This window comes from Gossypium hirsutum, chromosome D01, assembly GCF_007990345.1.
Source record: "Gossypium hirsutum isolate 1008001.06 chromosome D01, Gossypium_hirsutum_v2.1, whole genome shotgun sequence".
In the NCBI taxonomy this organism is placed as follows: domain Eukaryota; kingdom Viridiplantae; phylum Streptophyta; class Magnoliopsida; order Malvales; family Malvaceae; genus Gossypium; species Gossypium hirsutum.
The window spans coordinates 20,707,927-20,780,015 of NC_053437.1; the positions used below are offsets into that span (position 1 = coordinate 20,707,927).

General features: G+C 32.6%; 1 protein-coding gene and 1 non-coding gene across 2 annotated transcripts; one reads left to right on the forward strand and one right to left on the reverse strand.

Annotated features, from left to right (window-relative positions):
• Window positions 1–19,841: 19,841 nt before the first annotated feature.
• On the forward strand, window positions 19,842–19,947 carry LOC121214329 (small nucleolar RNA R71). The gene has a single exon (XR_005909912.1). It is a non-coding gene; the product is annotated as a small nucleolar RNA R71 (small nucleolar RNA).
• A 28,122-nt stretch (window positions 19,948–48,069) lies between these two features.
• LOC107921272 (cyclin-D3-3) lies at window positions 48,070–49,737 on the reverse strand. Its single transcript, XM_016851145.2, has 4 exons — window positions 49,091–49,737; window positions 48,808–49,009; window positions 48,562–48,698; window positions 48,070–48,491 (listed from the first exon to the last, which is right to left on the reverse strand). Exons 1-4 carry the CDS (start codon window positions 49,529–49,531, stop codon window positions 48,279–48,281), a joined length of 993 nt encoding a protein of 330 aa, XP_016706634.2. The 5' UTR covers window positions 49,532–49,737; the 3' UTR covers window positions 48,070–48,278.
• Window positions 49,738–72,089: the final 22,352 nt, after the last annotated feature.

The following is a 72,089-nucleotide window of genomic DNA, read 5'->3' on the forward strand; positions in this document are numbered from 1 at the left end:
TTACTATTGTACTATAACTGACTTAAAGTACTAATTAGATCTTTTTGTGTTTAGGTTAAAATCGATCTAGTACTTTCCTCCCTTAGGTACGATCCTTGGAGTACTCACCTACTCTGTTGTAACTATAACTGCCTCATTATTATATTTTTATTGCAATATTCACACTCTGGACGTTAGTACGTCCAGAGGCGGTCAGTAGTCAAAAAGATTGGGTAAACTGATAAGAGTGTTTGTGAGAGGAAATGCCAACTCAAGGCCAAATGCTCAATAAAGTCCGCCAAAAAATAGTGAAGGGCAGAGGCCCATCAGGATTATGAAACAAGGCACTAGTTCTTCAAAAAAGTGAAGGTATTGTATTTTGGTAAAAACAGCAGTTATGATAATCATTTGGGTAGACGCCAAGCATCGTTAGCTTGAAGTAATGAATACAAATATCAAAAAGGTAAAACAACAAGGGATGGGGATGAGGTGAGACCCAAGAAAGGACATGGTCAGGACCAGACTAGGGTCTAAGTCCACCAATAAATGGCTCAGAGTGCCTAAGGAATGGGCCTTGTCAACTAAGTTCATGAATTCTCTTATGAAATTTAGGGATTTTAATTCTGAACTGGAAATCTCAATTTTTTTTTAAAGTTCTATATGTAGATCTCACTAAGTTCTTCCGAACTTATCAAATTGCTACTTGAATGCAGGTTAGATAAAGATATAGAATTCAAGAGGGACCAAGCCAAACTTTGTTGGGAACTAGGTGATGCACGGTAGCTGTTCATGTATATAGAAGGTTACCCACAAAGGTCACCCTTCAGGGTTGAAGTTGATTGAGTCTAAACGGAGTCGGATTGTAAATTGTAAATAACCGTTAGATCATAAAAAGTGTCAGTTGTAACAAATTGGAATCAATATGATGGGTGTACAAATTTCAGGAGGAAATTGAAAGGCTTAAGTTGTATATGGATGTATTTAGATTAGAATAGATATGTGTTTAGTTATTCGGTTTGTTGTGGCATCCGATACCTAGACTTGGCGATTGGGTCGGGTAAAGGATGTTACATGAACAACATTGGTATACAAAGTTTATTATACTTTTATATAATATTTTTAAATAATGTATTTTTAAAAAAAATAATATATTATTTTTATTTGACTTTGAATATATTTGAAAAAATAATAATTAATTCAAGTTAATTTTAAATATTAAATTTTTTGTTCTTAATTTATATCCATCATAATACAAACAGTAAAGGTTTTAAAAATTAAATATTCATATTCTTTTGTTTTTACTTAATAAGAAACTAGTATATATACAAGTTTTTATAATTACAATATTGAAAGAGAGATTAAGAGATTTGAATTTGTGTCATTTTTGCGGAAGCTTTAACCACTACTTCAAATAATTTTAGATTATGTAATATTTAATTTTTTTTAACTATACAAATAAAATTTTAATTTAAACTCAATTACAGTAAATATTTAGCAAGGCCCTAGTGAGTAGTGATTGGTTGGTTTTGGAACCAATATTTAATGATTTGGAGGCAGTAAACTGTGAACCCCTAATGGCTAATGCTTGATTTAGCTAAAAATCTACCCACGTCCCTTTCATTCTGACTGTATAATGGGACTATTGTCGTCATTTACATATAGTTTGTATTTAACCATAAAGATAAATCTCATATCATCCTTTGCCCTCCAAAAGAAGAAGAACCCTATGCCTACTACCCCCCAAATTAAGAACTTGTACCCCAATGCCTTTACACTACTTATCTCCCCTTATGGCTTTTCATTTGATCTTTTTCCCCATTACTTAACAAGCTCATTGTTTCATTGCTCATTCATTTTCTCAACAAGACACCATGCATTTAATATTTTAAATTTGTGGAATTTATATCCAAATTAGGAATATGATCTTGTGTGGTTGACATTTTATTATTTAATATAACGATTTTTTTATAATTTATCATTAATTGTTATTTTTAATCAGGTTAAAATATGTTGTTAGTCCCTGTACTTTGATAAAATTTGAGATTTAGCGAATGTATTTTAAAAGTTAAAAATTCAATCATCATACTTTTTTTTATTTGAAAATCTCAATTCCATTTATTAAAATTGTCAAAACTTGTCAATTTAAAATTTTAATTAGATTGCCTTCATATTATGTGGCATATGATTGACAGAAAATAAATATGTTAAGTTGACAATTTTTGACAAAAACTACCAACAACAATCATGACTGGATTAGGATTTTAAATTGAAAAGCCAAGAGAATTGAATTTTTTTTAAAACTTTAAAGTGCATGACTAAATTTCAAATTTTATCAATACACAAGGACAAACAAATATTTTAACCTTTTAATTAATTGTATTATTTATTAAACATATAAAAGTTTTAAACTAAATTATAAGCTTTTGGTACAATATGGTACCTGTATTTAATAAAAGTTATACATTTTGGTACATAAAGGTAATAATGTTAACTTTTTAGTATTTAGTTTAGGTTGTAGAGTTGATTTGATGAAAATTCATAATTAGCTAATAATATTAGCAATTAACTTTCATCAAATCAATCCTAAAACTCGGATTAAATCACATCCATTGAGCTATATTTGACAAATTAAACACAAAATTAAAAAAATTCACAATTAACACTAAATGTATTATATTAACAAAATCATTAAAATTTCAAACCTAATAATATTAGCAATTAACTTTCATCAAAACAACCTTAAATTTTGAATCAAACACTAAAAGTTAACACAATTACCTTTAGGTACCAAAATTTAACTGTTTTCAAATACAGGTACCAGGTTGGACAAAAAATAACACAAGTACCAATTTAGAAAAAAATGTCAAACATGAATACCAAAATGATATATTAAGTCAAAAGAAAACTAAAAATCTTATAACTCTTTATAGTTCACTAAATGCTAGAAAGGAATAATAATAAGAAATTACAGGATATAAATTTTAAAAAAAATTGTGAACACTGTTAAAATTCTCTATTAAAATTAAGCCCATTACAATGTTATTTTGTTACATGAATAATGTCTCGAAAATATTCGATTGATGTGCAAGTATAAATGATCGTTGACAAGTAATAAAGTAGTAAGAGTTATCGTCTTCATATGGACTGTTTATACTAATCAAGAAATGCAAAATTAATACTTACCAAATTGGTTAGTATTGATGTAATGCCCTCAACCTGACCCGATTCACCGGATCTGGATTTCGGGTGTTACCACATAAAACTTAATTGTTTAACAAAATCTATTTACAATCGTTTACTTCTTTAAAACATTTCCTGTGGCATTCCAATTGAAATGCTTAATATATGAGGGCAAAGAAAAGAAAATGCCCTTCAATAGTTTATCATGTGAACCTAGATACAAATCTTTACAAAAAGAAGTTTAACACAACAGACTAAAAGGGGTGTATTCCTAGACTACACCAAAATTTCCACTATATGCATAATAGCTCACTTTGTCACTATCTTGGTGAACTCCTAACGTTGTCCCTCTAGACGCAACCTTTCCAAAATTTGTTGAAATGAAATAATAAACCTTGTAAGTACAAGAGTACTTAGTTAGCTCTATAACCATACCTTTGAACGATACTTTGTAAATATTTTATGAATTTCTATGAGTTGACTATTACTCTACATCATTTATTTTAGTTGATACCATTACCGTTTTATCACTTTTATATATGCTAGTCATCAAATCCTTGCTACGCTTAATCTTTCATATTTAGTAAACTAAGGAAATCCCTTCCATTGTTTCATAAATCTTCCGTCTCATAATATTTTCTTAACAGAACATTCCCATAGAAAACCCTTCCAACTATCCATGTTTTAACTCATTCCTATTTCAAATAGTTGTTCATTGACATTTATCGCAGGCAAATACTCATACATGTTGGTGAATACTTACGCCAAAATAACACATTCAACAACTGATTAATTCTTAAATTGGTTCAATACCACACAAACCCGTACTAATATTGTGCTACATAGATCATTCAGATAAATTTCACATAACTCTATTTCAAGACCCTAGATACTCAGGATAACCAAAACTCAAATTTCATGTGAATTCAGTAGAAATCATTATACAACCAAATATGGAAAATTCCAAGTAAATCTAATTTAACCATTACATAACACAGATGAACTCGCATTGACTACTTAGGTCACACATAGCTACGAATACATTCATATTCAACAGAAGCATATTATCATGGTTGATACCCTTCTTAACATACAAATACACATTTCCTTTCAACAAATCCCTTTCAAGGCTTATTCAATTATATCATGGATCTTATTCAATCCCCTGACCTTGGACATATCATAACCTTCTCTCATCAGTAATTACTACAGAACTATCATAATTTATTTAGAGCTTACCATACGGGCAAATAAGCATATCTTACCAGAAAGTCTTGGTAGAATATGCCACAAGGGTCACACAGAACCTACCTCACGGGTCAACACATAAAGTACGTTGTCAAGGCATTCTTTTTAGAGTTTTCCATGAAGGCATTCCTTTCAAAGTTTTCCATGAATGCATTCCATTCAGAGTCTACCACGAAGGCATTCCCTTCAGAGTCTACCACAAAGGCATTCCTTTCATATATTTCCACAAAAGCATTATTTCCCTAGCATGTTTTTTATATGAATTTTCCTAGCCTCACATTTTGTGAGGTTTGGCCATCATCATTTTGGGACATGCAGAGAACCCCTTTAGGTAATCGTCACTCATAATTTCCTTTTAGAGGTTACCATGTAAGGTTACCATTCCATGCTAAACCTTTAAAACAACAACATATTACCAGTCCAGGCTAAATCTGTGTCACATGTATCTTCGAGTCCGCAACAAATGTTGGAGCTCAATTTCTAACCAGAATCGCCTCATGCACTGAAACAAACTAGCACAATCATCTTAGGTTACCACAAACAATCAACATAGCACACATCTCACATCATACATTTCGGACATACTATTACAACTATGCTTCAATGTTTTAATACTAAAACAACAATTGATGTATACTTGAACTTTTAGACTCACTATTAGAAACACATATTATACTAAACAATAATTTATTCATTCATAGATATAATTCATCATCACCATTACCCATGAACTCAGGCTCATCTAATCTTTCATCAAATTACAAGTCTAAATTATACCTTTTCTTGATCAGACCTTACCTATATACACATCATTCTACTTTTCATTCATGTAATTCTGTGCACAATAACTTTACTTTACACAATTCTCTTATGTTTTACTCGTTTAGTCGATACTCAAGTTTTGTCATTATTTAATCATCTATACCCATAATTTACATATAAAAGCCATAGTAGAGACTCACATTCAAGTTGACTAACTCAATTCTTTAATCAAATTATACTTTAATGCATATTTTAACCATATCAATAAGATCTCATTTCACAGTATACATTTTAAGCAAACACATATGTGGTCATGACCAAATACCACAACACTCATGCACAATTCATCACATACTTAGACCCCATAGGTTCTTATCAAATGTTCATGCTATCCTCAACTATCATTCACGCACTCATTAATTTCTTCTGAAAAATAGATTATAAAGGACTTATCTAAAAGATTTATAGGAGTCCTCATGAGAGAACCCATATTCGACTAGGTGTCACTTGTAAATATGATGTGCGAATTATGCAAGTATACACGTCGAACAAGTAATAAAATGATGAGTGAAATCGTCTCCACAAGGATTAGAACGATATAATTTGGTCGAGTTATTAGAGTTAGGATGGATTAATGCTGAAGCAAAATAACAGTGAGAATGTAGTGGCAAAATGAGAGAATGATGATGTGTAAAATGTGCAACACAAAATAAGTAAATAAAAAAGAATGTCACGACCAAGTCACTATAGAAAAGAATATTAAGTAATTGCAATGTTGATTAGGATGGCTGTGATTATTGATGCATCTACCTTCTCTAACTGTTAATGCCACATCAAAGTCTTGAACATTCTACTGCTCGATACGTTTCTACATTAGTCTGCTTCTTTCGAGAGCAAACCTTAGGCTACCTTCCCTAAGGTACTATATGTCTATAGACTTAAGTTCAACTACCACTAATATTTTCTACCCTCTTTCGAATGAGGGAATGCTCTATGTCTAAAGGTTGCTGCAAATAAATATATTTTCATTCACTCATATTATCCAATGTCTATCCAAATGACCTAACCTTGTTGGCACTAAGTTATATTAATAACTTGCTACATATTCGTCAATGCATAGCATGAAATACCATTGGATAAAACAACAGAATAATTCCAACTTAAATTGTGAACATTAATAGAAATTAAGGGTACGTTTGGTTCACTATAATAGAATAGGGTTGTAATTGAATAGAGTTGTAATCAGTAATTCAATTGTTTGGTTGAATGGAATGGAATAGAGTTGTAATATGTTTGGTTGAATGGAATAGATGTTGTAATAGTATAAGGAAAACTGCTTAAATTACCAAAGTACCCTTAGCTGGATTTCTTTAGGTTGATGATTATAGTTATTGTTATTAAATTTTAATAAAATTATTATTAAATATATTTTAATAAAAATAAAAATAAATAATTTAATCATATTTTAATATAATTATTATTAAATACAATTTAATAAAATAATATATAATTTAATAGCATTCTTAATATAATTATTATAAGAATTAAAAAATATAATATATAATATTACAAAAATAATATATAACCTACTTTATTATTTTTAAACTGCAATACATATTTAATGTGCTAAAATATCATTAATGAAACAAAAAATTTAATTATTTTAAAATAAAAAATAAAATATTAGAAGTAATAAATAGCTTGAGATTTATATTTCACATCCAAACATAATATTCATATATTAACAAAAAGTTACATTATTTCATTAGCTTAAATGTCATAATCCATATGTTAAATTTTAAAATATCAAAAAGTTATAACATTGTAATGGCATTCTGTCATGTCATTATACCATCCAAATATTACAAACACAAAAAGTTACCAAAATATCACCAACACAACCATGATTTTTAATGGTCAGCAAGAAATCTTCTGACCCATTCCAATCGCATAGAAGAAGGTAAACTAAAGAAAATGAGCATTTGTGTTGGATGGTTTGGAATTCTACTTAACACGTGATAGCGCTCATCCTCAGTTAAATCTTCTACTTCACATAAAGTTTAATATAATTTTAGAGCACTTTCTTGAATGGTCATTTTTTATTTTTGTTTAATTAGAACTTCAGAGGCAATACTCCTACTGATTTCAAGGCTAACGGTTTGTATGTTTTCTGCCAATAAAGTAGCATCATCAGTAAATGAAGTAGAAGAAATATGATCACTTCCATCAGAAATCTTTTTTTTCTTCTTTGAAAATGTGGAATCACCTTAGTTTCTAGGTGGTTGCGGTTGTATAGCTGAAAGATCCATGTCATCTAAAGAAACATCAACTTCACATCCATGGAAATCATTTTTTCTTCATGAGTATTTGTAGCAGCTACATCTTCAACATCTATTTCTTCCATAATATCTGCGGCTGTTTGAGCATCTTTCCCAATGGCTCGATTTTTTGCATAGATGGCAGTAAGTTGGTCATAATGTGGGAAACTACGATATTTGAATTGACCGACTTCTTTATGACTCTATAAAAAATGAGGAATCCATATTAGATATAAGTTTGGTCAAAACAAGATAATAAAGACTTGAAATAATTCTTACATTTATATATGAGTTTCACAGCATCTTCAGCAACAACAAGCTGCCTATGCTCGTCCCAACCAAAGCCGCTATTGTTTTTTTCCACTAAGCATGTCATAAACGATTGCCCAATCCTTTTCAATGTCCTAATCATTGATTCAAGATTAGGTTTAGCCTTCAACATAGTATGGGGTAAAGCTTTTTCTAACATTTTTTCCAACTCATTTAAATAACTGGCTTTGAATCTCGTATCTATATTAAAGGTTCCAACATTGTGCAAGTCGACCATACAGGAAACCAGCGCAACATCTTCTTCTAGAACCCATTTCCTTTTACTTCCTCGAGAATTTTGGGAAGAAACACTTGATTGTGAAAAACCTAACATAACTATCTTAAGAAAAAGCACAAATTAAAATTAATTTCAATATTATGAATCAAAAGGTCGACACTTTATAAAATTATAACACATAATGAATCAAAAGAAAATAAATTATAATTCAACAAGTCTCGTACAATACAAAAAACAATTCAAACACCACCAAAGTTTCATAAACTAGATACATGAAATAACATAAACAAATTAACGTTTACTATTTTTACCCTAAACCTAATTAATTTCTAGATGCTTGCCATTCATTGAACATTTGATTGGCTAGTTCCATCCTCCAAGTAGCCCATGCATCCGATGGATGAATATTTACGATATTCAGTTCATCATCATCTATCACATTACTAGTTAATTCTTCTCCCAACTCTGCTTGAATAGGATCAGGACTCATATAGGTTCAAATAAAATTATGGAGCAAACAATATGCAATAATGATTCTATTGTGCACCCTAAAAAGATAGAATGATGGACTCCTAAGTATTCCCCATCTAAGTTTTAATAACCCTGTAACACCCCAAAACTCGGCCTAGGAGTTTAGACTGAATTTTGGAGGTCACATCGATCACCGAAGTGATCTAAAACAATTTTACAAAATGAGTTGTTAAAATCTTATTCGAACACAGTTATTAAAATCGAACTAAACCATTTAGCTATTTTAGGATTTAAAATAGAGAATTCAAGTCACGTTGAAAGCATTCAGAAAAAAAGTTCCAAAGTTTATAGAATTCAAAACAAAATTATTTACGAAAATCCCAAATTAGATTGTACCACAATATTTATAGATGTTTACAATTCAAAACAGTTCACAAATTTATAAATCTGAAAAGTCATTTTATTAGTCCGGCTTAAAACATATCACCCTGAGACCTTCGGCATGCCAAGCCCAACTACAGAAAATGAGGGTACCTGCAAAGGGATAAACTAAGGGGGTGATCTACACGAGCTCAGTGTGAGTTCGAAAACAATAGATAAATGAACACCAAAATGTCACAATAAAAAAATAGAACTCAATAGCAATCCAATATATGAATAGTCTTCACAAAAAAATCAAACGTATCAGTACTGAAGCACCTCGATCTATAAACAGTTAGTCTCGCAGTCAAACAAAATGCGGAATGAATGCAACAAGTAATAAAAACACACCCAGCCATCCAAACACCTCTTCGTTCCCCAATCACACCCCAAAAAGAGCTAATCAGTCTCATCCAACCATGCACACCACATAAGACCTCAAAAGGCCCATCCAACCCTACCCAACAAGTATGTGGACTAAGCCACTCAAATGTTAAAATGCAGCAGAGATGACATATATGTCATACTGTGCATTGCGGTAAATCGTTGTACAGATATGTTGCAGTTGAAACTACCAAAACATATCAGACTCCATTCTCTTTGCAACCAAACCTAAAAAGATTAATGCAAATGAAAAATACACACATTCAAATGCCTAGAATCAGAATCAGATATAACATAACATCAGGTAACACTCAATCAAATCTCTTAATTAGTTTTATCATTGCGAATAACGCACAGATCCAGGCCAAAACAAGGTCCCAACCACCCTTACAAAGACCTAGCCAAGGGTCAGAACACACAGAACCATAATCAGATCAAAAACAGACACAGTACAAAATTTGGCGACATAAGGCCATACGGTTGTGTGGAAGTGCCCAAGCCGTGTGAGGGTTTACACACCCGTGTGAAGGCCACACACGTCTGTGTGGAGGCTACACACGTCTGTGTGTAGGCCACACACGCCCGTGTAGAGGCCACACACACCCATGTGGAGGGGAGACACGCCCGTGTGAGCAGCCCGTGTAAATCACTGTCTAAAAGTGCTAAAAATTAAGAGCGGCGGAGACACGGCCGTGTAGAGATCTCACATGCCCGTGTAGGGACACATGCCCGTGTGGCCAGGCCGTGTGGCACTAAAAATATCAAAAACCCTAAATTCCAAACTGCACACGGTCGTGTGGACCGCCCCTGTGCGGCACACGCCCATGTCGCCACTCATGTGGTCACAAAACCACATAAAAATAGGCTGCAAAACATGCATTTTCCCTCGAAACGCTACCCAACCACTGTTACCCCAATAACACACAAAAACCCACAGTATTTCAAGCACAACCGCAATAATTAACACTTCGAATGATAATTTTTCAGAGATACACTAAATATGTCAAATATCACTGAACTAAATCAAAATTTCGACAATGAAAAGAAAGAGTTACCGAACCCACACCTAATTTCGTGAACCAAAGCCCCCGAACGGATCGAACGTCACCACTTACCTAATTGAAATCTCAATTCCACAAACAACTAATTTAAGAACTCAATTGATTTAATTTGAAAGTCATAGAAAACATAACAAAAGACGACACTTACCCGGTTCAAACTCTTATTAGACGGAAATATGAGGCAATGACATGTTAAATCGGAAAGAACAAACTACAATGATTCCCAAAAACAAAACCATCAAGAAAACGAAAGGGAGAAGGAGAAGAAGATAAAAAGAAAAACAAACGTGTTAGCGAGGGAGAAAAGAACGTGTTTAAAATCATTTTTTAATTCACCAACTAAAATAAGATAAATACATAAATACATAAAATAAAAATAAAAAAATAAATAACTAAAACAAAATTACTCTCATAAACACACACGAAGATTCGAACCCAGAACCCAGAGGCAAATTAACACACAACAAACCACCAGACCAATAGGCCCATTCTGACATAAAACACAGCAGCAAACCCAATTGTCCGATCTAGCCACTGACCCTACCTACCAATCACATAACTTCTAACCCTAAAATTTGAGGTGTTACAAATCCAAAGCATCTTTCAATAATATTACGCGTTGAAGCATGTCTCATATTAAAAAATTCTTCCGGAGTACTTAGCTGGTAACCCTAACGCCACTCATTCCAATGATATCTTTGTCCTCTAAAAGGCGCAAGAAATCTTAAAGACTACTTTGGATATTTGTCAAAGTCAAGCACACCATAAACGTAATGAAACATTGGGTGCTCTTCCCTTCTCTTCTTGTTTTGGGGAAGAGAGAAAGAAGAAGTTGATTGTTGACCAATTTCTATATCTACCGAGATTATATTATTTTTGTCTAAATTTTATAATAAAATTATATTTTAAAAAAAATAATTTTTTATTGTATATAAAAATAAAAATATTATAAGTAATAGTAAAAGAGTTATTAAGTTATTATTATAAAAGTTAAATACATTCATTTTCTTTTTCCTTCAAAAAAAAACAAAAGTGATGGGGTCATTGCTTTTTTGTCACTTTTACGATGAATTTTCCACGTTATATGAATCACACTACTATTTATGATGTTTTTTTTTAAAGAGTGAGTAGGATTTTTCTTTTTTGAAATTTTGTTGTGAATTCACGTGCTTTCCCACACTAGTGCATTATTTCCTATACCTCTATTGGATTCGTTTTGTATTATATATTATTATATTTTTATTTCTATAATTTTTTATCTATTTGTTCTTTTCAGTGTTTAAAAGTGGTTAGGTCTACCTTTAATACAACTTGCAAATGATGGATTTTCTATTTGTTTTTTACCGCATCTTAATTTATATTTTTTGTGTGTGTTTAAATAAAAAAATGAACAACGGATCGTTCAATCATTGTAAAATAAAAAAAAATTAATTTCAAAAAATTCTTCAAATTTGTAAAAAATAAAAAATTAATAAACATAAATTAATAATAATAACATATGCATTAATTTTAAAAATTATAACAACAAAATTAGATATTTAAATTAACTTAAATTTTATTCAAACAATTTTTAATCAGATTTTCACCCGGCTCAATTTATTTTTTCTTAATTTTATAGTACTAATCGAATCAATTCAATTCATCAATTTAATCCAATTTTAATAAATAAAACATAACATTTAAACCATAGATTAATATACTCTTTTTCTTGATAAATAAATTGAATTTAAAATGATTATAAATATATTTTTGGATCATTTTACAAAATGTTATTGTTAATCATAGATTGACTTTATTATCCCTAACTAAATTATAATTAGATGGTTTCAATTACTTAAAATTTTTAATATGTGAAGATAAATTTTTAAAATGTTATGGAAAAAGGGACATAGGCTTGATGGTCCAAATCTTGGCTAAGTTATTTCGATGGTCCAAGTTAATAATTATATTTTTTTTAGTATATTTTATCAGTCCATTAAAAGGGTAACTACTCTATTGTCTTGATGCCAAAGTCAAATTTAAAATATACCTTAGTCTTAGTCTTGATGCCAAGGTCTTTATTGGATGTCATACACTTTGGGGGTGAAATGAGACAAAATTGATAATTTAGCTTAAAAGACTAATATGAGAGTTGGAGTATAGTTCAAGGGTCAATTTACTAATAAATCCTATTATATACACATTACATACATTGATCACAGTCGAATTCAAGAAGCAAAATTACATAATCCATTTTACGACTCCAAAAACCAAGATTCCCCCTTATCAACTTTCCCACAACTACTTCTTGTATAAATTGAATGCCAAATAACCATTACAAGATTCTTAAGCTTGGCATACGGATAGTAATTACTGAACCATTACAAGTTTCCTATCATTTCTCAACATACCTAGACAGGCAATTCAACAGATTATCAAAAAGATCAAGACTTTGGGTATTTAATTCAACAAAGCTAAAACATAAATTCCTGGAAAAAGAAAGATCTTGATCATCAAAGTTGAACTTCTCATTTGCAGCTTAGGAAAGTATAAATGAATTTCAAGGAAGATAAACAAAATGGGGTTTTGATTTACATGAAAAACAAGATCAAAGGAGAGGTAGAAAGGGTAAACTCACCGAAAGCCTGGTAGGATAAAAATTGAAATCCAAGATCTCAGGTATTTTGTTTATTAAAAAAATATCAGAGATGATGGTGAAGGGAAGAAGACCAACAAAAGGAAAAAATGGTGAAGAAAATAGTAACAAAAAGAGACAAAAAAATTTGTGGGTAAGAAAAAATAGCAAAAAGGAAAATGAAAGGAACATCAAAAGGGAGAAATGTTTACCTAAAGGATGCTAGATGAAGGGGAGGAGTGCTATGGTCGGAGTCGAAGGAAGTAAGGAATGACTGTTTGTTTGAGTGTTTTTGAGGTGAGAATTTGGTGAGGGTAAATAGGGTTCTTTAAGCACTGAATCAGTAATTGGTGGAGATGGGAGGGAATATACTTTAGCAAATTTCCCTGCATAAGCTCGGAATGGAATACACCTGTAATAGGGAATTCCATTGTACCAAATAGCTATTTGTGTGGGCCTGCAAAATAGACTTGTAATATACTTGTAATGGCATAGCCATTACATTGAACCAAACATCTTCTAAAAGGTTCAGCCAAGTAATCCCAAGCCTAAGAGATTTAGCTCATAGATGGGTAAATCGAGTTTAAGTTTAATCTAGTAATTAACATCATCTTTTACAATTAAGTTCTAAAGGAAATGCGATAAGTATCAAAGGCAAAATTCTAAGACGTTAGCTTTTGCCTATTTAGCTCTCAACACCAGCAGCACAATGTCTTGGAGCTGCCAAAGATGATACAGTCATCTTCTCCTTCTTCAGCCACCTTTCTTCTTGGTCCTTCCCTTCTTTCCTATCAAAAGCTGCTCCTATTTTTTCCTCTATTCCAAAACATTGACTCTTTCTAGGGTTCCCCTTTTGGCTTTTATAGATTTGACCTTTTAGGGTAGGTCCATCAGCCCATAATCATTTCTCTCCTTTTTAGGTGGATTTTTCTAGTACAAGTACAACTGAGACTAAGGACGGTACGCATTAAATGCTGACTAGGCATCTTCCAGGTATTGCCATAGCATTTGTGTTGGCAAACTACCCGAAATTTGTCACGTCAAACCTTCAACCCTCTACTCCTTCTCCTACACTTTGCATCTGCCAATCAACCACCAAACAAGTCCTTCCAACAAGCAATTAAAAGCAACATGTAATAGCAGTTGAGGACAATCCAAGCTCTTTAATGTAATGCTCTAAAAATACTAATGCAATATCCTAAAATGCAACTAGAATACCTTAAGTACAGGAAAATAATTAAGTTTAAAGACATGAAATATAACTCTTTTAAAGAGTTATCACCAGGCTACTTATTCTTTAACTTAATCTCCATTCCTTCACAAATTTGAAATCACCAGAATTCATATCCCACACATATACCTTCATTCCATTATCCGTAGATATATGATTTCCATACTATCCATGATTTTAGATTCTTAGTTTAATCAATTTCATATAGATATATTTCAATATGAACAAAATATATATATACAAGGGTCAATGCAGAAGCCCACCTAATCCTCACCTATTGTCGTTCAAAGCTCCAGATCCAACCATCTGACTAGAAATCACTACTTAAGGAACATCGAAACATCGTCAAAACCCATTTACATACCTTTAACCATTTCTCAAACATGGAAAACCCCATACAAAGTCGCATTTTTCTTTAATCCTAACGTTCAACCAAAATTAACAACTTACTCTTCAGGATTCCACCTGCATAACTGAAATACTCATCAGAATACGAAGTAATCTTCTACTTTAGATCCAATCTTTAGTTCCAGCCCAAGGGCAACAAACCCTAGACAGCTTCCCAAGAAAGCCACAACAACATTTTCAAAGGAAAGAAGAAGATAAAATGTCTCCCTCTATCCAACTCATTTAACTAATTTTTATTTACAGATAAGACTCATGTTCCCATAGAGACTTGACACGTGTCACACCCTTTCACCATTATCCTCGTTAATGATCTATAATTGTAAATGTAAATATAAAAAAGAATTCAATAAGGACAATCCCTGGTTACCCTAACCAGAGGGGTCCTAATTACTATACTCACAATGCAACTAGAATTGTTACTCCAATAACATGGCGTACTACGCCTTTGGCGAGCACTCATTTCGAAATCATCTCTAGACCAGGCTGTTATCTCATTAAATAGTATCTGGATATTAGAACTTATGGTGGTTACTATACATCCAAACATATACATTAAATAATAATTTGGGTGAACTACACTACGCCAGACAGACTTTTTACTACTATGCGCCAAAACTTCAAACCCGCCAGAACTAGGGTATTACAAATGAAATAAATTAAAGTGTAATGGATTTCTAATTATACTAAAATTAACCTAAGTATGCTTAAACATTAAAATAAACATAGAAGAAATAAGTATCCAAGTTTTAAAAGTAATCACAATAGTATTCATGTGTTAGAATAATTTTCCTTCCTAACATGGAATTATTTAAATAACGTTAAAAGATGTTACGGGAATTCTATGGCAACTTGACCTTTTACTAACCCTAATTTTACGAGTGCTCGACTTCTTTGAAAGACCTAAGCTTAACCTTTTAGCCTCCTTGCATATTTCTATTCCAAGTCCAACTTCAAGATTACATTTCCAAGCATCGTCTAAGAAATCACACTTAATAAATTATTAAGTTTTTCTAGCATATGTCTATGTTCAAGCAACTTAGTATTTTAATAAGAAAAAATTAGATTATGTGAAGTAACAAAATATTCCTATACTGAAATAGTTTAATCACATTAATCCTCAAGTTATGCAAGGTAATAAAGTTTTTTCGATATTATTACTAATTTGACCTAATTTCATCATAAAAAGATCAAACATGCACCATTCAGATGTTATGTTAATTAATTACAATCTGGTTCTTATTTAATAATTAATTCAATTGCATCTCTACATTTATAATGTACGAATAACATGTTCATGATTTTATCTAAATGAATAAACAGATCAAATGCATATAACATCTTTAACAGAATTAAATAATCTAAGCTACGGAATTTAAATGATCTTAACACCAACAAAATTAAGCAATCATGATTAGCTTAAAAGTAAAAAACTCAGTTGCAATCCAGTTTCTTGAATTGAACAAAAAATAAAAGATTGAAGGGTAAAAGAAATACTAAGTCGTTTTTTGTGGTTCTCCAAGGCATTGCTTGTTTTGCTCCTCCTTCGTTCTTCTTTTCTTGTCGTGACTACCAAGCTAAATAGCTTTTAACATGGTCGAATGTGGCTACTCTAAAAGCCTTGCAAACACTCTTTGAAGAATCGAAAAAAAGTGAAAGAAGATAGAAGAGAGGGTGAGTGAGGGATGAATGAAATGGAAAGCAAATGTCTCAATATTTATACTAGTGAGGAACCCCTTGAGTTTGCTATTTTTAGCATGATAATCCCCCCTTTTTATCTCATGCATAGCTGACCCCTTGTGTTAAGACTAACTTTTTCTCCTATTGCACCAAACTGCGTCAAAACGACAAAAATATGTCAAATTAGCATGTAAATAAGTAAGATTACAACTTTATCTTTAACCTTTTTTCATTCTTAATAAATTTGTAATAAAACTACAAAATTTTCTATAAAAATACTCAAAATTTGCATGAATTATTAATCAAAACGTGCTGTAAATGTCTATATAATTTTGAGTTATCACACACCCAAGCTTAATTCATTACTCGTCCTGAGTAATGCAAACTCACATTAGAACTCAAGGAGGCAGTTTTGCAAAATTCCTTTCAAACTTATGCTCAAAAATAGAAAGTTTGAAGTCATGCAACTTGAGCACATATATCACTCAATTATTTTCAAAGATTAATATGCTAAGAAAAATATGTGCTAAATATCTTCCCTTAACAAATGTGTACTAAGTATTTTCCAATCAAATTTTATTTCCCTCGATTAAACTAAGTGGCAATCCTAAAGTTTAATTATGCCTTTATATGTTGAACTCAGTAATTCCTCTCCACTAATGTAGTCAGCACATAAATCTAAAATAATAGGTCTTTAATAAGGTTGTAACATGGCTTGGGTTAAGGTGGGAAAAAGATAGATAACTTTTAGGCTAGAACCTTAGACTCAACTTACCTCGAACCTTCCAAGTACAATTATCCCCAAGAACACCTACTCTTTTGAGTCTGAGTAAACATGCTTTATGTACATCTTTTTCAACAACTGGATTTTTTTAAACATAAACAATTATGCTTCCTTGAGCATACAACTCAGTATTTTGAGCAATCCAGTACTTCTCTTTAACTCCCCCAAACTTAATCACAAAAATATTCTAGATGCACCGAGTCTAAGATTTGGGACAAGTAGAGATAAATATTGAAGAAAGGATGGTTGATTAATGTAAGGTTTAGAAAAAAAAAAGGAGGCCATATATCTCAAATTAAGGTTTCAAGGGATAATTATGACTAAGGTTGGCTTTGAAGGCTCAAACGGCCTAAACAAATTTGCCTAAATCATTTTGAAATTACCATGCCTTCTAAGATTTTACCTCAAGGAAATTACTTAGTCAGTTCTAAAGGCTTAAACTTTCATGCATACTTAGTTTTTCTAAAGAATTAAATTTTCATGGTTTTACTTATGCACAATTATTAAGTTCAGCATTTTCTTCATAATTACGCTAGTATAAAAATAATTGAAATAATAAAATTTTATACATACTAAAGCTAACATACTTAAACGAAAATTAAAATTTTAAGCAATATTTTACTTAAGCATAACTTGATGGAAAAAAATAATTTTCATCAAAAATCTCCTAAAATTTTTAATTTCTAATCCCCCCACTAAAGAGAAACAATGTCTTCATTGTTTTAAACACTGGCTAGAAGGAGTAAAATCAAATAAGTGAATGCAAACTGTGCACCAGGTAGGGTCCTAGGAAATGGAGGTGAGTAAATTTTGACTGCTTAAATACCAAGTTCCTTGACAGAGTCAATCCTAAACATACACATTCTCACTACCACACTTCTTATTTTTCCAGAAATCTAAAAATAATGTGCAAGTTTGCTCAATTTATTCATAATTGCAACTTAGTATTTATTGAACTAAAAAATTAAAATAGTAGTAGAGAAAAAAATGAAATAAATGACAATTGAAAATATAAAATAACGATAGAGAAAATTTAAGAGAACTACCACATTTTTATTTGGAATCGTCTTTGACTGAAATAGTGTCAAAGTGCCATTTATCAACCATACTCATCTAGGAAGTAATCATATTCTTACCCAACAAATCTGACCAACACCTGAGTAGGGAAAGAAAACTGGAAATGATATTTCCATGTGGTCTCGTTTAACTTCCTATAATTCATGCAAATCTTCCAACCTGTGACTAAAATATTTGAAATAATTTATCTTATACCCTTCTTGTGTCTTTCCAAAACCACAAGTGACTCTTCTTCTTGATTGTTGGTGAACTCAACTGAAATAATGACAGTTAAAGTCAAAGATAGACCCAAATAATCATATTTCAAATTAGGAGAAAAAATCTTCAATTCCAATTCTACAGAATCTTCAATCAACGATTTTGGTTGAGTGTACTCCCGAGATGATAACTTTAACAATTCGAGTGGAACTTCCTGAGCGAACCCCTTCAAATTAGCTTCTAAAAAAGCCAAATTCCTCATCGTCATCATCACTTTTCGAATCCACTAGTAGAATATGTTCTAACGGATCGTCTAGAGAATTGAGTTCCAATTCTATAGAAGCCAGCGATACTATCTCGAAAATAGCAAAGCAGTCTTCAACTACATCTGGGGATTTAGTAGTATTGAAGTCATTAGTCGCATTGTCATCCAAAATTTTCTTAAATTGAGTATCTTGTTGCTGCTTCTGGAACAGTTGAGGATATGGGAAATGTAGAATTTTAATTCTATTTGGACAACTCTGTTGCGGTACAACTACAACCTTAGCCCCTGGTGTGGAACTCTCAAGGCTGCTTTCTTGTGGAAATGTTTTGATAGAGGTCGTAGAAACATCCTTCTGAAATGTGGGGATTTTATCTTTGGTTGGAATTTCCTCTTTGTTCTGAGTACCAGATGGTTCATTTTCAGCTTCAACACCCTTGGTTTCCAATGACTTCCCATTCCCCAAGGTGACAACTTTGCAATGCTTCTTACAGGTATTTCGTAGGTTTTCTGTATCGCTCAACAAAGCACCTTGGAGTCTATTTCGAAGTTCATTGGTTAGCTAACCCACTTGATTTCCTAAATTCTTCAACGTTGTTATTTGGCTTTGGATAAGTGCACAATTCTTTCCAATGTTTGCCTACAATAGATTCTTAAGATTATTTGAAGATTCAGTTGGTGGGGGTTGTTGCACTTGTTGAGAATATTCCAGCGGATAATTTGGCAAAGATGGCATATAAGAGTTGCTGGGGCTCGCCCATTGGTTACTCCATGAGAAATTTAGATGATTCTGCCTTGAAGGATTGTACAAATTTGACTGCGAACCACTCCGGTTCTGATTTCCTTTTTAATATTTTGACTCTAGATTCAATGATGAATTTTTAAAGAAATGACCATCCCCACAGTATACACAAGAAATATTCTCAACCTAGTTCAACTGCTGACTTGTCAAATCACCATTTAAACCATTAGTAGTAATGTTATTAAGTATAGAACACATAGAAGATACCTAGGTTGCTTCATGTACTCCTACCAATTTTCTTCTCGTGGCTGCTCGATTAGCCGACCACTAATAATCGTTGCTAGAAATCCTTTCAAGAATTTCATAAACTTCAATGTATGATTTAGAAAGAAGGGTTTCATTTGTTGAAACATCCATCATCATTCTAGTATGAGCATTAAAACCAATATAAAAAGTCTTCATTTGAACGCAATAAGGAATTTCATGATGAAAGCACTTTCGTAATAACTCCTTAAATTGCTCACATGCCTCATGTAAATATTCTGCATCAAATTGTTGAATGAAATGAGTTCATTGCGGAGCTTGGAATTCAGAAAGGGAGGAAAGTATTTCATTAAGAAATGTTCAGCCAACTCTTGCCATGTAGTTATGGAACCAGACGGTAGGGTGTTCAACCACACTCGTGCTCTATCTCTTAAGGAGAATGGAAATGATTTCAATCTCAAGGTGTCCCTGGTCAGCCTAGCTAGTTTAAATGAGTCGTTCACTTTCATGAAGAGTCAAAGATGTAGATGCGAATCCTCAGTAGCCATCCTGTTAAATTAGCCCACTGTTTGAAGCATTTTGAACATTATGGGCTTTAGTTCGAATTGTAGAGCCTTGATTTCAGGTTTCACAATACCCATATTGAGTTCAGTGAAGATAGGAAAACATTATTGAATGGCACAGTTTCTATCATTGGCAGCAATGATCGAATTGTGAACATTATAAGCAAATGTCCTCTTGGAACATGTTGAAGAGAATCATTATCACCTGAAAAATAAAAAAATATTAAAGTAAAAACAAAATAAAATTGAACTAAATTGAAAGATAATAAATTTCACAAATAATTGACTAAAATAACAATCCCCAATAACGATGCTAAAAACATGTCTCGAAAATATTCGATTGATGTGCAAATATACACAATTGCTGACAAGTAATAAAGTAGTAAGTAAGAGTTATCGTCTCTAGAGAGATTGTTTATGTGAATCAATAATTGCAAAATTAATACTTAGCAAATTGGTTAGTGATGAAAAAAATTAAAGTGTGATGGATTTCTAATTATACTAAAACTAACCTAAGTATGCTTAAATATCAAAATAAACACAAAAGAAATAAGTATACAAGTTTTAAGAGTAATCACAATAACTTGCATGTGTTAGAATAATTTTCCTTCCTAACTTAGAATTATTTAAACAATGTTAAAAGATGTTACGAAAATTCTGTGACAACTCGACTTTTTATTAACCCTGATTTTATGAGTGTTCGACTTCTTTCGAAAACCTAAGCTTAACCTTTTAGTCTCCTTGCATATTTCTATACAAGTCCGACTTCAAGATTACCTTTCCAACCATCGTCTAAGAAATCACACTTATTAAATTATTAAGTTTTTCTAGCATATGTCTATGTTCAAGCAACTTAGTATTTTAATAAGCAGAAATCAGATTATGTGAGGTAACAATAATATGTTTATACCGAAATAGTTTAATCACATTAATCCTAGAGTTATGTAAGGTAATAAAGTTCTTTCGATATTATTACAAATTTGACCTAATTTCATCATAAAAAGATCAAACATGCATCATTCAGATATTGTGTCCATTAATTACAATCTAGTTCTGCTTTAATAACTAATTCAATTGCATCTCTATATTTATAATGCATGAGTAACATGTTCTTGATTTTATCTGAGTGAATAAACAGATCAAATGCACTGAACATATTTAACAAAATTAAATAATCTAAGCTACGGAATTTAAATTATTCTAACACCAACAAAATTCAAGCAATCATGATTATGTTAAAAGTAGAAAACTGAGTTGCAATCATGTTTCTTGAATTGAACAAAAAAAAAGATTGAAGGGTAAAAGAAATGCTAAATCGTTTCTGGTGGTTCTATGAGACACAACTAACTTTTATCCTCCTTCATTCTTCTTTTCTTGCCATGACTACCAAGATTAATAGCTTTTAATATGGCCAAATGTGGCTGCTCTCAAAGCTTTGCAAACACTCTTTTAAGAATGTAAAAAAATTAAAAGAAGATATAGTGAGTGAAGGATGGATAACAAATGTCTTTCTATTTATACTAGTGAGAAGCCCATTGAATTTTATATTTTTAGCATGCTAATCCCTTTTTTTCACTCATGCATGGTCGGCCCCTTGTGTTAAGGAAGGAAGGTGGATAACTTTGTTAAATTCAGCTAGCTCATGGTCACATGATAAAGTTGTTGTGGATATTTGTGATCTTTTATCAAGTCTTTGGTGCGTAAATTCATTATTTTTATGGACGGTTAAGCTTCTCGTAGCCAAATTGGCCTCTTTCCTCCCTTAGTGGACGATTTGGGCTTTAAATTTGTCGATAGACTTGTCCACTTCAATAATCCAATTACGAGCTGGGTCAAAATTAATTTAAAGTCGAACAGATGAATTTAGGACGCCCAATGTGTAACACCCTATACCCGACCCGATTTTCTGGACCTAGGTATAGGATGTGAAATTACAAAAATACTTAGCAAAATTTTTCAATGGAGAACACCATTATAAAAATACTTCTTATTTATTTTTTCTCTCTAAGTCAAAAGATTTTAAAAAAGGCATTTACTAAATACAACAGATTCTCAAAAGTAGTTCACTAAATTACAACTTAGAACTTTGTTAAAAATTCACTTAATCATGGCATAGAGTATTGTACACCTTATATCCAAAAATGTCCCTCTGAATGCATAATATCGCTCTTTGAACCTCCACCTTAGTGCATTGCTTCAATTCCAAGATCATGCATAACAAATAGACACCTGTAATTTCAATGGAATTTAATGAGTCTCAACCAATATTCCCTTTAAATGATGATGTTGAATTCCTCGACTCACGGATTTTGGGCTCTTTTCAGACCTTAGCGGATACTTTTCTAATTCCTAGCAGATAGTTATACATCAATCTCTACACTTAATAACTTTATACACATTCCGCCCTATGAGCGGATCACAAGTTTTACACCTTAATGTGGATCCCATTTCACAGTCCCTTTTGAAGACATAATTTGGATGCATTCCTTGGAAAGATATACATGCAGGTACTTCTCTTGGCGGATTCTTATACTGGCTCTAGCGGCTGACTGAATTCCAGTCAAATCGAACTGTTAAATTGATTCCAACAATAAACTTATTTCAATGAATACAATGTTTTAGATCATCCAATAGAATCACAGATGACTTCGATACATAATGTGAGGAATCTAATGTTTGACGGGCACTTACACCACCTAAAATTACGGATATGCCAAGTTCTTTGTCCTGGCAAGTTGTTTTGGCAGGATCATCTGTCAGATATACTGTCAAGAACTCTTTCAAAAAATGTCGCAAGGACATACCCAGAATTTTCCACAAATGTGGGCTAACATCTTGCACTTAGGCATTACAAAATTCATCATAAAGACTTTCTAGATAGCTCGCCACAAGGGCTTCCTAGATAACTTCACCATTAAGGCTTTCCAAATAAAATGCCACATAGGCTCTTTTAGATAATTTTTCCTAAAGACTTTACAGATAATTTGCCACAAAAGCCTTACAGATAACTCACCACAAAGGCTAGGTTTGGTTTACCACCAACGCACCACATAAAACTATCATGTTTGGTTATACGAATTTGCCTAAACTCAACGTCGCCTAAGGTTTTCCCACCATTGACCTAAGACACGCAAGAACCCTAGAAGTCAAAAGTGGCTCATCCACAATTTCCAAAATGTGTCATGGCCATGGTCTTTCCATATATCTACCATACTGGCATTTTCTATTGTTTACTATCTCGACAGACAACAGTCTCGCCATATTAGCCTTCGTGTTTACTGTCTCAATAGACGTTATCAAAACACCATTACGGGGTCCATTATCATCTCGCATATTTTCCAAACACTTCATTGGAACCCCTTCGTCACTAATCAAAATTTGACATGCACCACTCTAATAACATATTAGACACATTTACATAGATTTCACTCATACCCTTAATGAAAACATACTTCCCACACATGCTTACCACACATCGTTATTTTCATGTAGCACATTGTACACTTCAATACATACATACAAATTCTTCACAAAGAACACACACACGTACATACATCAGCTCCTTAAAAAGAAGTCAGGTCTAGAGACTCACCCAAGACCTACATTTACCTCGATCTGGAAATTCTGTTTCGATTGTCCTTCCCAATCCAATAGCAACAACTACTTACAAGATCATTGAATTTCCATTATAATCCTCATTTACAAATAGTTTACTAATGTTTCAACTATGTGCGGCCCCCATGTGGGGCCTTTCACTTACACCCTATTGTTCTTACACCTTTTCACATTCTTACACATCAATAATCGTAACATACAGGGCTATAAAACATACCATAAGGTTCAATCATCCACTGATTAAATGACGTCATAGCTCTATCATAAAGAAAAAGAAGAATAAGAAGATAATGGTTAGGTTAGAAAGAAGAACCTGAACGTTGAGCAAAAAGAAAAACCATGTGGAATTTCAATAAATATACTCTCAGTCCCCAAAATTTCCCCACCAAATCCAGAGGTAGGTAAAAGAAAATTAGGTGAAGACCTACTTTACTGTTGACCAATCATAAGAAGGGTCAAATCAATCCAATTGACTACCAACTAATCCCATTACAAGAACCAACTTGAACAATGCTCATGGAAATCGAACGTTCTATACTATGGCGATAATTGGCGTGGTCTTAAAGACAATTAAGTCTCTTATAGCTTTCTCATACACTTGGTAGGCTCTTAGTGCTCAGCCAAAACTCTAAAGTATACTCTCTCTTAATCATACTCTTTCTTGGGGCATAATCTTTCTTCACATGAAGACTCTCTGTAATTAAATCCTTAGATACTGCCAACGAAAGGATACTTTAATGTTGGACTACACCAATACCCTAATTTATTGGTAAGTCAGGGGATCTGTCGTCTTTGGGGTGTGTCAACTCTCCCCTCCTTCACGAAAATTTCATCCTCAAAATTTCACTGGCCTAGTAACACCATTACAAATGATGCGTGGCTAACTTCTTTGATCAGACGTAGATAATGCTTGGTGAAACACCCAAACATAATCACAATAAACCTCTCATTTGTAGTGGACACTCTTGAAGATTCCAACTCGTGTAAATGTAGATAAACAATCGATTTGTGAATCCCAGGCTTGCAAATCATGCATATAACAGTAGTAATTCAATAACAGTAATAGTTTATTAGAAATACAGAAACAGTAGGCATGCACCAATCACATATCATGTATATAGCAGTAGTAATTCAGTCAATCAAACCATTGATTCCAAAATATCCATATTATAAGGGACTCAGTTGAGTGAAATGAAACTCTAAAATAGTTTGGGGACTATTCAGGGACTAAACAGAACAATTCATAAAATTTTGAGCAAAATTGTAAAACAAGGGTCACACAGTCATGTGGGCAGGGTGTGTGAAAAGCTATAAGTCATGTGAAAGGGTTACGTGACCGTGTAGGCTAAGCCGTGTAACAAACTATGGTCATGTAGAGGAGTTATGGCTGTGTAGTTTATGAACTAGAAGAAGGTTTTCAAAGGCACATGGTCGTCTGCTAGCTGTGTGGTCAACACGCCAATGTAGGAGACCGTGTGGCCCTAAACCTACACATGGTTTACCCCAATTCACTTGTAAAAGAACAAACACATTTCACTGGGGGTCTGATCAACGTTCTTCACAATCAAATCTGATCTGATTCACCTAAATTAGGTCCTTCAAATGATATTTTCACATGAATTAATTGTTCATTTCAAGATTTGACAAGATTGTCAAAAGTTTTAGCAAGAAACGTAAAAGATTGATTGGATCACTTGAAAGATTAGCATTGATAATCATGTTACGGGAATACAAAATCTAATCCTTATAAACGAGGTGTACTTAATAATTCTTGGTAAGAAAAAGGATGCTATTGATGGAAATTATAAACCCAATAGAAAAATAATTGAATAGAGGATGCTTTAATCTAGGAAAGCAAAATAATCAAAAGCAAAAACATGAAAAATATGATGCAAAGAAGAAGAAAGAAAAGAAAAATGAAAAGAAATAGAGAGAAAAAGGAAAAATTCTAATAAGAATTGAAAACAAAACAAGATGGCAAGTCTAATTGGGAAAGGATGGGCTAAATACCTAAGGTTTGGGAAACCTAAGGGCAGCATAGGAATTTTCCTATTGCTGTTGAAAACTAAAATGGATGCCTTAGGAGAGGAGTGGCTCGAACCAAGGAACATAAGGTAGTGTAGCTAACTCTTAACCATTAGGCCTGAAGATTATTTATTGCTTAGTTTTTAGTCTTGATAGTATATATTTTAGTGTGGATTTTATCCTATGTTGTTGAAAATAAAAGGAAAGAAATGGGAGGAAGGAAGCTTGAACTTGGGTCACTAGGGAAGACACTAAACACTTAACCATTTTGCCCTATCGTTTTCTTATCTATCCATTACGGTTAGCCTCTTATATTTTTTAGCGTGACAACTCTCCCCTCCTTAAAGAAATTTTGTTCTCAAAATATACCTGGTTAAAAGTTATAAGGATATTTTTGACGAAAGGTATCTTCCAGTTCCCATGTGGCCTCTTCAGTAACATGGTTCTACTACAAAACCTTAACAAGTGGGATTCATTTCCTTATCAGAACCTTTACCTTACGATCAAGAATTTGTATAGGTTCATTCTCAAAAGACAAATCTGGTCTTACCTCAATTTCTTCAATTGGTACAATATGGGAAAGATAAGATCAGTATTGTCCCAACATAGGGACATGGAAGACGTCATAAATATTGGATTTGATGCCCTAAGTTTAGTATATTCGTCTGTAAACATGTAATTTTTTTGAGTAGATTGGTTAATAAAAAAATTCATTAATTACATTAATATACTTCGTTTAATTTTCCTCACATGGTTTTTTTTCACGCAAAGCAAAATTAAAGTAAATGTTGCTCATTAGTTGTCTAAATGTTTAACTAATACTAAACGATATTACATGATTGGATCGTAATACAGAAAGACAACTTGTATTAGTAGTCAAACTTAAACATGTCCTTAGTCTAATCGAATATGAGCAATCTATAAAAAAAACTAACATGTCATTTATCAGGTCCAATTGGGGAGATGCCTTCTCTTGGGTATCGAAGCAGATGAGTCCCAAAAGGTAAAAACATAGATGTGATTTACTAGACTGACAATATATCAGACAGGTCCCAAACAGAATAGATCATAAACCTGTTTATGGATTTATTCACTTGTGACGTTCATAATGTGACTTACCTAAGCCCCAAGTCGATGGCAGACTATGTATGCGTGACTCGTACACTTTGATGTTAGTAAAAGTCTTAGTTCAAATAGATAAGGAATCGAAAGCTGGTGCATTGGGTGTACGAATTCTATAGTATGTAGCATCATTCATAATAGTGGAATTCATAGCCCAAAACATGGGTAAATGATATCCTCTCATTAGCATTACATGGTTGATGAAAAGTAAACGTGGCAACGGGTCGTCCGTCTTTGTAATGGATAACTTTATCACTATTTGATAGTCATTAACTTTTCATTAAGGAAGATGTAATAATTAACCATTAGATAAAATAGAATTATATTGGGAGAACAAATATTATCACAAAAAGATAAAGGGTACCCTATGAGGGTAACATACTAAGGACAAGGTCATTGGAGGAGCACTGAGCAGTTGCTTTCATAATGGTATGTCTTTTGGGAGAGCTCAATCATGTTTACAAGATATGATTCCCTCAATATTCTAAGATTAGTTACCAAATTAGCCTAAGTTGTCATATCTTCATTATCGGGTGAACCAGGCTTCAATCTGACAGGCTTCTTTGATAGCTTCTTGAATCAGGCCAGTTCTTGCGGGCCAAATGACTCCCATCTAAACAATGGACCTCCATTGGATGCATTTTGTGCAATGGTCACGAGCTTTGAACACTATAATGGAATGAATTCGTGACTAAATGAGTTTATAATTAATAGGAGAAAAGTCAGAACTTCATTATAAATCATTTGAGCCTCAACTACACATTTCCAATTGGTCCCTCTGCTAGCTCGTTGAAACCAAAAATGAATCGTGTGTTTGAATAAAAATGAATTGTATTTGAATAGAAATGAAAGGAATTAATAGAAAAGGAGGAATGAGAAATATTCAGGAATGATTATGGTTTTCTCCAAAATGGAGAAATAGAATCATTTGTAAATAAATGCAGGTTTCCAAAAATGGAAATGGAAATTTGCAATCTTATATGGATTACTTCAAAATGAACAGAAGAATGAGTTTATGTTTTTTGATTGTTTTGAAGCTTAAAAATAAAAATAAACCATTCGGTCATAGTGAAAATATTGAGTTGTGAAATATTGAACATATTTTCTCGAAATTTTACTAAGGGCAAAATCATCAAAATTTTATCAAAGGTAAAATCGTCAAAATTTTGCTAAGGATAAAATAGGGATGGGAAACTTGTTTTATATTTAAAGATTAAATTTTATTTTGGAAAATAAAGAAACCTGAATCGGGTTGGATAACATTACAAAGTCCTAGGTCAAAAGGCTCAATAATACTCGTAATTGGACCCTATGTAAGGGAGGCCTAAAACCTCTCACATAACATGAAGAAGGCGGCAACCCTAGTAGGAAACACTAGGTTGTGTCGTCCACCCCTGTCCTACTCTAAATAGGAAGTTGTTTTTTTTTTCCTTTTTTTTGAAATAAACCACTACAACTTAAAAAGTGTTTTATTTTATCCTCTTCTAAATAGATGGAACTGGTAGAGATATTTAAAAAAACTTTGTGAGATTGTTATTCTACCAAAAAATAGAGAGAATTTATTCTCAACTGTTACATATATATATATTTCCAAAATAACAATTCTGCCGAATTTTATTAAAGAAGAGAGAATTTTCAATTTTCACTCTAAAAGGAAATTTTTTTCTAGTTCTGTGTTTTGATTCAATTGGTATGAAGAGCCAGATTGTGCTATATTTATGGTGTAAACCGAGACTGAATCTCTCTTTTCATCTTGTTTGATTAGTATTTGATATGATGTGGCATTCTTGTAATTATTCACATGTTTTGGGAAATGTATGTGAATGAATGCAATATTATATATTTTTTAATATAATTACTATTCTTTTCGAATGTTGTTGTTCCTAGGAAATAGACCGTAGAATATCATCTCCATGCAGGATTATTTTTTATTAATGGAATTCTTGTGAGTCAAAATGAACATAGGACATACATGTCATTTTTTTTCCAAAAAGGAGTCTATGATGAGGAAAAGATGGAGCAATGGCAGTCGAAAACATAATGAATACCTTGTGACAAAAAATTGTGTAATTTTTTTCATTTATTTTCTAGAAATATAACCATGGAAACCTTAGTTGGCAATTTTATTTTATTATTCATCTCATTATATATTTGTTTAATATTTTTATATAATATAACTGTGATATATATATGAGATGGTCCATAATTGATCTATTAAAGATAAGAAGTGTGGTAATAAGAAACTACATGTGTTGTATTGTTCTATTAACTTCTTTAGGTTATTCAATTACTGTGAGAAGTGTGGTAATGAGAAGGTGCATGATTAGGGTTGGATCTGGCAAGGAAGGGCCTGGTTTTTAAGTGGTCAAATACGACTCACCTCCCTTTCTTGGAACTCTACCTAGTGCACGGTTCACATTCACTTCTTCGGTTTTTCCCTTAAAATAAAAACTGTAGAGAATCAAAATTGTTTGATTTCTTCTTGAGAACAAATGAATGTGAATATTATAAAATTTTCATAGCATGTCATGCATACATGAGATAAGCATACCATATAGTTTAGGAAAGAATGTCACATGTACTTGTCATGCATATGTTGATCATACATGATTGAAACTAGAAATTAAAAACTTTGCATATTTTTGAAATATTGTGTGGGATAAGGTACCTAAACAAGACCTACAACCTCCATCAATGGTCTCTTTTGATGGCATGAAATGGACCTACCCCAATGTAGACGTTGTCATGTGGATTTCACTAAGGAGACTTCTAGAAAGTAAGCAAAATTTTCTTATGACCATATGATTGTTGGATCGGCCCCTATGGTAGGTATTATCATGTGATACATTAAGAAATTTTGTCTTTAAAGAGGACAACTAGTCACAGTATGCTACTTGGTGAGATTGTCCCAAAATGACTCATTTTTTGTGCATGATGAGATAGGTGTTGAGTTAATGGCTATACACTCAAGATCTTCTAGTTAAGTAACTCTCTAAGGAGGTATGCTTAAGTTAGAATGATGGCCAAATATTACATGATTATTAGTACGTGTGAATACCTAAGGAATTAGGTTCATGTACTAATTGGATGGAAAATCATGTTCTTACTAGTTGGTCATGACCACCCCAATGTAGCTTAATTCAATGGGTGTAGGAATTATTGTTGCAACAGCTTACAAATATTTTCAAGGTTTAATATAAGACACATGCATCATCTTAATGTATACTGTAATGTTTTCAAATATTTTCTTAATACAAAGATATTAATATATGAATGTTTTGTTTTTAGTTCAAAAATGACACCAAATCCCTTATTAAACATACTCACTGAAAACAAACTGAATGGAAACAACTGTAAGAAAAGTAAAAGGAACTTGATAATTGTCTTGAGTTGTGAAAAACTTCAAACATTTTTTGATACTAAGTGTCCTTCGACAACTCAAGCTGAGGCTAGAAAATGCTGGGAAGAGTCGAATGAGATAGCTCGTTGCTATATGCTAGCAAGCATGACTAGTATTCTATATAAGTAACTAGAGAGCTATAAGATTGCTAAAGAAATTTTAGATAAGCTAGAAGACATGTTAGAAGCCCAAGCTATCTTGGCTCGACAGTTCACCACAACTAGCTTGTTGAATGCCCATCAAAAGCCCAGCACTCAGTTCAAAGACCATATGATTACTCTTATGGGCTACTTTGTTGAGGTCGTGGACAATGATGAAAATCTGGACCAGAACACTCCAATTGAAATGGTGTTCAAAAGCTTGTAAAAGGACTTTGCTAGTTTTCAGGCCACATATAACCTTGGCAAAAAAAACCTAGCGCTTACACAACTCATAAAGGAGTTACAGTCCTATGAGTTGATGTTGAACGATGGTCAGCCAGTTTGAAGAGCAAAAGTAAATATAGTCGTCACTTCTTCCTCAAAAAAGAAAGGAAAAACGTGCTAAGAAAGGCAAGGCTAACGCCTCTAGGCCACCACAAGTCGAAGGAAGAGAACCAGAAAGCCAAAAGACTTATCTAAGTCTAAATGCTTCTTCTACGGCAAGAAAGGACACTTCAAGGAAAACTGTAAAGAGTGGAAAGAATACCTAGCTACCAAAATCAAATATATGGAACTCTTGATGATAGAAGCTTGTTTAGTGTAATACTCAATAGACCACTGAGTCATTGATTCAGGAGCCACTAATCATGTTTGTGTTTCTCTGCAGGGGTTCGAGGACATGAAAATCTTAGAGATAAGAGCTTATCGTTGTAGACCGAAAATGGGACAAGTGTGGAAGTTAAAGCAATGAGAGATGTATATCTTTATTCTAATAATTTTAGGAATATTATTTTAAAAGACGTTCTCTATATACCAAGTTTCAAAAGAAACTTAATTTTCGTTGCATGTTTATAGAAAAACGGCTTGACCATGACCTTTAATAATGGAATTGCAATATTTAGAAAACACAATCTTATCTGTAATTGATGGATGTCAAATAATCTCTATTTTATCAAACCAAAGATGTACACACTGTTTGAGACTGAAATATCGAATACAAGACTTAAAACTTCTCACTCTAATGAGGCGTACCTTTGGCATTTGAGACTTGGTCATATGAACTGAGAAAGAATCACTAGACTTGTGAAAGACAACATCTTAAGTTCTCTTAAAGAACTTGATCTTCCACAATGTAAATCTTGCTTAGAAGGGAAGATAACTAATTGATCTTTTAATGCAATAGGAACGAGGGTCGAAAAACCCCTAGAACTTGTGCACACTAACGTATGTGTCCCCATAAGTGTTTGTGCAAGAAGTGGTTATAAGTATTGTATAACCTTTATTGATTACTATTCCAAATATGAGTATGATGCACCACAAAAGAGAAACATTTGATAAATTCAAATAGTTTCGTGCGGAAATAGAGAAACAACTAGGTTTACCCATAAAGACACTCCGTTGTAATCGAGGTGGGGAATATTTATCTGATGACTTCTTAAGATACCTCATAGAGAATGGGATTCTATCCCAGTTAACCGCGTTGGGCACTCTACTATAGAATAGCTTGGTAGATTGAAGGAATCTAACGTTGTTAGACATGGTATGTTTGATGTTAAGTTATTCGAAGCTGCCAATATCTTTCTAGGATATGCAGTATAAACAAATTGCTCTATTTTGAATGATGTGCCAACTCATGCAGCATCAAAAACCCCGTACAAATTGTGGCATGGCAGGAAGCTGAATCTATATCATTTTAGGATTTGGAGATGTCTGGCCTACGTATTGGATAAAGATGCGAGGAAGTGGGACTCACGGACAAAATAGTGCATGTTCGTAGGATATTCAAAGAGAACAAAGGGTGGGTCGCTTTATAACCCTAAAGAGCAAACTGTTATAGTCTCAACTCATGCTACTTTCCTTGAAGAAATTTACATGAATGACTTCAAACCTCGGAGTAAAGAGGTACTCAAGGAGCTTATGGGAAATATACAAAACTTTACAGAAACAGTTTCAGAACCAACTCCTAATAGTAGTCCTACAAACGATCAGCAGCATTAAGAGCCTCATCACAGTGGAAGGTCTCTTGTAGGCTTGAGTTCTTCAAATCTAGCTAATTTTTTTTAACACTAAGTCTGTTGAACAAGAAGATGTTGACCCACTCACATATGACAAAGTGATGCAGAGTGTTGATTCGAAGCTTTGGGAAATAGAAATGAAAGGTGAGATAGACTCTATGCATTCCAACTCAGTATGGGAACTTATAGACTTATCGAAAGGGATAAAACGCATAGGGTGTAAGTTTATCTACAAGAGGAAAAGAAATACGGACAAAAAGGTGGAAACATATAAGGCCAGACTTGTAGCAAAAGTTTATACTTAGAAAAAAAGTATCGATTACGAAGAAACATTATCTCTGATTGTCATGCTCAAGTCAATCTATATATTACTATTCATTGCAGCGGCTCTCAATTACAAGATCTAGCAAATGGATGTCAAGGCAGCATTTTTGAATGACTATCTTGAAGAGAGCATCTACATTATGAAACCCACTGGATATATAGCTAAAGGAAACGAGCATAAAGTTTGCAAATTGCTTAGATCCATATATAGACTTAAGAAAGCATCCCGCTCATGGAATCAAAGATTTGATCAAGTGATCAAGACTTTTGGATTTAAGAAAAACGTAGACGAACCCTGTGTTTACAAACGTTTAGGGGATGGAAAAGTATTCTTTCGCGTTCTATATGTCGATGACATGTTACTCATTGGAGCTGATGTAGGGACATTGTCATTGGTTAAATGGCGGTTAACCCAATAGTTTAATATAAAGGACTTGGGAGAAGCTAATTTTGTTCTCGGTATTTAAATCCTAAGGGATCAAAAGAACAAATTGATAGCACTCTCTCAGGCTTCATACATAGACAAGATAGTAGAGCATTATGCAATGACCACTTTGAAAAAGAAAAATCAACCCTCCATATTGGGATTTCATCTCTCTTAAGAGGACTGTCCTAAAAAACAAAAGAAAGATAGAACATAAGAAAGGTTCCTTATGCCTTGCAGTAGGAAGTCTCATGTATGTCATGTTATGCACATGCCCAGGTATCTGTTTTGCAATGGGGTTGGTTAGTCAGTATCAAGTGAATCCAAGACCAACACATTGGCAAGAAGTTAAGCATATTCTCAAGTATTTATGAAGAATGAGGGATTATATGCTTGTGTATTCTAGAGGAGACTTTACTCCTATCAGATATACTGATCTTGACTTCCAAACGTGTTGGGATTTGAAGAAAACAACATTGGGTTATGTTTTTGTCTTAGGTGACGGGTCCATTGTGTGGAAAATTGTAAAGCAGACTTGTACCACTGACTCCACTACGGAGGCGAATATGTGGCTGCCTCTAAGGCTACCAAAGAAACAATATGGCTTCGAAAGTTCCTCACGGATCTTGAAGTCATTCCTGGTATGGAAAACCTATCACACTGTATTGTGACAACAGTACAGCAATAGCTAATACCAAGGAGACGAGAAATGACAAGATGACGAAACATATCGGCTAAAAGTATCATATCATAATGGAGTCAATTGTAGACGAAATCGTAGATTTAGTCAAGGTCGCATATGAGGACAACCTTGCGAACTCGTTTACCAAGACACTACTAGCTAGGAGTTTTGCGAGACATGCAGAGAGCACGGGAATGTGGAATATGATTCATCTACTTCACTAGGGCAAGTGGGAGACTATTGGATTTGACGCCCTAAGTGTAGTATATTCATTTGTAAACTTGTAAATTTTTCGAACAGATTCGTTAATAAAAAAATTTCATTAATATACTTTGTATAATTTTCCTCACATGGTTTTTTGCACGCAAAGAAAAATGGAAGCAAATGTTGCTCATTGGTTGTTTAAATGTTTAACTAATATTAAAATGGTATTATGTGATCAGATCATAGTACGAAAAGATAGGTTGTATTAGTAGAAAAACCTAAACATGTCCTTAGTCTAATCAGAAATGAGCAAGTCGATTAAAAGACTAATATATCGTCTATCAAGTTCAATTGGGGAGATGTCTTATCTTGGGTATCAGAACGAATGAGCCCTAGAAGATAGAAACATAGATGTGACTGACTAGACTAACAATACATCGGATAGGACCCAAGTAGAATAGATCCTGAACCTTTTTATGGATTTATTCACTTTTGACGTTCATAGTGTGACTTATCTAAATCCTGAGTCGATGGCAGACTATGTATGTGTGACTCGTACACTTTGATGCAAGCAAAAGCTTGAGTTCAAATAGATAAATAATTAAACTTGGTGTATTGGGTATACGACTTCTGTAGTATGTAACATCATTCACAACCGTGGAATTCATAGCCCAAAACATGGGTAAATGATATCCTCTCATTGGCATTACATGGTTGATGAAAAGTAAATGTGGCCACCAGTCGTCCGTCTTTGTGATCGATGACTTGATCACTATTTGATAGTGATTGATTTTTCATGAAGAAAGATGTAATGGTTAACCATGAAATAAAATAGGATCATATTGGGAGAACGAATATTATCCCAAATAGATAAAGGATATCCTATGAGGGTAACACACTAATAACAAGGTCATTGGACGAGCACTAAGTAGTTGCTTTCATAATGGTATGTCACTGGGGAGAGCTCTTTCAGAATACTATAGTGGAATGACTCCATGACTAAATTATTTTATAATTAATAGGTAAAAATTTAAAAATTAATTATAAATCATTTGAGCCTCAACTACATATGACCAATCGATCTCTCCACTAGCTCATTAAAACTATAAATGAATTGTGTGTTTGAATAGAAATGAATGGGAGAATAGAAAAAGAGAAATGAGAAACATTCAGGAATGATCATGGTTTTCTCTAAAATAAAGAAATGGAATCATTTGGAAATGAATATAGGTTTCCCAAAATGGAAATAAAAATGAAAATTTATCATCCTATATGGATTACTATTCAGATACTATCTATGATAGAGTTGTTCACATTAACATTCAACACATAGGCTAGATAAACCTCACATTTTTTCCGAACTGACTTCTCAGCAACCATAGCGGATCTTACATTCGATAAATAGTTTTGTTGCTTCCTAACCATGATGACCTCACTACCCTTAGTTCTTTTCAACATTACTCTATTAGAGGCACATCTAAGCTAACTTGGTGTTCTACTAACCAATCAATTCCTAAAATTAAATCAAACTCCCCAAAAGATAATTCCATAAGATCTGCCAAAAACACTGCACCCTCAACCTCTAATGGACATCCCCTATAAATTTTATTTACAATAATCATTTGTCTTAAAGGGCTTACTACGGTAACATCAGTAGTGGTTTCCTTTACCCCAATGTGACAGTTTATTTTTCAGTAGTATCGAAAACAGTGGTTTTGAGACCACAAATCTGATAAGTAAGTCCGTATTGTTATTTAATATTTATGAGTCAATTACAATATTATATTGAATTCTGGTTTAATAATTTTTATAAATTGAACGAATAAATAAGTATAAGTGATTCAGTCCAAAAGTCAAGTAGTTTTTAGAAATAAGGTATTGGGACCTCGTTTCCGTAATTTAATGTTGTAAATGTTTTTTATTAAATATTTACAGAGTCGTATTATAGGTGAATTGAAGTTTGGTCCGATAATTTTGACGATTGATTGCTTGATTAAGGTAAAAGGATTAAATTGTAAAAGAGGTAAAAGTTAATCATTATAGATTTAAATTAGTAAAGGGACCAAAATGGTGATTAAATCATGGTCAAAAATTCCAAATGGTGGTGGATATGATTAATCTTCTAGATTTTGGGCTATTTCTCATTAAGTCCTAATTAGTTTAAGGTTAGATTAAAATAAAGTTTGTTTAATTGGAGTTTAATAAAATTGAAGGATCAATTGTGTAATTGGACTTTCCTTAAATGGCCAAATGGTAGTAATGATGTGGAATTCTCTAGTTTTGTGGTTAAATGCTATTAGATCCTTATTAATTAGTAATTAAAGGAAATGGACTAAAACATAAAAAGCTGTAAAAGTTTATTATTATTAGTTTAAAGGTTTAAATAATTAATGGAGGGGATTTTAATGGAAAATATACCATGGGTGATCATTGTGGACGGTATTGGGCTTGTAAATGTTTAAGTTGTGTATAAATTAAAAAGGGTAAATTGGTAAAAATTAAATTATATGTAAATATAATACATTAAAGCATGAAATAATATATCATCTTCATATTTTCATTTTAGAAAACCCGAATAACAATTGTTAGGGTTGGGGAAAGCTTCGGTCAAGCTTTAGTCTCATATTGATCAAGAATGGGTTGAAAATCGAGGGATAGAGAAGTTGTTGAATAGTCCTTGTACCTTTTTCATCGATGCAGTTTAGTCTAGTAAGTTCATTTGGTTAATTCTAATATGTTTTAAATATATATTGAACGATTGAAACCTATTTCTTGATTGCTAATTAATGTATTGATATCACGTAAATGAGAACTTAAATAACGATATGATAAAACACTGGTTACTATTGATATCTCCTGAGCCGATGAACATAGGATAGAGTACGATTGGCATGCAATAGGTTATTTTACGCGTGGTACGGGATTAGCATGAGATGTGATGATTATTTATGTATATCCTCTATTCATTGAATATATTGAGGTCCTGCATTTGTTGCAGACTGTCGTGTTATATTACAGTGTTTTATGGTGTGTTATAGGGGTGAATGTTAGCCTACAGGCTAGGCATTTAGTGCCAAGGTCTGTTATCATTTGGTCTGGCTCGTATGAGTGCCTGCTATGTTTTGGATGGTTAACCATGTACTCGTATCCATATATCATTCATCGGGCATTGATTATTGATCACTGAATGTTATTGAAATATAGAAAATTTAATTGTATTATTTTTTAAGCATTACTGACCAATTGTGAACTGTGATTGACAGGAACTTTGTCAATAACCTTGTGATAGGAACTCTGTTCATTAATCTTATTATTTGAATTATTATGTTTAATTCAGTAAGCTTTATCGTTTAAAAGATGAACTTACTAAGTTTTATGTAAGCTTACTCGTGTCCCTGTCTATTTCTTTGTAGATTATGTTTCGTGGAATAGGGAGATTGGATCAACTTGAAGGCATCACACTATCCGGGAACCTTTTGGTAGATTTTGAATGCAAACTTGGGTTATATGGCATGTAATAGGAAAATGTGGTTATGTTATGTAATAGTCCATAAGTACTTTCTATGAAGTTTGATGTTTGATGTGCACATTATGTGGGTGGTTAGTAGTCTTCACTATATACATGCATGTTTCTAAGTTGTGGACAATGGTTCAAAACAAATCGGTAATGGTAAGTTTTGGTATGAGATATGAATGGTATACATGGATTTATTATATGTCATTTTGGGTATGCATTGTAGCTTGTGTATGTAACTAAGGTAATGAGCTATTAAGTGATTGAGATGTGTTATTAATGACACATTGGTTAGGTCTTAGGTTGATTGGTCTGGCATGATTTGGTTGTTCTTGAAATGTATTTTGAGGACTTGTGATCATATGTTATTGAATATGTTTAGGTACCTAAGCATTGGGTGTGAAAATGACATGTTTAGGGTTATTTTTGGACACACACACGGCTTGGTTCACGAGCTGCCACACAGCCGTGTGCAACACACGGGCAACCCACATGGGCGTGTGCCCCTATTATGTTAGGTACAGGTTGGTACACACGGGCATAGAGAGTTACACAGCCTGGCAACACGGTCATGCGACTCTGAGCTACATGGATATAGAGAGTTACACAGCCTAGCCACACTACCGAGTGACCATATATTACACGGGCACAATTAGTTACACGGTCGGCATACAAGGGTGTGTTAAGCAGTTCCACGGACGTGTGGAGTAGCCACACAGTCTGGGCTCTATCACACAGCTTGGACACACAATCGTGTGAACCTTGTTTTGAAAATTTTCAATTTTTACTTGAATGTTCAGATTTGCTTCAAATTAGTCCCTGATTGTTCCTAAACTATATTTAAAACCTCGTAGGCTCAATTTAAAGATCATAATTGTATGTTTTACTCCAATCTGATTATTTATGAATTTGTTAATTAAATTTTTTAAACTTGATGTTATCTGTTATTAATTATTCTGAATTTTATGATAATACTCCGTAACCCTAACCTAACGACGGGTACGGGTTATGGGTGTTACACCCAACACCTAATTTATCAGAAATATTACAAGAAACATATGAATAGGTGGACCCTATGACACCTAATTTGTGATGATATCGGACGCATCTCTATCCGCACGACCCCTAAGGACGTAAATAAGGGCAGGTTATCTAGCATCAATTTGGTTCGTACCAATTGCTACGATATTTGTGACCCTATTCTGACCTTGGCCCTTTAGAGGTAACTAACCCAATATTTGATTTCGGGTCGGAGCTTGCATCTGGTCAACTAGACGAGGACAATCCTTAACCCTATGCTTAGTCGACCCACATCTTAGACAAGCACCCAATTTCCTCCAACACACGCCTAGGTAGCGCTTACCACAATACATACAGTTGAAAGTTTTATCCCCAAAATTAGCCTTAGCAACCTCTTGTTACGGTTTACCCTCTCTAGCTCACTTTATGGGACAAGTATTTAAGTTAGTAGAACTAGAATCCCTTTTAACCAGGACCTTATTCTTTTTCCATTTTTCGTGTTCCACCTGTTTGATCTCCTCCACAATTTTGGATTTCTCAACTAGACCGATTCTTGAAGTAGAGAAACCTAAATTTTAAGGTCAAAACACAACCTATTTTTGAACCTCACACACTTATCTTGTCCTATGGCAACCATACCCTGAACGTAGCGGCTAAGACTAAAAATTTTAGCCTCATATTCCACCAGAATCTTATCTCCCTACTTCAACTCAATAAACTTAAACTTAGTGCCCACATACTTCTTTTGGAAGGCTTCTTAGAAATATTTCAAGGTCAAACTTTCAGCCTACATACCCCAATTTCCTCCAACACACGCCCAGGTAGCGCTTACCACAATACATACAGTTGAAAGTTTTATCCCCAAAATTAGCCTCAGCAACCTCTTGTTGCGGTTTACCCTCTCTAGCTCACTTTATGGGACAAGTATTTAAGTTAGTAGAACTAGAATCCCTTTTAACCAGGATCGTATTCTTTTTCCATTTTTCGTGTTCCACCTGTTTGATCTCCTCCATAATTTTGGATTTATCAACTAGAGTCTCAAACACCGGTTCTTGAAGTAGAGAAACCTGAATTTTGAGGTCAAAACACAACCTATTTCGAACCTCACACACTTATCTTGTCCTATGGCAACCATACCCTGAACATAGCGGCTAAGACTAAAAAATTTAGCCTCATATTCCACCACAATCTTATCTCCCTGCTTCAACTCGATAAACTTAAACTTAGTGCCCACATATTTCTTTTGGAAGGCTTCTTGAAAATATTTCGTGGTCAAACTTTCAGCCTGCATACCCCTTATAATAATCTACCCCTTACACAGTGCCCTCCAATTTTTATTCTGGAGTACAATCTAAATCCTCCAGAATCCTCTCTGTTGACTCCATCTAGTACTCAGCCATGGTAAGGGTCATTCCAACAACACCTTTAAATATTTCTGCCCCATTCGATTAGACCCTTTCTATAACAAACCTACAGCTCCTCAATCCAGTTTGGGCTCCAACAACCCTTTGCAGAACCCTCAGCATCACCTACGACACTGCATTATCTCTGTTTTCATAACATCTGCCACTATTGGTGGTAGATTTCTTTACGTATTCCTCCTCATGGATTAGGTTTTCTCCTTGAACAATGGGCGCTCAACAAGTGTAGCCCTATGCGGCCTACCCTACCATGTCCATCATGATTATTCATAATGATCTCACGAAAATTTAATATCTAAAGTATATCTACAATTTCCAAACAAAAATTTCAAGCATTAGCTATTTCTTGAGTATTTACAGTCTAACAATCACAGTTTATCTAAAGTTTCAAGAGTAACAGTAACTGAACTAGGACCAGCATTGGAGCCTCGGACTAAACTTCTTTGACGAAAATCAACTTTTCAAAATTCTTGTGGCATGGTTTTTCCCAAAAATGCCCATTTTATGTCATGTATGCAGGCTCATTCAAAAATCCACAGTCTGAGTTTAAATGACTTGGCTTTGATACCACCAAATGTAACCTCCCCAACCCAATCTAGACATTAAGCCCAAATTTAAAAGATTACATTGGTCACCAAAATAGCCAAATTAGTTAACGAAGTTTATAAAATATTCATTTTAAACATTTTTTTATCTTAAAAGAAAACTTAGGCTATTTTCAGAAAAACTCACGAGTCAACAAAATTTGATTAAGTTTAACATTTTCCTTATAACGGTGACTACTTTTGAAAACCTAGTTAATTTCCATTTTTATTTATCACTCAAAATTGATTTATAACCTAGCAGCGGAAAAGTGATATTCTACTTAGTTTTTATTTAGGAAAATCAGAATTATTTTATGCATAACCAATTCTAAGTTCATGTTTCAACATCCTAAATCTAAATTAAATAACATGCATATTAAATAAACCCTAAACTTAGGCCCCATGCCACAATTTAACTAAAGCAATACAATTCCAAAATAACAGAAATAATAAAAATATGTCTAAAATACTTTTGGCTAAAAATAAACCGAGATAAACCCTTTGTAAGTCGAGTCCGTGTCATAACCTGGTAGGTTATTTATAAAGATGGAAATAATGGGGGAGTGAGCTTAAGAAGCTCAGTATGAGTTCAATCACCAGAAAATCAATGCAAACAGTAGACAAATCATACAGAATGACAACTCATAGAATAATCACAATTGAATAGCAATTCAGAATACCAGTATTTCAAATCAACATATCACTATAGTATCTCAGTATTCACAACCATGTAAATGCTTATGAATGTAATGCAATTTCAATTTATCAATAAAGATCCCACCTAACTCCACTACACACCATAGTAAGAGTTCCCCAAAACTCATCCATCCCTACATATCGCATTATCGATAAACCACCAGTAATTTTCCAAATTAACTACCAGTAATAAAAATTATGGATGAACCACCAGTATTTTCGATTAAAAAGTTTGTAGACAAGTTACTAGTAATTTGTGGATGAACCACCAATGTTACAGATTATTAAATTGTTAGTACTTCCTCCTTTCATATCGTCCCCCTTATGCAATGCAATATGACATGCTTGTAACAGTATTATGTAAAAATAGTTGACATGTTTAACATGTATCCAGTTCAACAGTAGCAATAGACATGCTTAACATGTATTTGGTTTAACAGTAACAGTAGGCATGCTAAACATGCAATCAGTAATACAGTGGCAAATTTTAATAGTAACAGTTTATCAGAAATACAGATACATTAGGCATTTATCAATCACATATCATGCATATAAAAGTAGTAATTCAGTCAATCAGATCATGGATTCCAAAATATCCATATTACCAGGAACTCAATTGAGTGAAATAAAACTCTAAAAATAGTTTAGGGACTATTCAGGACTAAACAAAAAATTCATAAAATTCTGAGCAAAACTGTAAAATAGGGTGTGGAAGGGTTACACGATTGTGTGGTCTGGTCGTATAACAAACTATGGCCACGTGGTATACATAAAAATTACTCTACAAGAGAGACACGGTTGTGTGGCAAGCCGTGTGGAGGAGTCGTGGCCGTGTAGTTTACGAACTAGCCTAGGATTTTCAGAGGCACATGGTTGTATGGTCCACCCATGTGGGAGATCATGTGGCCTTAAACCTACACAAATTTTGCCCCAATTCACTTGCAAAAGAACACACACCTTTCACTGAAGGTCTTATCAACGTTTCTCACAATCAAATCTGATCCGATTCACCTAAATCAGGTCCTTCAAACAACATTTTCACATGAATTAATGGTTGATTTCAAGATTTGACAAGATTGTTGAAAGTGTTGGCAAGAACCGCAAAAGATTGATTGGATCACATGAAAGATTAGCATCGAATAATCAAGTTACCGGAATACATGAAAGATTACTGATTCTTGGCAAGAAAAGGGATGTTATTGACGACAATTATAAACTCGATAGAAAAACAATTGAATAGAGGATGTTTTAATCTGGGAAAGCAAAATAATCAACAGCAATAGATGAAAAATGTGATGCAAATAAGAGAAAAGAAAAGAAAAAAGAGAAGAAATAGAGAGAAGAAAGCAAATTTCTAATAGGAATTGAAAACAAAACAGGATGCCAAGTCTAATTAGAAAAGGATGGGTTAAATACATAGGGTTTGAGAAACCTATAGGGCGGCATAGCAATTTTCTCATTGCTATCAAAAATAAAATGGAGGTGTGGCTCAAACTTAGGAACACTAAAGAATATAGCTAACTCTTAACCATTAGGCCTAAAGCTTATTTCTTACTTAGTTTTTATTCATGACAGTATATATTTTAGTATGGCTTTTATCCTAGGTTGTTGAAAATAAAAGGAAAAGAATGGGAGGAAGGGGGCTTAAACTTGGGTCACTAGGAAAGACACTAAACACTTAACCATTCAACCCTAGTCATTATCTTATTTATTCATTACGATTAATCTCTTATATTTTGGGCATGACATATATGATTTTTTTTCTAATAAATTTTAAAATTAAAAATTAAAAAAATTATTGGATATTTAATTTTTATTTAAATTTACTTATGATTAATTTTCATTTAATCAAATGAAAAAAAATATTTTATCTCAAAATTTTTATTTATGAATATGGATATTTGATTTTTAGTTAAATTTAATCACTCTTAATTAATTTTTGGTCAATAAAATTAAATTATTTTATCTCATATAACGAATTCATATTTAGATTCTAAGTATTTATGTATGTATTGTAAATTTACAATTAATATATTTTAGGGTTAAATGTGTAAATTTATCATATTAATTCAAGAATTGAATTATTAAAATATTAATCATATAAATAATTACGGAAGTGTATAAAGCTACTTTAATTTTTATATTGTGTGAGTGAATCTCTCTGAATAATTTGTATGATAAGATAGTTAATAAGGTTATTTTTTCAATGATTTTATTCGAAGAAGGTGTAGATTCTTTTATAGATTGAATGAATGATTTGTATAAAACTTGGAAAGTAAATAATATTTATATATAAAAACTTAGAATAAAAGTTGATAATAAATAAATAAAAATTAGCAAAAAGAACATTTTTCGACACTTTAAATATTAAATATTTAATTTCATTTGGGTCCCTCCAATACAAAGTTCCCTGCTTCACCCATGCCAAAAAAATATAAATGAAACAAATAATTTAGTAGCATTAAATTTCAAAAAGTAACCAAAGACGTAAATCTAATTTAAGTGAATAAGAGAATTGAATATATTTGTTAAGAAATTGATAAAAAGAAAAAAAGTAAACATGATTGCATTTAGTTAAATGTTAAATACATTTATTGATACTTTTTAAAGTAAAAAAACTTAAAATAAAAATTAGAGTGCTTTAACATTAAATGTAAAATGATGAGTTATGGTTAAAAAGATCATTTTACTCCTATTAATTTCCAAGAGTTGGTTTTATATATTGTAACAAAAATAATTAGGGTTGATCAATGTTGGACCATTGCAGAATAGAGGTCCCGAATGGACCCATATGTACGGGGCCTGGCCTAATGGATTGGCTACAAATATTATAGATTTGTCTCACCATATATTTACTTTTGTGGTTAAAAGTAGTACGAAGGCCTTTATATTGCATTTTGTTCCTTTATTATAAAAATGAGTGAATTTGTCTCTATAAATTAGATTAAAGAGTAAATTGGTCTTCCAATTAAAAATTTCATTAACTGACTCTATATGTCAACTTAAGGTACATGTGACATGTCACGTGCCACTGTTTAGTTATTCTATCACCCATGCCAGTTTTTAACAATAAAAATGGATGAAATCTTTTTACTAAAAAGACCAATTTACTTTTTAATTTAATGTGAAAAAATTAATTTACCTATTTTTTAATAAAACAATAAAATATAATCCAACACGTATATTTTTACCGGAGTGTAGCAGTACTATATAGAATAAAAAGACCCTAAATGCATTGCTGTCATTTAGTGATCAGAGATTGATGAATAATAAGTTTGGCATTACCTGAAGATGGTGACCCCTAAAAACCAGACGCCCCCACACCACATTGGATACACTTCTTATGGTGTGCCCCATTGCCTTTATCACCTTTCTTTCAGTATTTCTTGCCCTTGCCCTGCCATTCCAGCTTCGCCATACTACAAACTCTCATATCATCATATCTCATGCACCTTCCACAATTATATCACTCACGCATGGAATGTGTATCCCCTCAACCCCAACCCTCATTCAAATCCCTCCTAAATTCTATTTATATTCCTTCTATAGTGGCCCCCCCTGTCACTCTTCACTCTAGGCCTAGGGTCCCCTCATATATTTGTATATTTCATTTTCTTTGTTGGGTTTCTAAAGGAGGTTATAACTTGTACAAAAATATATACATACACATGTACGTATATATAGATTTCCCTGATATTCAAACATTGCCTCATTATTGATACAAATTGTTGGTAAAATTATTATAGAGGCCCTTATATTAGAAGTTAAATTATATTTTTTCCTTCCACTAAAAAATGGGGAAATTAGTCCTAGTTCTTTAGTTCAAAGAGCATATTGGTCCTCTTTGTTAAAAATTTCATCCATTTGTACTGTTAAAAATTGGCATGGTTGACAGAACAACAAGACTGTAATACATGGCATGCCATTTGTACATCATGCTGACGTACAATGACTAGTTTTTAACAGTAGAAATGGATGAAAATTTAAACAGAATGACTAATGTACTCTTTGATTTAACGTATAAGGACCAATTTACTCATATTTTTAACAGAAGGGACAAAATGCTATTCGACTCCTAATATAGGACCTCCATATAACTTTTACCCAAATTGTTTGATTATTTTAGAATCCTGTGTATAGCAGCTTCAGTATGGTAATGTTTTATCATTAAGCTTTGGCACCAGAGTGGTTAATGTAACCATTACTTTATCTTTTGTCCAGTTTAGAGTTTTTGGGTCCAGGACTTTGGCTTGATTCTTCCATAGTTTTGGCTAAGATTTTGAGGTCCGCCAATCAAAACTTATGTGTAAAAGGATCGAAATAATATGGCCTTCTTTTAAGGGACTGATCAGCAAGAAATATTCAAATATATATATAAGATATTAAACATGACTGTTTTAAATAATAATAAAAAAACAAAATTTCAGATAACATTCATCCTAATTTTGACAATCTTGATTTAAAATTCACAAAATATGTAATGGTATCAAAATAGAAATTTTTTGGGAGACTGAGAAGAGAATAAATAAATGGCTGTGCAGGGTTAGCCCCACTGTTACTAACATGCATGGCCATAATATTTCAAGGCAAGGCCAGGCAATGGGCAAAAGAGAGAGGTAATGGTTTGATGAAATGGGATGTTGTGTTTAGCTAACATGGAAGTGAAGCTTCTTTTGCAGTGAATTATCCCAAGCTGCGGTCCTTTTTTACCATAAACGTCAAACTCATTAATGTTAATAGGTCAAAAAGGATGAGATTGAGATTTGAGATGTTTAGTAGCACCAACTCTTTCTTTTATCTTTCATGTTGGTATTATTTTAAATATGCATTCTTTTTTACTATTTTTTCTCTAAAAGCCTTTAAAATACAATCTAATCTCTACTACACTACTATCTACCAAAAGTTAATAAAAAAAATCAACATAGACATAACAACCAAAATCAAAAGATGTTGTCCCCCAGCTTTTACCTTTCTGTCCCCCTTTTATTTTATTGTGTATTTTTGGTGGAACTATGGGTGTATTTAAAGTATTATAGAGTTACTTGTAATAAGAGTTAGATTACATTTTTATCCTCTCTATTTAAAAAATAGATAAATTAGTTATTATATATTAAATTAAAGAGTAAATTGGTCCTTTGGTTAAAAATTTCATTCATTTCTATTGTTAAAAATCAGTCTCTATAGGTCAGCATGATACATGTGGCATGTCACATGTCAGTGTCACTATCTAGTTATTCCGTTAGGGATGCTAGTTTTTAATAGTATAAATAGATGAAATTTTAACAGAAATGACTAATTTACTCTTCGATTCAATGTACAGAGACTAATTTGTCTATTTTTTTGGTAGGGAAACAAAATGTAATCACTCTTATTACAAAGACCTTTATGATAGTTTTACCAATATATTAGTATAAGTGAAATTTAGCACAACAAGAAAATTTAGTAACAAAAATATAGAGAGCTATGAATATTATATAATAATAAGTTTGAGAATAAAGTCAAGTCTTGATTCCCTAACTTCAGTTTAAAGTGGTAGAATTCATTAAAAAAAAAAAGAGAGTTTAAAGTGGTAGAATGCAGAAGCAAGATGTTGTTGCTGCTGTCCTTTTATGTATCTTCAACAAATTTGAACTTGGATCGATTTTTGTAGTAGCAGAAACAAGACTTTGGGTGGGAAAAATCTTAAAGTAATGGAAAGGCTGTAACTGTAGTATTTTACAAAGTTATATAGTTTTACTTAATAAAATTACAGTTTAATCTTTGGCGATGGGGGGATGCCTTTCATTGTCAAAAAGTAGGGTAGCTCTCATTGACTTTGCATAGGAGGGTTTGGCGTCCCCATATACTTACTGCATTCAAATTAGCAACTTGAACAACCTTTTTTCCAGTAATGAGAATTTTATCCTTAATTTTTTTTTTCAATTTAGTTCTTAATTTTTTGCAAAGTTTAATTTTACTATTTATATTTCAAAGAGAGTCATATTATTTAAGGGAAATATTAATTAAAACATTCTTGTTTAACGATATTGATTTCACAACCTACATTATAGTTCATGTTGACATGACACTATTTGTTTTATACGTCCCTTCAACAGATAATTTAAAATTTATAAAAAGTTCATAAAAAAACATAAAGTACATATTAATTGTCATGATGTTTTAGCCAGTATTTCTATTAAAAAATCAATTCAACCTTTTGAAAGATTGATAATCAAATTTTATTTTTTTTTAAAAATTAAGACTAAATTTAACTAAAAAAATAAGAGTTAAATTGATAAAAGTATAAATATTAAGAGTTATAGTTGAAGGTCTACTCCATTAATAAACAATGAGAAGCCTGTTATAAGTTTTGTATATGTATGTATTTTTATCGGTAGAATAAGATGTTTAATACTTTTTTTTATACAATCATAAATACTTTACGGTCTAAGATCAAACATTAAGTAATGAATAAGCAAGATGTGTTCCAAGGAGGTCAAAACCCCAAAATTATAGTCACAAAATCTGCCGGTGGCCGACAAGACAAAAATGTTCCTTCCATGGCATGCAAACCAACAAATACGTACAAAAGTATAATATAAACACTTCCATGTGTATTTTCAGTCATCTGGACATTCTTTTATGAATAGTGACATTTAAAATAAATAAAAATTATTAACTTCTGAAATTAGCATTATTATGAAGATTAAAACATTAACGCAAAGGACTCTGCATTGCCTATATTCATATATTTCTTTGTTAACATTGTTCCGGTTAAAATGCAAACCATCTCTGCTTGCAAATTTTCTCACCAACCACACATTTCAGATTCAGAAAATAAGCAGAGATGGGAAGCAATTTAACTTGCATCTTTTAATTAAATAAAGAAAAAGAAAGAGAAATATTATTGTGAAGCGGGAAATTTAGTGAAGGAGCTGAGTTTTGATCTTCTTGGAAACAGGGTCTGGTGATGAAACTCCCCATGAATCGTTGGATTCATTAGAAATAAACAACAAATCTATTACGCCATTTGGGCTTTCAGGAATCCACTTGAATCTGCGCTTCTTTGATTGGTTGCCTTCCTCTCTTGTTTTTGTCAATTCTATTATCAATTTACAGGATTCATCTACCTTGTCCTGTTTCAAACATGAACCCAGGATGAACCTTGGAAAAAAAAAAGTAGACAAAATTAATACAAAACAGTACCTTGTTAATTCCCAGGTTGTCTAAAAGCTGGTTTTGGAATTGTACTCTAAGATTAGGTTCAAGCTCAACGCTATCCATAACTTGCAGCATTATAGCAGTGGCCATTGCTGAAGGAAGGTAGCACAAAAACCTTGAATCTGTCAATGAATTTAACAGGAATTTAGATTCAATTCATGATTTTGATAAACAAAAGAAAGGGTTTTTTTTCTTTTTTTTTTTGGGGGGGGGTTGGGGGAGGGTGTAAACCTGAAATGACAGAGAGCAAAATTTGGTCACATCTCCTGAGAAATTCCCAACAAACATGGCCCTTCAATCCAAGCCTCCTTGCAATGTAATGAAGAAATGAAATTGGGGTTATAGGGTTCATTTTCCATTGAAGTGTGGAGAGTACCAAAATCTCCATTCTTTGGATTGTTTTGGCCTCAAAATAATATTTGCTCTCCTCCACCTATACAGATGAGCAAAAACCCAACATCGATAAGCTGAATCAAATGGGAAAAAAAAATCAATGAAAATTTAAAGCACAAACTTGTAAGTCCAGTAGGAGAGGCACTTGGGTTTCTTCCACTTTGGCTGCTAGAGAAAGACAAGCAACAGCACCTAGTTGAGTCATCCATGGTTTGTCAGTTTGGAAAGGGAGGCTAAACAAGAATCTATCGAGATAATTGACAGCAAGAACAGCAGTGAGAGCAGAGAAGGAATGGTGAGCAGTGACTTTCAACATCCAATCCACAGCATTAAAGCGAGCCACAGCTAGTTTCCCATTGGTTTGAAGGCAATTGTACATTTGACTTTGCTCTTCCTTTGAAAGTAAGGAGGAAAGTTCATCATCTTCCCACAACAAGTCCTGCTCTAACAAGATTGGAAATGAGTTTGATTTATTGAAACAACTTTCTTCAACAAAGTGGTCTTCTCCTGTGTCTTCTGAACAATAAAGAGAATCGATAACAAATGGAGAGTTGAAAGCCATTTTTCATCCACCCAAGGAATAATTTCTCAAGATGTTGGTTTCATTTATAAAACAACAGAGGAGAAGATAAAAGAAAGAGCGAGGTTGAACCTTCTGAAGACTGAGGGAAGTAAGCACCAAGGCGAAGGACGTACTTTTCTTCTTTAGTGGGTTGGCTCAACTCATTTAAATAACCTATTCATTATCACAATAATGAATAAAATCCATGTCAAAATACCTTTATTACCATGATAAATATTAGTCATACCAACACAACATGTGACATTCATTAACTTGAATATCACCACTCTCATTCTACTCTAATTTTGTTTTCAAATATTTTATATGTTTAAATATAAAATATAAAATAATTATTTTTTATCTCTTTAATATTAATATATTTAATATAGGACTACGTGAGTTCGAATATATTGAAACACATTATCCCTCTATTTATGGGTTAGGACGGGTTATGAGTAATTTTACTTATTGCGTAAAAAAATAGATATAATCAGAATTTATAATGAAATTATTTAAAAAAATAGATAAATCTCAAAACTATACATGAACTTTAGTCTATTGTGCAATTCAATACAAGTACTTTGGTTTTGTGCAATTTTATGCATGAAATTTTGTTTTGACCAAATTTTCATAAATTATTAACACAATTATTGGTATAACATCATTTTATGTTCATGTATTACATTACACGTATAATTATATTTATCTAATATAAAAATAAATTGATATATTTATTTCTTTAAATGTGCATGATTGAATAAAATTAAAGTTTTATGTATACGTTTGAACTACAATCAAAGTTTCATATGTATAATTACACTAAATTAAAGTTCATGTATCAAATTGTACATTAAATCATAATTAATATATAATTTCGGAATTTATCAAAAAAAAATCATTACATTCGATAATGCTGCCATAGCATTTGATAAGTTGGTTTTCATCTAATTTGGTTTTTTCCTCCTTTTAGTATAAAAAGAAATTCGCACCTACACAGAAAAAAAAATTGGTTTCAAAATCATTGCAAAAATTACTGTAATTAGTACCTTATTAAGAAATTTTATATTTTTTATTAATTTAACTTTCAGAAATATATGTTTTTATCAATTTAATGCTAAATTAGGTTAATGTTTTTTTTAAAAATACACTAATCTCATTTTTAATAAAAAAAAAGTTGTATGTTTTGAGGTTATTACTTTTTTAAATTGAAAAAAAAGGCTAAAATTAGATAAAAGTTTTAAAGTTTATCATGTTTTTTATCAAATTTTGTTAAAAACATTTCTTTTAATTTTAAAGTATATTCTAATAAATATATATAGCTAGGTTTTGTTAAAATTTAATGAAATTATTATTTTAGATTCATATATATATATTTGTAATAAAAATAGAAATATTTTAAATAAATATAACCGTGTTGTAATAAAAAAAAATTGAATATAGCACTAAGATGAAGGACGTACTTTTCTTAGTGGATTGGTTGAGTTCCACAACTAATAAATCATTTAAATAACGTATTTATTATTTTAACTTGTATAGAACGGTGATTAAATTTTTTATTAAACACTGTTTAACACAAATATAAACTGTATTATTTTTATCTCCACTCCTAATATAGAAATGTAGTTAGGGGATTGGCAGGGCTCAGCCTCCTTTAAAATAGAAAACTTTTTATTTAGACCTTTTAAAATTTTTAAAATTTTAAATTAATAAAAATAAAATTACACTTTAGCCCCTTAAAAATAATAAAATTTTTATTTATTATAAAGATATAGGAAATTATATTTTTACTATCATAAAAATTATAATTTAATTTCAATCCCTTCTAAAAAAAATTTTAACTTCACCTTGCCCGCGTATTGATTATCACAATAATATATAAAAATTATGCCAAAATACATTTATTACTAGGATTTAAATCTTTGAAAATTAATAACACCTGAATTATGGACCATACCAACACAATTACTTCAACACGTGACATTCATTAGCTTAAATATCGCCAGTCTTATTTTACTCTAATTCGGGTATAAATGTATAGTATTTAATTTTGTTTTCAAATTTTCTAGAGATGATATGCGTCCCTTAAAATAATATAAAATATATTTTTTATCTCGTGGGTTTATTCTATTTATTAAACTGTTGTTTAATATTAATATATTTGACATAGGAAAAAAATAAAGATATATTAATAATAAAAGCTTAAAGATGTTTATTATTTTGATTTTGTATTCACCTATTTAGTAAAAATAGTTATTACATTTTAAGAGTAATAATTACAGTGCAGGCCGAGGTGGTGTTCATCTAATATGATTTTTTCTCCTTTTAGTATATATAAAAAAGAAATTAACACTTATTCGGAAAAAAAAAAGATTGATTGTAAAATCTTTGCAAAAATTACTTTTAATTAGTATTATATATATTCTTTTATCAATTTAACTTTCCAAAAATATATACTTATCTATTTAATGCTAAATTAGGTTAATATTTTTTAAAAAGTTACATTGATAATTAATTAATATGGTATGTTTTGAGGTTATTACATTTTTAAATTGAGAAACGCTAAAATTAGATAAAAATTTTAAAGTTTATCCTATTTCTATCAAATTTTGTTAAAAACATTTGTTATCATTTTAAAATATATTTTAATAAATATATAGTCAGGTTTTGTTAAAATTTAGTAAAAGTATTATTCTAAATAAATATAACCTTTTTAATAAAAATAGAAGTATTTTAAAACCTAGTTTAAATAAATATAACCTTGTTATAATAAAACTAGAAGTAAGCAAATCAATTAAGTTTTAGGATTGGCATGGATATTGTTATCAATGCAGGAGAACTTGAGGTTGAGTGTCTTGAAGCATAAGAAAAATTAAAAAATTGATGCTTATATTTTTTTTAAATAAATAAAATATTCTTTTAAGTGAGATGATCATGCAACATCTAACAAAGGCACATGTTACGTTAAAGCGCTAATGTGTTTACAGCAATCTACAATTGTCCATTACTTTCACATGGACATGATGAAATAGATGAGCACATAGAGATTGTTTTCCTCGTATTTTCTATCAGGTATTCGGATAGCATTTTAAATCATACACGTACAATAGAAAGCAAAAACCCTTCCTTACCAGGACTTATCAATCCATAGCAGCCTGGCTTGGGCTCTCAACAGAAAGGTCAACATCTTTTGATCGAGTGTTTCAGCAAATTATTTATGTAGATGTACCATGAAGCCATGATAATGAAGAGCAATGGCCCTCCTGGATTGCCTTCATCCTGCTGTGCGGTGGTAGTGGACATTAACTCCCACTTCTCCAGGGTTTGTGTCTCGGTCTAATAATCATGCTTGTCCATTGATATCATCCAACGCCAAAGAGTATCAAGGAAACCGAAAACAAACAAGTTAGCAACTAGCAAGCAGCCATAAAGAAGCAGGTAATTAACTGATTGATGTGTTCTCATCAGCGTAAAAACCTGCGGCCATGATTAGGCTACTATCACTGAGGCATGTTGACTGCTATTATGGTGTTATGAGTATAAGCGTGTAAATCTCATGTATGTTCAAACTCCTATTCCTCCAACATGGACTCCAGTCCAAGTGTTTTAACATTCAAGATACCAGAAAGTTGTTGGAGAGAAATTAAACCTTTTAATCATCTAACAAGCTCCAGACCTACAATCAAGTGCTTTGGATCTCAGTAACTTAAAATACATGCCAGACCTCATGATGTCAACAAAACTTGTTCCTCTAAAACTTAAAAAGAAACAAATGCAAAGCCAATCAACAAGGAGATATATAGATGCATGTCAACAAAGTGAGATGCATTGCAATCAATATTTTGTCTTGTCATTTTTAACAAACATGAAGTGCCAGTCATGAACCATTTACACTTACAAAAGATTGAAGCCATTGGATGAAACCACATCAGAAACTCGAAAACTGTATTGATAACCTTGAACCTGTTAAACCAGTTAGCAAAGAGATAGTTATGTCTTCTCTTTCAATTTTCGCTATTAAGGATGATTCTTTTTAGTAGAGACAATGATTTTTTTATCTACTTACTAAATAATTTACTTCAATTTGAACCATTTTATTCGATTATAGTCAAACTAGAAGTGTTCCATATTGTTTCAAATTGGTGTTCAATACTTGTTCTGTTGTTCCTGGTGCTTGAAAAAGGTTAGTGACAAATAGCTGAAGGTTCCTCCTAGAAAAATAATGTAACCACTTGCTAAATTGATAGTTGTGGTTGGAAGTTAGTTTTCTAAGTGTTAGGGATAGTGATTCAATAAACAAAAGTTAGTTAGTTAGTTAGTTAATAGTTAGCTGATCAGTTAGTTATTTATTACTTGTTCAGCTTGTTCACCAGCACTGTATTAAATACTACGGGTTTACTTCATTATTCAATATGATAAGAAATATTTCAGCATAGTATTGTTTGCTTTACTTATCTTGACATGGTATCAGAACTAGAAATTTTCTTGGGGTAGTTCGTTTTTCTTGTTTCCTTCTTGAGTCTTCATGGCAGACGACACAATCCATACTGGTGATACACCTCCCCATTCTTCTAATGTTGGAGGAACAACTCACTCACCAGGGTTTAGTAGCGTTGCTTCACAGACCATTCATTATTTTTCCAAACACGATACAACCAAACTAGGGGAGCATAACTTCTTGTTATGGAAACATCAAGTGTTGTTAATTTTTGAGGGTTACGATGTTGAAGGGTTGGTTCTTGGTACAACTCTAGTTCTACCTACTCATATCCATGGGCCTGATGGACGGTATGTTGATAATCCATCTTTCTTTTTTACATAAAAAGCAGGATAAGTTCCTAGCTTATTGGTTACTATCCACAGTGACCGATGATGTTCTAGTGCATCTTACAACGGCCAAGACAAGCTATGATATTTAGACTGGCATTGAAATGAGGTTTAGGGCAAAGTTCAATGTCAAGCTCTTGAGCATGCGCCATTCGTTGTATTCTCTAAAGAAAGGGAGTCTTACTGTTAAAGAATATTTGACTAAGGTGAAAAATCTTTGTGATAGTATCATTGCTACTGGTAGTGTGATATCTGAACATGAACAGGTGAGTGTCATACTGGCTGGTCTTCCACTAGAATATGAGTCCGTTCGAGTGATTGCTTCTGCTACGACAGTATCTCTTGAACTACTAACAGAGATGCTTTTCGATTGTGAAGAACGTCAATTGACTTCTTTAACTGAGGAACCTTTGCAAGCTAATCTTATAACTCAGCAAAAGGAATAAATTAATGTGGGTTCGAAGCATATGCATACTTCCAGTTGTGGTCACCAATAATGCAAATATAGCTAAAAGGGGCAAGGCCGAAGTTGGTCTCGTGGTAAGGCTTGTTGTGGTGGTCGAAATTGGTCACGACCCCGACCTCAATGCCAGTTGTATGGAAAAATTAGCCACTTGGTTCAAACGTGTTATCATCATTTTGATGAGACGTTTTCGGGGGTTAATTCTAATTCATCCATGACAGTTAACTATCATCAGGTCCAAGATCAAGGAGGTTTTTCTCGCACTAGTCCTTGTTCACATGTATTTTTTCCGTGTAGTACCTCCTATCAGGCTCTTGCCTCCTCTCCATCTGGTTCTCATCCACGGCCGCCTCCTACTCAAGATCAGCCGTGGTATCCAGACTCTGGAGCAACCAATCACATCACCCTGACGTAACTAATCTCTCAACAGTTTTTCCCTATACAAGTATGAGGCACGTTTTCATAGGGAATGGTACTTCTGTTTCGATTGCTAATATTGGCACCTCCAGCATGCAGGCTGGTTCTAGGCTGTTACGCCTAAAGAATGTTCTCCATGTTCCCAATGTGTGCAAGAATTTGCTCTGTGTTGGATAATTTGTCAGGGATAATTCTGTCTATTTTGAATTTCACCCATTGTTTTATTTTGTGAAGGATATTCGAACTAGGAAAACACTCCTAGTGGGACGCATGCATTATGGTCTTTACAAGTTTGATACCTCTCGTTTACTCTTCAACAGTCGTGGTGCCTCTTGTCAGCCTAGTATGCCGATGTTATACACAGCTCAAAACATGTTTTCATCTACAGTATGGCATAGTCGACTAGGTCATCCATGTAACAGTGTCATTGTTGATATTTTACATAGTTGTAATATTCCTTTCAAATGTAATAGTCTATCATCTATTTGTTCAGCTTGTCAGTTAGACAAGGCACATAAACTACCTTTCAGTTCATCAATAACCTTGTACTCTTTTCCTTTTGAATTAGTAGAATCCGATGTTTGGGCTCCTGCTCCTGTAAAGTCAAATGGTTTTGCTTATTATGTTTCTTTTGTAGACCTGCATAGTAGGTACACCTGGGTGTATTTCATCCAATCAAAGTCAGATGTCTTCAAGTACTTTCTGCTGTTTCATTCAATGGTTCAAGTTTAGTTTGGTTGTTCTATTAAACAACTTCAAACTGATTGGGGAGGTGAATATCAGTCAGTGTCCAAAGAGCTATCTCGGTTGGGTATTCAACATCGAGTCACTTGTCCTTATACTTCCGAGCAGAACGGGGTTGTTGAAAGGAAGCATCGACATATCGTTGACATAGGACTAACACTTCTTGCACAAGCTTCTTTACCACTAACTTTCTGGTCTCATGCTTTTACCCATGCAGTGCATTTAATTAACAGGCTCCCTACTCTATGTCTACAGAAGCGAAGCCCTTATGAAGTATTGTACAAGGTTCGACCTACATATTCTCATCTTAAGGTGTTTGGGTGTGCTTGTTTTCCCAACTTAAGGCCATACCAGAATCACAAGTTACAGTTTCGGTCTCGATAATATGTTTTTATTGGAGTTGCTCTTAATCATAAATGGTACAAGTGCATTAACAAAGATGGCCGCATTTTCATTTCACGACATATTGTTTTTAATGAAGAATTTTTTCCACTTCAAGCTGGTTGTTTCTTTCAGCCTAAATCTAAACAAATCAGTTCGGGTCATCATAAGTCCATTCTTCCCATGGTGATTGATATGGGGTCTTCCACTTCTCAATCTCCAGTCAGTGACCAGGTTACCTCATCTTCTGTGGAAGGGTTACTTTAGTCTCCTGGCTTACAGCCTTCTAGAAGTCATTCTGAACCATCGAGTGAACCTGGATATTCCCCAGCAGCAGCTCCTCAGTCTCAGTCCCCTATAAACTCGCCAGCAGTAGTGCCTCACTCTAATCCCGATGTCATGCCTATGAATGTTCATCTGATGACAACTCGGTCCAAAAGTGATATATTCAAGCCTAAGGTATTTGCCACCGCCTTAACAGAAAAGGAGCCTGCTACTATTCTTGAAGCTTTTCAAAGTCCTGCATGGACAGCTGCTGCGCACACTGAGTATAAGGCCTTACTAGTAAACCACACTTGGGATCTAGTCCACTTACCTGAAGGGCGTAGAGCTGTGGGGTGCAAGTGGAACATCAAAATAAAAAGGCATACGGATAGGTCTGTTGCTCGGTACAAGGGTAGATTGGTTGTCAAAGGATATCTTCAAGAAGTAGAGGTTGATTTTCAAGAGACCTTTAGCCCGGTGGTCAAGCCAACAACCATTCGGGTAGTTCTGACTTTAGCAGTTTTCATGGGCTGGACTCTTCTCCAAGTTGACATTAACAATGCCTTTCTAAACGGAGAGTTGCAAGAGGAGATATACATGGTGCAACCACCAGGGTTTGAACAGTAAGATAATAGTGGTCAACAGTTGGTTTGTAGACTGAGGAAAGCGCTCTATGGCCTTAAACAGGCACCACGAGCTTGGTTTCACAAACTCAGGGATTATCTTGAGAGTGCACAGTTTGTTAGTTCGAAAGCTGATAATTCTTTGTTTATTCAGAGGTCCAGGTCTCAACTTCTCTATGTCCTTGTATATGTCGATGATATAATAGTGATAGGGTCAGATTCTCAAGCAATAGACAAGTTTGTTGAATAGCTTGATGTACATTTCTCCCTTAAAGACCTTGAAAAGTTGAGTTACTTCTTAGGTATTGAACTTAGTTATACTGAATATGGGATTTTCTTGAGTCAAAGAAAATATGTGCTTGATCTTCTTGCACGAGCGTCCATGGACAAGTCGAATGAGTCACCAACGCCAATGACAACTACTTGCCATTTTACGGCTAATGAAGGCATTCCTGTTGAAGATACACAGTTATACAAAAGCCTAGTAGGTGCCTTGTAGTATGTAGTTATTACCAGGCCAGATATAGCGTTTTCTGTTAATAAAGTTTGCCAATACATGCACAAACCCTCAGATTAGCATTTTAAAGCTGTTAAAAGGATTCTGCGGTATTTGAAAGGGACACTAAACTATGGCATCAGCTTTACTCGGAGCTCGAAGCTTCTGCTTGAAGGATTCTCTGATGCTAGTTGGGGTTCTGACAGTGATGATCAACAGTCTACATCCGGTTACTGTGTTTACCTTGGAGGCAATCCTATTTCTTGGAGTTCAAGGAAGCAGCAGGTTGTTTCCTACTCTACAGCTGAGGCGGAATATCGAAGCCTAACTCATGTTACTATTGAGATAGTTTGGATTCAATCTCTCTTGTCTGAGTTAGCTGTCATCCTTAAGGGCAAAGCTTTAGTCTGGTGTGATAGCTCTGCTGCTGTGGCAGTCGCAGGCAATCCGGTAATGCACTTGAAGTTTAAACACGTTGAATTGGATTTGTTTTTTGTACGGGAAAAAGTTGCTCAAGGAGTGTTTCAAGTTGGACATATTCCAAGTCATGATCAAGTTGCAGATGTGCTCACAAAACCGATGTCTGCAGGATCATTCCACAAGTTTCGGAGTCAACTCAGGGTGACCACTCGTGATGGTACAAAGAAGAAGTTAAGTAGTACGGGGAATGTTAGGAATAGTGATTCAGTAAACAAAAGTTAGTTAGTTAGTTAGTTAACAGTTAACTGATCAATTAGTTAGTTATTAATTGTTCAGCTTGTTCACCAGCACTGTATTAAATACTACGGGTTTACTTCATTATTCAATATAATAACAAATATTTCAGCATAGTATTGTTTGCTTTGCTTATCTTGACACTAAGTAGCAATTTAAATACATTTATAAGATGCAGGGACAACATCAGAATCTTGGGTTGTCTAGCGCCCCTGGCCTCTTTCATAACTACGCCGACGACTAATGACCTTGAAGACTATGTCATTAGGGTTCCAGGGCTTTGATATTGGACTATGTTGTTGTATTTATTTTATCTAGACTTCGAATCCTTCATCTATAACTAGGTTTTTTTTAATAAAAAAAAGAATAACATTCATCAATTTATATCAACATGATTTATTTGTATAGAAAAAAAGTATTCTTCCTTTTGTTTTATATAAGTTAAAGTAGGTAAAAGAAGTTAGTCTCTTAGCATCCACACATTGTATACAAGATGAATGCATAAGGAGAAAGCCATTACTGTGTATCTTAACCAAAATGCATAAATTTAGTAGTCCAAAAACATTAGAGCATTAGGATTTGAAATTAGCCCAATACTTGTTGTAAATGAAAGGGATTTTCTTATTTTTAGGCCTATAAATTTATTTAAGCTAACAAAAGAATTATGGAACGAGGATTCAAACCCAATAGGGGCCATACGCCTTTCTTGCCAATAATCCAACAAACTATGTCTGTTAAAAATGATATTTTTTTTGTTTAGGGTTAATACAAGTCTGATACTCAAGAAGTCATAGAGAAGTCCAAAAGATTTCTTTTATGGCGGACCCAAGAAAAAGGTCCCACGATACTTCTTCTATCTCAAACTTCATTGTCCAAAATAAAAACCTCCATCTTCTTGCTCTCAGCATTGTTCGAAAATCCTTCCTTTTTATTTTTCAATTTGCTCTCTCTCACCAGATGTGTTCAACGGGATTAGTAAATCAGCCCAAGTATTGTAACATCCTAAAATTTTTTTATTAAACACGTGATATATATTATTCTGATAGCGGATATAGTGAATTTTCAAGAAATTGGAGAAAATTTTCTTATGAGCATAAAGCTATCTTAGATATAAACATTAATGAAAAGAATTTTAAAAGTGAAAAGGTGCCGAAAGGATTAAATCACAAATTTCAAAAAGTTTGAGGATTAAAAGTGCAATTTGACCAAAAAATGTGAAAAGTGATTAATGGACATATAGGATGAAAATAGCTTTTAAGACTAAATTAGAAAGATTTGATAATATAGGGATTAAATTGCAATTTTACTAATTTTACGGAGAAAAAGGTAAAACTATAGTTGTTGGTACCCAAGATTATGCATTAAGTATTAAATGAGATTTATGAAGCTTGGTTTGATTAATAACTATTTTTTGTTAAGAAATTATGCTTTACATTGGTAATTTCGTAAGTATTTTATGTTGGAAATATTAATTTGATGATATAATTAATTTATGGAACTATTATGGATCATTGGGTCAATGAAATAAGAAATTGGATCATAAAATTTTATGACTTGGGCTTTGTGACCCACTTGGGTGTTTTCTAAAAAGAAGAGAAAAGAAACCCCATTCAGCCATTACCAGCTGGCCAGCCCTCCCAGAGGTCCCCTCCTCCCCTTTTCCTTTTTCTTGCTTTTCTGTTGAAATTTCTCCAAGAATCTTACCACCCATCTTGATTTCTCAGCAAAAGCTATCAGAAAACCCTTCCATGAACTTGATTTCATCTCCAATCTCCATTTCTCAACTAGGACTTGTGGTGTTTTTAGTGAGAAAAATCATGGCTAGTGAAAGGAAAGGTCCATTAAAGTAAGAGTTGGTGTTTTCTGTCCTCTCTAATTTGATATTTGTAATAAGGTTTCATTAGTTATTAATTATCACTTAATTAATATTAAGGTTAACTAGTTATTATTTTGGATAATGTTACTTTCATTAATTACATAAAGTGAAATTATATTATATATTGAATACGTTAAAAATATTTTTTATGTATTATTTGAAATTTTTTTATTATAATATTTGAATTGATAAGTTAATAATTTTATTTAGTGAAAATACGTGGTATACTGTTAATTGAATTTTTAGACTCCACAACCCGGGTTAAAAAGTTGATAGGTGTCTAAGAGGAGTATATTAAAATATTTAAAAAAGAAAAAGACATGTAACAATTTTTTAAGATTGGTGGTAGAATAAAAGAAAAGTACACCACCAATGTATCATTTTAATTATATTCAATAATTCAAATAAAAAATATTATTTTATTCTAATCGCTACAATAAAAAGTTAAAAATTAATATAAGGGTTGGTAGAATCAATGAATGTTGTTAAAGAAATCTTAATCCTTAATAGCAATTTGTGGAATATAATCTTAATCCAAACTCGGAGAATTTTAATAATGAATCAAATAAAAATTATATGATATTACCTAAAAATAAAATGATATAAATGTCATTAATCAATTAGTAAAAGGAAAGAAGATGTTGAAGTTTGTGATTAATGGGATTAAAGGCATTGCCATAATCATTAATACCTAAATTCCAAATATCTTAAGCATTAATTAAAGAATTTTAATAATGAATGTCTTAATTACCATATATACTACTTTTAATAGTATAACATTTCATTAAAAATTAATAAATTAATTCATGTATATTAGATGGAGTAAAAATTATTATTTATTTGGCCCTTTAATTTTATAAAAATGTCAATTTAATATTCCATTTAATTATTCGTCATTTTTAACCATTGAATTAGGGGTGAAGCCAAAATAATTTTTAGGGGGCCGAATGAATTTTTTATTTTTTATAGTCTATATCTTTATCATTTTAAAGGATTACATCGAATTTTTATAACTTTAAGGGAGGCCAAACTGCAATTTTACCTTTACTAATTTAAAATTTTAAAAATTTTTAAAGGGCCTAAATAATAATTTTTCATTTTAGGGGGGATAGGGCCCCTACCAGCCCCCCTAGCTTTACCTCTGCCTCGAACTTGTATTTTTTTTGTCAAATCACCTCAAAATTGATGGAAAAGTTATTTTTTTTATTTTGCTGATGTGGCATAAATGTGAATTGACACGTGGTTGACATGCCAACATATAATTAATTTTTTAAAAGTTTAAAAATTTTAAAAAAATAAAAATGATTTTTAAAAAGTATAAAATTATAAAGAAAATATTTTTTAACTTTTAAAAATATACTAAAAGTTGACATGTAATTCACGTGGCAACCTACATGTATGCTACGTTAGCAAAGTTAACAAACATTAACTCTTTCATCCATTTTGAGCTGATTTTACAAAAAAAAAAAAGTTGAAGGGCTAAATGAGGCAAAAATTAAATGGATGGTTAAAATAATATTTTTATAAAGTTGGAAGGCCAAAAAAAATCATTATGCCTTAAAAGTATTAAAATTGTATCATTAAATATTTATTTTGGTGTTATGTATGAGTTATAATAACAAATTTTGCATACAACTTTTAAATTTTTATTCAAATTGATCCATACTCTTTTACTTGGAGCAAATTAATCCTTATTCTTTTATTATTTACATAACATTGTTTTATCTTATATACATTTCAACAAATAATCTAAAAAATATATTATAATTATAATTCCAAAAATTATAAAACATTTCAAAATAAAAAAAAAGTTAAAAAATAAAAATTATGAAACAAATTCTAAATATATCTTCTACTTTCAACTTTAATACATATTATTATTACATTTTCAACTTTAATATCAGTTATTATTGATAAATTCAACCTTTCATATCAAAAAGAGTTTAAATCTACTTTTCAGTGAACATACACTCCTACATTTTATTGCACTTAAATATATTCTTAGTATTTAATTTACATTTAGATAAGTTCTTAACTTTTTAATTTGCATAATAAATATTTAATCTTTTTTTTCTATCCAAATAAAGTTGAATCAAATTTCTATTAAACAAATAAACCAATACAAGCTAAAATAGGACTCTATGGAATTTCATGTAAATGAATGACATATTTTTTTCAAAAACTAAATTAATCAATAAATTATTTTGTTCTTTTATTTGACTTAAAGAGACTAATTTACTTTTTTTTATAAGAGAACCAAAATGCAATTCAGAATATAGTATAAAGATCGTTATAATATTTTTACCCTTGTAATATGATATATTCCATAAATACTAGTTCGTTGAGAGAAATATTTGTGAATGGATTTATAATTTGAAATTGAGAAAATCTAAATTATAAATTATCTTGTTGAAATTTTGATACAAATAGACTAAACTTATTAAATAACCCTACTTATATAGAATGCAAAATCTTTAATCGATTAATTGATATCGTAGTGGCAAGTTGAATCATATTATTGATCAAGTTATTGGTTTAATGATAAAATTTGTATGGGTTTAAGTTGACTAGCATTAGGTTTAGGATTGTATCCATTAACATGGGAGTTAATTCCGAACTAGTACTACCCGAAATGCTTTGTTCTAATGCTCTACTAGAATGCTTAGGGGTAAATTTCGTTTAGCTTGAAATTTTGCCCTCTTTTGATTGTTTCGAGTTATACTAGTAATTTTCATATGTTCCGGTGAAATTAGAGGTCCTATACAGTACCAAAATAAGAGTTAAAATAAGGCTTTGAAAAATAATAATATAAGGTCAAATTTGACTTTTGACTCAAAAAGAATGTTGGTAATGCAAAGTGGCTAATCTCACATTGGTAGATAAAAGGCTTCTAAGGAGGTTTAAATATAGCCTTACCTCTTACCCTTATTAAGTAATTTGGGTTAAAGGCTCAACACACGTACGCCGCCATCTCTCGGTCTGTGCCTGTGTTAACACAGGTCTATCACACATATTGTGCATGTTTCTTTTTGAATAAAATTTTGTTTTTTTATTAGAAATATTTTTGGCTATTGCAGAATATTTTTAGTTAAGGAAAATCATCTGCTATTTTTGAAAACCGACAATAAACATTATAAATAGTAGGTTATTCTCCTCATTTTGCACAACAATAAGCAAATATCTATCTCTTCTATTCCTTTCTTAGCTCGTCTATTTTCTATTCAGAAAACTTTTTCTGTCCAATTTCTGACCAAGTTTTTAACTTTAATTTCCAATCTATTTTTTTGAATACTTGTGAGAAGATCAATACAATTTGTATTCCACCATCTTTATTCGGGTGTACGAATATTGAAATATTGTGTTAACCTTGTAAGGCGATGCCCACTACACGATTACACCAGTCAGGGCAGATTTGCTTTTAAGGCGGTGGTTCTTTCACGACACAATGATTATTTTATTTATTTACGCTCAATTTATTTATCCTGTCAGTGCTAACTATTTCGTTTTGCAGTAGTATATTTCCAATAATTTAGAAGCAAATCTCTACTACTGTTTAAACATGTTTGTCACGATGAACCTGGTTAAGAATAATGCTGAGTGGGTTGTAAACACAGACGCTTTCAAACAGTTCTGCGCTGACAGAGAAATGTTCACCGAGTTTGAAAGTATAGCTAAAGGCTAACAAGTCTACATCGATAATTATAACAGTTCAAAAGTACTTGGTAAAGGAATGATCTTACTTAAACTTACTTCTGACAAAACATTTGCATTGAATAATGTTCTTTGTACCTGCCTTGCGTAGAAATTTGATCAGTGGTGGATTACCGAATAAAGCAAACATTAAATTAGTCTTTGAATCCGATAAACTTGTACTTTCCCATAATGGAGATTATGTTGGGAAAGGTTATCTAAGTGAGGGTTTATTTGTGATTGAGACTATGCTTAATAATAATAATAATAATAATAAAGCCACCACTTCTACTTATATTATTGAATCCCTTGATATGTTGCATGCTAGATTAGGTTATGTGAATATTCATTCTCTAAGAAAGCTTATAAAAATGAATCTACTCCCTAATCTAGATGATATTAGCTTTAATAAATGCGAAATTTTTGTTGAAGCTAAGCATGCTAGACCTTCCTTAAAAACTCTTACTAATAGGATGATTGAACTTTTAAAGTTAGTTCATACTAATCTAGCAGGCTTTAAAAACATAGAGACTAAGAGTGGAAAGCACTATTATATCACATTTGTAGATGACTACACTAGATATAAAAAAGTTTATCTTCTAATATCAAAAGATGAAACTGATAAAACTTTTCTTCTTTATAAAGCAGATGTAGAAAACCAGTTTGATAGGAGAATAAAACATCTTGATCTGATAGAGGTGGTGAATATGACACTAATTTTCTTAAAGAAGACTGTGAGAAAGACGACATTATACATAAGTTTTTTGCTCATTATTTCCCATAACAGAATGACATAGCTGAAAGGAAAAATAGAACTCTAAAAGAAATTATGAATACTTTACTATTTAGTTTTAGTTTACCTGACGACATGTGGTGGGAGGCTGTACTTTCTGCAAATCATATTCTTAATAGAGTTCCTCATAAAAAAATTAGACTATACACCATATGAGTTGTGGAAAGATTATGCCCATAATCTGAAATACTTGAAAGTGTAGAGGTGTTTAGCAAAATTAGGCTTACCTGCTCTTAAAAAGAGCACTATCAGACCTAAAATTGTTGATGTTGTATTTTTTGGGTATGTTCTAGATAGTGTTGCATATAGTTTCATGTCCTTGCATAATTCCTTATGTGAATCTAGATATATTGTTTTCTTTAAAAATGTGTTTCCTTTTAAGAAATCTAGCGTAAGTATTGATATACAGTTAGATGAGCATATTTCTTCCTCTAGTACACATAATAGAGACGTTCTTAACAATGATGTTGAGCCTAGGAGGAGTAAAAGATAAATGACTATCACTAGTTTTAGACTTGATTTCTTTACTTCATTTGTAACTGAGATTAGTGATTTGGATTTGATAAGTGATTATATTGCTCATGCATTTTTGTAGATAAGGATTCAAAAACCTATGATGAAGGCATAAAATCAAATATGCTAGGTTTTAGGGAGATGCCATTAATAATGAGCCAGAGTCTATTATGTCTAATCACACTTGGGAACTAGTAGATTTGCCTAGAAGTTTTAGACTTATTAGAAATAAATAGGTCTTTAGAAAAAAAAACTTAGACCAGATGGGTCAATATAGAGGTATAAGGCACAACTAGTTGTAAAAGGGTTTACTCAAAAATTTGGAGTAGATTATTTTGATGCATACTCTCCTGTTACTAAGGTTTCAACAATTAGTGTTTTGTTTGCTTTATCTTCCATTCACAATTTGTTGGTACATTAGATGAATGTAAAGGCAACTTTCTTGAATAGTGATTTGGACGAGGAGATCTACATGGAACAGCCCTTAGGATTTGTGGCGTCTGGTATGGAAGATAAAGTTTGCAAACTTAAAAAATCTTTGTATAGTTTCGAACGAGCTCCAAAAAAAGGGTATGAGAAATTTCACAAGGCTATTCTTAGTTTTGGTTTTATTATTAATGGTGCAAATGCATGTGTGTATTCTAAGATATTTGGTTTTGATTGTGTCATCATAAGTCTGTATGTGGATGACATATTAATTTTCAGCACTAATATAAAAGCCATTAATAAAACCAAAAAATTTCTTATCTACCAAGTTTGATATGATTGATTTGGAGAGGTAGATGTAATCTTAAGGGTTGAAGTTACTAAATCAAAAAAGGGATTTGCTTTAAACCAATCTCACTATTTAAAGAAAGTGTTAAAGAAGTTTAATAGCTTTGATGTAATCCCTATGAAAACTCCTTTTGATTCTAGCATACAACTGATAAAGAATAAAAGAAATAGTGTTTCTCAATCAGAGTATACTAAAATTATTGGAAGCCTTATGTTCTTGATGAACTACACTTGACTTGATATTGCTTATGCAGTCAGTAGACTAAGTAGATATACCCATAATCCTAATAATGAGAATTGGAATGCTCTAAAGCGTTTGCTTAAATAACTTAAAGGTACTATAACTTGGAAATTGAAAATTTTCAAATACCCTACAAACCTATAAGGATATTGTGATGCAAGCTAGGTAACTGATAATGATGAAGTTAGCTCTACAATTGTGTATGTCCTTACTTTGGGTAAAGCAATTGTTTCTTAGAAGTCTGCTAAACAAACATGTATTACTCACTCAACGATGGAATAAGAGTTTATAACTTTGGACTTAGTCGGGAAAGAGGTTGAATGGTTTAGGAATCTATTTGTAAAGATTCCTTTATGGGAAAAACTAACACATTCTATATCTCTATTATGTGACTCACAAGCTACAATTTGTGTTGCTTATAGCCAATCTTACAATGGTAAGAAGAGACATATTCGAATAAGATATGAATCTATGAGACATTTAATAAAGAATGGAGTACTTGCTTTGGAGTACGTAAGGTCTGAAAGGAACCTAACTAATCCACTAACCAAAGGGTTAAGTAGGAAAATGGTTCTTGATTAGTCGAGGGGGATGGGTTTTAAGCCTAATGGTTGAGGAATTCATGGTGGATACCCAACTTAGTTTTCTAAGTCCAATGTGGTCGAACAAAACCATTGAAAGACTCATAGTGTACGTATTACCTATCCTTATGGCAAAAGTTGTACATACATAAGGTTGAGTTCTTACTCTTAATGAATTCATATCCCAGGGTTTGGGTGGTCCTATTGAGACAGGCTTGATGAATTCATTGACATGTGAGGTTGAGTTTCTTACTCTTAATGGGTTCATATCCTAGAGTTTCGGTGGTCCTATTGAAACAGACTTGATGAACTCGTCGAATTTAAATTTGAGAGGATGAGATTAATAAATGCTCTTAATGATTCCATAGCCCTAATTCGGGTAGTCTATATTGAGATAGACTTGATGCAATCACCAACGTAAGTGTAAAGAACTAGCCATCTTCTATGAAAGCCATTGGGCAGTCTTTCTAGAGCACTTACCAGCATCCCGAGGTGTATTGACTAAAACTTTTTGATCTATCACGGAACATCAATTGGATCTGAGATTAGTCATGTGTCATGAGTTAACCCCAATCTTAACAAGTTTAAGATTCGTTCACTTGTTAAACAGAAGAATCACACTTTTCACTACGTACTTGTTTAAACCCATAAGATATTAGTATTGAAGCGAATAATTTCGTTGTTGCTCTTCTCACATTTTAACTTTTCTAATTCTTTTGCATTACTGGGGGAATGTTGGTAATACAAAGTGTGTAATCCCACATTGGTTGAAAAAAAGGCTTCTAAGGGGGTAAGTAAATTTAAATATAGCCTTGCCTATTACCCTTATTGAGTAATTGGGGTTAAAGGCCCAACACACGCGCGCCATCGTCGCTCGGTCCATGTCCATGTCCATGTTAACACGTGTCATGACACGTACTGCACGTGTTTCTTTTTTAATAAAATTTATGTTCCTTTTATCAAAAATATTTTCTGGCTATTACATAATATTTTCAGTTGAGGAAAATCCTCTGCTATTTTTAAAAAAATGATAGAAAACAATATAAATAACAGGTCATTCATCTCATTTTACACAACAACAAGCAAACAATAATCTTTTCTCTTCCTTTCTTAGCTCGCCTGTTTTCGACCAAGTTTTCTGTTTTCTGTCCAGAAAACTTTTCGGTCAAATTTTCGACCAAGTTTTTAACTTTACTTTCCAGTCTATTTTTTCCGAATACTTGTGAGAATTGTAACACCATTTGTGTTCCACTTTTTTTTATTTAGGTATATGAATATTGAAGTACTATGTTAACCTTAAGGGGCGATGTCTACTACACGATTACACCGATCAGGGCGGATTTGCTTCTAAGGCAATGGTTCTTGCACGACATAGTGATTATTTTATTTATCCTGTCAGAGCTAACTATTTCATTTTGCAGTAGTATATTTCCAACAAAGAAAACACTCAAATTAAGGGGTGAGGGACAATGGTGCTTTAATAGCTGCACAAGTGGTGGAGCTTTGAACAAAGGGTAGTGTGAAGGGTTGGGTAATCCTATGAGTCTTTGTTGCTCGATTGTGGTGAGAAGTCTATGGAGTCAAGATGTGTGGTGAAAGGAGCAATGGTAGCTATAGTTGTGACGATGCTAGTGAAAAAAGGCAGAGCCACAGTTAATAGCAAAGGCAAGGACTCCATTTGAAGATTTTCAGTTAGAGTGAAAGGAATGAGGGAGTTGGAGAGAGAGAATAAAATTAAAGAGAAAAGAAAGAGATGATTTGAATTGATATGGCGTTACATATTTTAGTATGACCTTAAAAATTTTGGCATAGCTCGAAATTTTAGTATAGCTATTTTTGTGGGTGCATAGTAGAATTATCAGGAAGTATATGCCTAAATTGTTTGTTTATTTCTTTTTCTTTGAGTTTAAAATATTTTAAAAAACCATAAATTTTTATGATTTTCCTTTAGATTTTTCAAATTAACAATTACGACCAAAACCTTATATATTTAATACTTATATTTAAGCATTTTATTAAATTAGTATCACCCTTAACTGAAACATCAATTTAATCATGAAATTATAAAAATATCTTTTTTTGTAAAATTACAAAAAAAAGGTCATATATCCACGAATGCAGTAACGATTAGTAGCCATATTCATGATTCTACTAAATGAAAAACATATTTTGAAAATTTTTTTGGTTCATATATTTTGAATTTTAAATTTAAAATTTTGAATGTGGGAGGCAAACGCTTCTATCATTTCGAAAATGGTTGGCGTGCCATGTGGTGTGCATTAACTTTTGAGTATATATATTCCTAAGAAAAACTTTTGTAATGATTTGAACAAATTAAAATGTAGAAATTTTGAAAAATAATTAAAATGGTTTATAATAAAAGACATTTTCTAAGAAAAAACTTAAATCAAAATTCACCTTTAAACCATATCATTTTTCACTTAAGTTTTTAAATTTTTTTTATCTAAACTATCAATTTCGTCTCATTTTTACTCCCAAAATACATGATATTAGCCAATAAAAATATTGTTAGGATCGTCCCGATTAAGCAACGAACAAGTAAAAATAGTAGAAGAAATTGAGAAGATGAACACACAAATTTAACGTGGAAAAACCCCTCAAAAGAGGATAAAAAACCACAGGCAAAGATAAATTTACTATAATGGCAAAAGAATGAAGAGTACAAAAGATGGAGATAAAAACTAAACCCCGAAAACCCGAAAAACAAAGAACCCTCAAACGTAAACACAAAATTCTCTGAATGTGTTATGAGTTCTAATCTAATGGGTGTCTCATTTTACTAAGATTGTAAAGGAGCCTATTTATAGGCTAAATTAGTAAGTCAAATAAACTATACTAATAAATGCTAAATATATTATACTAATAAATACTAAATCTTCTAGAAAGAAAATATATTTTTGTTTAACTTGACTTGCAAGCAATCTCTTAGAATTTGGGTCACATAATTCTAACAATCTCCACCTTGACACAAATTCTTTCAATGCCATCTTTGCCAAAACCCGCCACGGGCCTATCTTGAACTATGCAGGGAATTAACTGAGTCGAATTTATGCTTAGAAGCTGGAAGACTTCTAGCCTTCGACTTGTGCACTGCCAAATCAAAACTAACCCGGGTCTGATTTTCACGAATACAGTGCCCTAACTTTTCAAAACCTGCATCCAAAAGAGAACCTCTCTTCAACGAAACGGTCATACCTTTTTCCCTCCTATGACCAAGTTGCCTCCGCTTCAAATGAGTTGACTTTGACTCCGTAACGGACGAGGGACGTCCGATTTCACCGGTCACTGTAGAACCTTCCAGAATATAAAGACTGCCGGTTCTTTTACCTTTTAACAAAACAAGAGCTCCACGAGATACTTTAATGTCGCTCGACTCGATGTTGATTCTGCATCCTTTCAAGTCTAAAATACTCAAGGAGATGAGATTCTTTCGTAAATCAGGTACATACCTGACATCTGAGAGTGTCCTAATCGTCCCATCGTGTATCCTAATTTTAACAGTACCAATACCGATTATTTTACTAGATGAATCGTTTCCCATGTGCACAACTCCACCTTCAACTGAACTGTATGTGGAGAACCATTCTCTATTGGGACACATGTGGAAAGAACATCCTGAATCTAGGATCCACTCAGACGTAAGCTTGGAGTTATCGCTCGTTGACACTAACAAGAAATCATCACCGCCTTCATCGACCAAATTAGCACCAGCTACATCTTCCTCGTTACTCTCAGCAGCTCTTTTATTTCGCAGTTTATAACAATCTGCTTTGACGTGACCTAACTTTTTGCAATAGCGACACCTTTTGTCTCGTTTCTTTGATGCTACCAAAACGGAAGCTTGTCTATCTGCTTTGCTATTCAAATCAAACTCATTGTCGAGTTTGTCTCTACTCAACAAATGGCCCTTCACATCTTCGAACGAGAGTTTGTCTCTGCCATAAATCAGGGTCTCCCTGAAAGACTTGTATGAAGAGGGTAAAGAGCACAATAATAGCATAGCTTGATCTTCATTGTCAATATAAACCTCAACGTTCTTTAAATCATTTAAAAGAGTAATGAATTGACTGATGTGATCTTTAAGAAGCTCACCTTCGTTCATGCGAAACGTAAATAGACGTTGTTTCAACACTAAACGGTTAGCCAGAGACTTAGTCGCATAAAGAGTTTCTAACCTTTTCCACAAGGCGAATGAGGTCTTCTCCATCAATACCTCCTGCAATACTGTATTCACGAGGCACAACTGGATTGCAGACAAGGCCTTTTCATCAAGCTCTTCCCATTCTGTTTGATTTAGATTCTCAGGCTTTTTCCCTGTAACAACCTTTTTCAAGCCATTTTGAACTAGAATTGCCATCATCCGAACTTGCCACAGATTGAAATTTGTCTCTCCATCGAACTTCTCAATTTCAAACCTTGTTGTTGCCATCTCTGACCGGGCTGATCTATGAAAGTTAAACTAGCTCTGATACCACTTGTTAGATCGTCCCGATTAAGCAACGAACAAGTAAAAATAGTAGAAGAAATTGAGAAGATGAACACACAAATTTAACGTGAAAAAACCCCTCAAAAGAGGATAAAAAACCACGGGCAAAGATAAATTTACTATAATGGCAAAAGAATGAAGAGTACAAAAGATGGAGATAAAAACTAAACCCCGAAAACCCGAAAAACAAAGAACCCTCAAACGTAAACATAAAATTCTCTGAATGTGTTATGAGTTCTAATCTAATGGGTGTCTCATTTTACTAAAATTGTAAAGGAGCCTATTTATAGGCTAAATTAGTAAGTCAAATAAACTATACTAATAAATGCTAAATATATTATACTAATAAATACTAAATCTTCTAGAAAGAAAATATATTTTTGTTTAACTTGACTTGCAAGCAATCTCTTAGAATTTGGGTCACATAAATCTAACAAATATGATATGTGATATGTTCTTGTTCGACATCGTACAATCTTGAGATAAAATAAGATGAAATTAATCGTTAAAGTACCACTTTTGACTTAAAAAATAGAAAAAAGTAATATAATTTTAAGATTACCACTAAAAAAAGACACTACATTTAGATGATATATTATATATGACAAAATCATTATACTAAATTCAATAATTAATACTTTTATTCATCTAACAAAG

Bases quoted from the DNA above. Each gene is read 5' to 3' on its own strand.
- LOC107921272 (XM_016851145.2), bottom strand. From the start codon at position 49,531: ATGGCTTTCAACTCTCCATTTGTTATCGATTCTCTTTATTGTTCAGAA. The intron at 49,010-49,090 runs GTTTGTGCTTTA...TCATCTGTATAG, and splicing joins CTCTCCTACTGGACTTACAA to GTGGAGGAGAGCAAATATTA. The intron at 48,492-48,561 runs GTACTGTTTTGT...TGTTTGAAACAG, and splicing joins ACAACCTGGGAATTAACAAG to GACAAGGTAGATGAATCCTG.